Here is a 72,089-nt window from a genome sequence, read left to right as displayed (position 1 = left end):
TCAGGAGGCACTCGGTACATTCACCTTCTCAAACACACATACACATACAAGATTATTCTCTCCCATTCCTACTCAACATATTAAGAAGCACTCAACACACTGACCCTCTCGGCTCTCTCTGACCATCACCACGACCTCATCTGCAAATTGGGTGAGAAGCTTCTGCACCATCCTCGACACCGGCTCCTACTACCACCCGAGATCCCTCGTCCACGAATTGCTGTTCGAAACCACAACCGCATCCAGCCCAGACGAGCACGTGCTAATCGCTATAAGAACAGCTCAGTCCCAACCATTGAAAAAATTATCAACTACTCGTAATCAACCAGTGTATTAACTCCCAGTCAATCTTACCTTTTTGCACTGCCACTTTGTTGAAATGCCCTGTAGTATAACCTTCTCCCCACCTAGTTATTATATATCATGTTAGTATCACTTATGTTACTTGTATATTATTTCAATCAAGAGACCCATTCCCCAATTATGCAATTGTATATTTTTAGCCTTTCAATAACCCGTTAATTATTATAATTATTAAACACACACACACACACACAAAACCTAGACAAGTAAACCCCATCTATGTACACCTGAGACTCGCCCTGTTGACGACCTATAACCCAAGAAACTTTGAGGCCAGACAACCTCTGATAACACACTGATAATGACCCTTTTATCACCCCAGGTGTTTAATTACTTTGACAGCTGGTGACGAGGGGACCTGGTACACCCTAACAGCGGGTAACGAGAGGACCTGGCCACTAATCGCCCTTAAACCTGGCTAATTAACGATGGGTCACAGGTAAAGGTTGATGTGCGTGTGTGTGCGCGTGCGCGTAGTGCGTACTAACCCACCGATATACCCCGTGCTGGCTTGCTTGCGTACACCAAAGTACTGTTTTGATTGTTTTTTTGTTTGTTTTTCACGGGGATTAGCCCACCTGGGCACAGGTCACTGACCCACAACGGGGCCTCGGGGGCGAAAATATAATAATAATAATAATAATAATAATAATAATAATAATAATAATAATAATAAAGTAATACAAAAATGAAAAAAATCAAGAGTGAGAAACAATATATGTTGTGTTGTCAAAGTACGAGAAACAATTGAGACCTGCAATTGTGTGTAAATGAGGCAGAAAGTCAGGTCAGCAACCTGGGACTTGGTCACAATTTTCGTGATGCCATATGTCAGCAGGATCTACCATTAGACAATACGTTATGCTTCCAATACCTTACCAGGCAGTAGTACCTCCCTGTTTGGTAGCTGCCTTCTACCTGCTTACACACATACTGTTGGTATAAACAGACATACACACAAACACACACAACTACTGTTAGTTCTTATCAATGTTCTGTCACTGACGTAGAAGGGGGGGAGGCTATACGGATGACAGCGCTAAGGGGGCCACCTTAAAGGCTGGGACAGAGCAGGGCGGAGCGGAACAGAGATGGGCAGGGTGAGACGGGGCGGGGAGGATCCTGGAATGGGCGGGACGGGGCAGGGCGGGGCGGGGCAGAGCTAGGCGGGGAGGACCCGGGATGGGGCAGATCTAGGTGGGGCGAGACGGAGCGGGGAGGATCTGGGAATGGGCAGGACGGGGCAGAGCTAGGCGGGGCAAGATCAACATTTGTTTTTAGTTTCCTTTAACGTCACTCTACGCTATACTAACTTCTGTAACCTACACAAACGATAATCTTCTATAACTATCTTATTTCACCTGATGACCAAACATATAACGCTAACCTAACATGACCTAATCTAACTCAGCATAACCTAATCTAACCCAACATAACCTAACATGACCTAATCTAACCCAACATAACCTAACATGACCTAATCTAACCCAACATAACATAATCTAATTTAACCTAACATGACCTAATCTAACCCAACATAACCTAACTGATTTAACCTAACATGACCTAATCTAACTCAACAGGACATAATCTAATTTAACCTAACATGACCTAATCTAACCCAACATAACATAATCTAATTTAACCTAACATGACCTAATCTAACCCAACATAACCTAACTGATTTAACCTAACATGACCTAATCTAACCCAACAGGACATAATCTAATTTAACCTAACATGACCTAATCTAACCCAATATAACCTAATCTAACATACCAAACCTTACATAACCCAATGCAAGTCAACCTAACATAACTTAATCAAACGTAACCCAATCTAGCCTAACCTTACCTAATCAAATCTCTCTTACCCAACCTAGCCTAACATAAGTTAACCTAACTTAACCTAATAAAACCTAAACCAACCTAACGTGCCCTAACTCTCCAGACAGCATTAGGGCATTTAATTGTCACGTGAAATAAGCTTATGGGGTTAATCTTCAGATGATCCAACTTTAGGTATTGAATGAAATATCTTTGCCAACAAACGAACTTATCGAAGGTCTGGTGTTCGGTCAGTCCAAACGTCCCTCGCGCAGGAAGTTGGCGGCGGAAACTCGAGTGACTCACAGCAGAGCGTCAACCCCCAAGAGCGATAGAGAACGCATTTCGTAATCGCACATACGCACTAATTACGTAGTCATCACTCCGCAGGGCAGCCTTTGTATCACTACACAGCGACGCGTAGATTTCACCAAATACGTCAACGAAGTGGTGAACGTAGTACAGAAGGGTACGATGATTTTCAAAATATATACCCGAGCCTATCTTACCTATCTTAACCTCACTTAACATTACTAAACCTAACCTAACCTTAACCAAGCCTATCTTAAACTAACCTAACCTAACCAAAACTATCTTAACCTAACGAAATCAGAACTTTAACAAGGTTACTGTTACCTAGTAAATGAACAAAATAATAATTTATGTAAAAACCTTATCAAATTCCACACACACCAATTATGAAGTTTTTTTTTCAATATATATTTTTCGTTCGTGAGATTAGACTAAATTAGCGCTTGTTATCGTTATAAAAGTAAAATACAAAAATGGACCGAACCTACAAAAAATGTGTAACATTTATTTTCGTGGTTTTTATCGTTAGTAGTAATTAAAATTTCTCTAATTTTTATCTCTACAGTGTGACCCCTCTTTGTTACAACCTCACTCATCTGTATCACGCTGTACTGCTGTACATATGACATCTGTGAATAAATTATTAAAGAAACCTACGGGGGTTTCACATCAAATTCACTCTCATTACTACATCTTAAATGTATTGTAACCTGGAAAATATGCAGAAACTGATATTTTACCAAAGAGTAATTGGTTTAGAATTACCCAAGGATTTCATCCTCCAATTTAATGTACTATTTGCTGAATCACCCTATATATATATATATATATATATATATATATATATATATATATATATATATATATATATATATATATATATATATATATATATATATATATATATATATATATATAGTGACGATTCAGCCACGGGCATTTGGTTTGGGCCAGGGCTGTTTAAACCTAAACTAATCTAATCAAACCGTCCGCTCACAATTGCTTTCATTGCTTTTAAGCATTATTCTGTGGAACCTCAAGAGTATTTTATAGAAATATCCACTTGGATCCGGTCTAACACGACCTCTGATTGGTCCTTTAGCTGTTGCATTGTGGACCATGACCTCTGATTATTTCGTTACTTTTATGTTGTCTTTCTCTCTCCTTCCTTCCATGCCTCTCTCCATCCATGTCTCTCTACTTCCCTCCCTCCTTCCCCCTCACCCTCCGTCCCTCTCTCCCCTCTACATTTCCCCATTTCTCTTTCCTTCCCTCAATCTCTCCTATCCTTCATCATTCCCTCCTTTCTTTCTCTCCCTCTGCCATGTCCTTCTCTCCTTCCGTCCTCGACCCCGTCACGCTCCTATCCCCCATATCCAGCTCCTCATTCCCTCTCAAGCCCCCATACCCCCCCGTCACGCCCCCCCACCACTTTCAAGGACAGCAGTGCCGAGGGTGAGGAAGCGGATATCCAGTCGCAATAATCTCAGAAAAATGACAGGCACTGATTAATGTCGTGACCCCTCTTCCTGTGACACCTTGTAACTTTTCGTCCTATGACCCCCTCGTGACCTGACTTAGCAGAATCTAACCTAACGTAACCTGACCTAGCCTCACCTAATCTAACCTCTAAATATACCTTAGTTCATATAAAAAATATTTAAAAATAAATATTCTTTCTCTCATGATTCTGGTCTCCCTTTTGTCTCTCGGAAATAAAAGCCTTCCAGTGAAACACACACACACTCACGGGTCTAGTAAACAGGATGCGTCTTTGTCTAATGTTGGGATTTTTGTCACGTATTATGCTGGCTAGTAGAAGGCCTTAATTAGTTAGCGTCCTTTGATGGGTGGTTAGTAGCCTTTGTTAGACGGTTAATGGTCTTTGTTAGTTCTCTAGTAAGTGGTGATTAGGTTGAATTTAATCAAAAGTTGGGTTGGGTTACGACAGGTTATCTTATGATTGATTGAGTGATTGATTAGATTAGGTTAGGACAGCTTTGGTTTGGTTACTTTAAGATTAGATAGGAGAGGTTGGGTTAGGTTATTTATTTATTTATTTTTTGACGAGCATTAGCCCACCCGGGCACAGGTCACTGACCCACACCAGGGCCTGGGGGGCGAAAATATTATAATACTAATAATAATAATAATAATAATAATAATAATAATAATAATAAATTAATAACAATAAATTAATAACAATAATAATAATATCAATAATAATAACAAAAATAAATAATAATAATAATAATAATAATAAATTAATAACAATAATAATAATATCAATAATAATAACAAAAATAAATAATAATAATAAAACTAATAATAAACACAAATAAATACAAAAATGAACAAATAAATCAAGTGAGAAACGATATAGAGTATTATACAGTATGTTGTGTCGTCAAAGTAGAGACAATTGAGACCTTGCAATTGTGTGTAAATGGGGCAGAAAGTCAGATCAGCAACCTAGGACTTGGTCACAATTTTTGTGATGCCATATGGCAGTAGGATCTACCATAAGACAACACATTATGCTTCCAATATCTTCCCCAGGCGGTAGTAACTCCCTGTTTGGTAGCTGCCTACTACCTGGTTAGGTTAGGTTACACTGTATTAGGTACGACAGTTGTATTGGATGTACAATGCAGCTTGGTGCTGGGAAGTGGCAGCGTGTTTACAAGCGTGATGTAGAGAGAGCTGGTTGGTGAGGGCGCTCAGAGGAGGACAGCTTGTGGGTCGCCATGCTCGCCGGCGGGAGCGAGGACCGCCAGGCAGCAGTGGCGGAGGTGGTGTTGCTTGCTGTGGCTGTAGCTAGAAGAAGAGAGAGGTCACCACGAGGTCAGGTCTTAAATAGCGGGGGTAGGCGTGGCTTAGTAGTTGACCTCCGTGATGTATGGCGGCACTGGTTGACCCAGACCACGAGGCATACACTGGGGAATTCGCGGGGTCGGCTACTCAGCGACAAACAGCGTTTGTAGGGGAGAAATCCACGACAATATCCTCTTCCTCTGCGTTGTACAGTATATAAATAAGTTATTACCCACCCATGATGATGATGATGATAGTATATATATATATATATATATATATATATATATATATATATATATATATATATATATATCCAAAATCTGAAGGCAGGAAAATGTAAAATTTTCAGAAAAAAATGGGAGTAGACAAAGTAAACAAATCATGAATGTTCGCGTACGTTCTTGATTTTTTTAAATAGCTTAAAACTAAAACCAAACTTGCTAGCGAAAGAGATTAGTACAACTAGTTAAAATATAACTACCACATACACATATATATACAGGGTGTCTAAGAAAAATAATGCACGCTGACTTTTACCGATTTTCGCGCGAATACTTCGATTACAACAGTCACAGTGTCCTCAATTGGTGATGGGCGAAGTTTTCCTATACTACAGTACAGGATAACATTACTTTTACTTTTATCCTCTTCGCCACTGATCAGCTCGTTAGCAGCTTGGGCTGTCGGTCACGTCTCTGTTACACACTCATGGCAAGTAATGGGCAAGCACCGGCTCCTGAATGCATCTGAACCTGGGTCCAGTGTTGGTCAGGTCAGGTCTGGTCTTGAAAGTGCTCACACACTCGGTGTCGTCACATCATTCTCTGACAGGTTGTCCCAAACATTTACGCAATCGCCACGAAAATCTGCAAGTGTGTGTATACTTATTTTTAGTAAATGTTTACGAAACCGTTATCACTAGTTGTTTGTAAATTTTCTTTATTTTTGCTATACTCATTGTTTTATGATTTTAAATACATTAAAAGAAACAACTTTCTAGTATAATTTTTTTGTTTACTCTATCCCGCTTCACAATTCTCCTCCCGGTGCCATTTTTGTTGTTTATCTCGCTGAATCCCTCTTCAAGAGAAGTTTCCTCAAAGACGGGGATCGCTTCCTCGAATTCCTCATCACCATCGATGATGTATATCAACCTAAATATTAAGATAAGTTGTTTAACACATAATTTAACACGACAAGACATAGAACCTAATAAAACCCGACCTAACATACCGAACCTTTGGGTATGTTAGGTCAGGGTCTATGTGTTTTTGTTTTATCCTCTTCACCACTGATCGGCTCGTTAGCCGCTTGGGCGATCGGTCACGTCTCTGTTACGCATTGTTAGCAAGTGCTGGGCATGCACCAGCTCCTGAACCTGCTCCAGTGTTGGTCAACTCTGGTCTTGAAAGAGCTCACACTCGGTGCCGTCACAACACTTTCCGGTAGATTGTTCCAAGAGTTCACAACACTCACTCCGAAAAAGTTTGTCGTTTCCATTTCTGTGTTTAATATCATGCTAATAGTGCATTAAAAAATAAACCAAATCGCACATTTCCTTCTGGTGATAACGGTTTCGTAAACCTTTACCTTATTTTTTAGACAGTGAAATAATTATAAATTGTGCGATGGCAACACTCACCCCCTGGGAAGTACACATGAATCTAGGTAGTGTTGACATCTTGTGGTCCTTGATCCAGTAAATGATGAAGCTTCAGTAATATCCTTCACCAGATGAATTATAGGTCCTGTAGGTATCACTGATCAAAGTAAATACAGTAATGTCACTTCCGCAGCCTCAGCAGAATGACGCTGAGTTGTGGCAGTGCTGTTGTACTGACCCACCACGACCGACTGTCGACTGGCGCCAACTGACCACTGGGACAACTGCTGTGCCACTCGCTCATCACTCGAAACTCTCCCAACTCCCTCTATCTCTCAACTCTCTCTTCTCAACATTTCATTTACTTCTCTGCCTCAACTCCGATCTCCCTTTAGGCTACTTCACATTTAAATTTTTCTCTCTCCCTCATTTCTCCTTAATGATTCCTTCAACTCTTATCTCCCTGTAATTTATCCTATTATATTTATTTGTTTTTCTCTTTCAACATTCTCACTACTCTTTTTCTCAACTTTCCTCCGTAACTCCTTCTCTCTCTCTCTCTCTCTCTCTCTCTCTCTCTCTCTCTGACAGTTCCTGAGTATTTACAGGGTACCCCCGTTTTCAAGTCTGAAAATGAGATATAAAGTAATATCTCTGGAGACACCACGCAAATGCTCCTTCCTGCTGCTGTCGCCACTTCTCCAGATAAACAAAGGTAACTGGGTGGTAGTCTAACTGGTTACCTTAATCTGAAGCATAAAAATAACTCCAGAATTTTCTTCTGCGGTTTATCTTAACTATATACGTTTCTCAGACAACAAGGATCACCTGAAGAATCATTTCACACCAGTTCATTTCACTTAAAGATTAACCACTCTAACACTATTTGAGGGGATGAAGTTAGGTTAGGTAAGCGTTAGGGTGGTTAATCTTGAGGTGAAATAAGGTGGGTGGAATGATTCTTCAGGTGTTTTAGCTAAAGCTAACGAGTTATGTGTATTCTGTTATGAAGAACATTTAGTATAGGAATCTGTGAATTCGACCCCAGGGTATCAACTGTGCTAGGCTACAGACTAACACTATTATAGTGTACTGATGGTTTTATTGTGCCAAAATGTTAACTATTGTTTGTGTACCCATTTATATTGCATATAAACTGTACCTTGTTTGTACACCTACAGTATTTATACTGCATATATACTGTACCTTGTTTGTATAACTGCATTGTCTATATGAGTACAGAATTAATATAAATTTGTATAAGTTATACCGAATGAATTATCTGTCTACATGTGGTAGTGTGAGGCAGTCTACAAACAATGGCGACCTGGGGTGTAATGGTCAGCACACACAATAATATTTCTTTATATATTAGACAAATCTCGAAGAGTTGGTTTGCCCTTTATAGTGCAATAGAAGGCATCCGGTGTGGTACTATTTCACGCTCACATCATACTGTACAGGAGCTTCCTCACATCTCTCTCACACGTGCGTCTCATCTCTCATACACGTTTCATCTTTCATACACGTCGCATATCTTCTCCCACACACGTCCCATCTCTCTCCCATACACACACAATGTTTAACTCTCCCTCACTCACTCACTCACTCACACACACACACACACACACACACACACACTCACACATGAAACTTCTATGATCTATACCGTAAATATTAAAACAAAATGTCCTTTACCATTTCGCTGGATAAGTTGGATAACAATGAAGTTCCATCTTGCTCTTTGAATAAGAATGGGAAGATAGTTTAACATCAGTCCTGTGATTGGCTGCTCTCAGTATTATCTGCAGCGTTTTCCACCAATCAGCTGTTAGTTTCCTCACCCCCTTGTTTATGTTCTGGCACCATTCACAATTAAACTATTTTTATTACAGTAAAAAGATATTGTCAAATAATGTATATAAATATAATAAATTCTGTAAATGTCGTACAATAAAAATAAATTATATCTGCATGGAATAAAATACGAGATATATATTTATAATGTAAATTCCACGTAATTGAAATGCCTACGAGTGACTGTCAGTGTCATGGCCGACAGTTGAGAGAAATAATCAAGATGGGCAAAATAGATTTAGGATATATTTTGCTGTCACTGGTGTTGATCCTGACGACCTGTCCCCAAGCTGAGGCACGGAAGCACAAGCTAGAAATAAGGGTAAGTGATATAAAGTTAAGTTAAGGCGAGGATAAGAGAGACTGAGAGAAGCAGCAGCTGCTGTATTGTATGTCGAACTTATGTCACCATTATAATTTAGCTGTGACATGCTGTATATAATTCTATATCACGTGTCTTTCTACATCAATAATATAGATTTGATCAGCCAAAGTTGACTTCCTTAACTAAGTGGTGGATGTTTTACCATTAAGTTTTGCTGCCTCGAGAAGTTTATTTATCAACCATTTATCATTCGTATCGTGGATATTTTGTTGTGACCGGCTAAATTTCTACTTATGCTATTTTACCGTGAGTGTACTCTGATTGGCTAAATACATTCTGTTTAATATGATGGAGGGGGGGGGGTCCGCCCCCGGCTAGGAATTGAGGTAAGGTTGGGGGGTTTCTTTGGTCAGGTTCCATTAGGTTCTGGTAAACGTCACCTCTTACATATGCACAACAGAAATATGGTTAGGTATGTTTATAGCTACATAGCGATCGACTCGCGGCAAAATATCCACTGCCTTTATCATTTAAGTTTTTTAAGACCTACTGTACAGTATCTGTTTAATTCAAGAAGTACAGCCATGGACCTCTTGATTTGTATATAGGGAGATAAGAGCTAAAAATGATACAGTATATCCTGTACTTCACTCGAAAGTATTTTTTCAAATTTTCTGTATATTTTTGACATTGGATATTTTGCCGTTACTGGCTAAGTTCCTACTAACGCTATTTTGCCGTGAGTGTACTCTGATTGGCTAATTGTCCATTACCACCAAATAAAACTGCAAAATATACACTGCATTAATTTTTTCTCGAGATGTTTGGATGAAAGTAGAAAAGTAAAAATGTCAATGCAGTTTAGGATTTAGGTGAAGTTAGATTAGGTGAGAGTATGCTTAGACCAAGCAGGTCAGTTGTAAACAAACAGACGGTGACTGCAGATTTACGTTAATTTCTTACATTAATTTATTTCTTGGTTAATATCCATTTGTAACGGAAGTGGTACTGCATTAGAAAAAGTTGTTTCTATTGACGAGATATAACTAATGTTAAACACAAAATTGTTCTAACCGAGTTGGGGCTGAAACTGTAATAATACCCAGAGCGCACTCACGGTAAAATAGCCGTAGTAAGAACTTAGCCGTTCACGTCAAACTATCATACATTGCGTATATTTTTTCCAGTTTAAAAAAAGAATTATTTCACTAAAGAGATTACATACAATTTGGAGAGTTTTTAAGGTTAGGTTAGGTCAGGTCTGTATTTTGTTACAACCCCACAATTTCCCTTTACCTTTCTTGGTGAAATAAAAAAGTCAAGTATTATTTTAGTTTCAGTCATCCGGGAAGGGAATCTTAAGAATTTAACTATTGGAATCAGTAGTTAGGCAATTCTAAGGCACCTTTCTTCCATGACATTTTCCTCACAAACTACTTACATATGCTGGAGGGGCATGGAGCCACCCAGTTAGGAGGTTAGGTAAGGTCATTTGCAAGGGAAATGTCACAGAAGAAAAGTGCTTAGAATTGCCTAAACTGCTGATTCCACTAGTTAAATTCCTGAGATTTCCCGGATGACTGAAACAAAAATTTTACCCAAGTCAAAATAACTAAAAAAAAAAAAATAGCGATAAAACTGATATAGAGTAAAGGGTTATTACAAATATTTTAATAATAATAATAATAATAATAATTAACGGTTTATTGAAAGAGCTTGGCAGCCAGAAGGCTGAAAATATACAGTTACATATTTGGGGAATGTTTTTCGAATTACAAATAATATACTGTACATGTAACATAAGTGATACAAATAAGATATATAATAACTAGATGGGGAAAAGCTGTTTGATTTTAATCATTTACTCCACAGATTTTATCATTATAGTATGTACAGTATTTTAAAAGTGGGGACAACTTTTTTTTTTATAAGTATATTTTTTAGTTTAATATCTATAATCATAAATCACCTGTAGTGGGCAAGATATGAAGGATGAGGGAAATTGCGGGGTAAACATGGTGAAAAACTGATCATATAACACGAAAATGATGTCTCCGTAAGTGAGGAAAATTATATACCATAAATAGTCCTCTGAAAAATCTGCTGGGTCACTGTATGTAGTCTGTTTACAACCAACACACTCGGTCTGAGCTTACTCTCATCTCCACATAAAACGTAAAATTACGCTATGACACTTCAACAAAGTTCCTTTCATGGGTCCGACTAATTACCCAAATGTACCCAAATGTAGCCAAATATAGCCAGAATGAAGTCAAATAATGGTCCTAGATGAATAAATCAGACTGCCAATCACTTCTCGACTAGTATTTGGTGTCAAAGTCACAAAAAATTGGAAAAGTTACTTTAATCAGAGTTAATAGATCGCGTGCATGTACCGAGGGAGCGAGGAATTACCCAAATGTACTCAAATATAGTTGCAGTGAAGTCAAATAATGGTCCTAGATGAATAAATCGAACTGCCAATCACTTCTCGACTAGTATTTGGTGTCACAAAGTCACAAAGAATTGGTAAACTTAATTTAATCTGAGTTAATAGATCGAGTGCATGTACCTAACCTCACCTCGACCAGTATTTGGTGTCACGAAGTCACAAAAAATTGATAAACTTAATTTAATCTGAGTTAATAGATCAAGTGCACGTACCTAACCTAACCTAACCTAACACAACACAACTCAGATTAAATTAAGTTTACCAATTTTTTTTTACTTTATGGCACCAAATAATAATCGAGAAGTGATTCACAGCCCGAATTACGCTTGTACGACCATTATTTGACTTCATTGCGGCTACATTTGGCTGCATTTGGGTAATTCCTCGCTCTCTAGGTACATGCACGCGATCTATTAACTCATTAAAGTAAGTTTTCCAATTTTTTGTGACTTTGACACCAAATACTAGTCGAGAAGTGAATGGCAGTTCGATTTATTCATCTAGGACCATTATTTGACTTCATTGCGGCTATATTTGGCTACATTTGGGTAATTAGTCGGACCGCCTTTCATTGGTATCAGATATCAAAATAAGTGCTTTATGTTTAATATGACAGTTAGGTAAGGTAAGGTAGGTGTCTTTGGTTGGTTAGGTCAAGTTCTATTGGTTTTTAGCAAATATTGCCCCTCTTGGAATATAATGCTAAGAACGTGTGGAAAAATGCATAAAATGGAACAACTCGTTCAGGTGGTACAGTAGTGTTTTTCTCAGACATTCCCTCTTTTCTATATACACTGTAGTATGTTAAACAAGCATCTGGCTTCCTAGACTCTGAAATAATATTACAGTATATACGTACTGTACATTTACAATCTACAGCACCTGCAGAATTGACTGAACCAGTAGTGTGTGTGTGTATATATATATATATATATATATATATATATATATATATATATATATATATATATATATATATATATATATATATATATATATATATATATATATTTCATGTAGCTCCACAATGAAAACGTGGATAAGATAAATCTTGATAAAATCACACGGGAAAAGGGAAACAATGGAGCACCGTTGCTTTTGTCTTTATTCAAGACATCTTCGGAGGCAACTGAATTACATGGACCGAGAGAGGCTTAAGTACACAGGGTGACCTTATTAAACATGAGGTCAGGTCATAACCATGACATCCACCAATCCGCACACCAACACCACCACACACGCAGAGGAGCTTAAAAGAAAGGGCGATGTGACTAGCCAAGTTAAGTCAGGTAAAAAATATGGGACCCACTAATCATCTATCCTACATCTAACTCCAATGCTTTCAAAGCATATATATATACAGTGTATATATATATATATATATATATATATTATATATATATATATATATATATATATATATATATATATTTTTTTTTTTTTTTTTTTTTTTAATATTACAGGTTGAAGAACGAGTACCTATGATATATATATAATATATATATATTTATATATATATTTTATATATATTTATATCCATATATATATATATATATATATATATATATATATATATAATTTTTTTTTTTTTTGCAGGGTGATGAAAGACGATACTTTCCCATCACCACCTTTGGCTTCTACTGTGATGGCTACCTTGACGTTGAAGTTCTCAAGTTTAAGATAACACCAAAAGATGCCGATAAGGAGGTAAGTTTTGTATCACCCTGTAGCTACATAGTGAATACTGTATTCTTGGGTTGTGTCCAGTGGTGCCGGAGCAGTGCTCCGGCACCTCTGTTTTGATCAATCAATCAATATTGCCTATGCCTTGTTCCCTCCCAGGAACTCCCCAACAAGGGGTGGCCATGGCAGAAATGTCTCCAGGCCATTTTACCCTTGCACACCTCACTTGCGCTCTCAAACAATCTTCCTCCTCTTCCCGCTCTCTCTTCAACAAACTCTCTAACTCTTTTTCTCCCAGGTGGCTCTACCCCTCCCAACATTCCCCTCTCTCTTGCTATCATAAACTTTTTTGTCAGCCTGTCTTCATGCATCCTCGGCACATGTCCATACCACCTTAGTATATTCCTTTTTATCCACTCCACCACACCACACTTCACACATGAAGTTATAGTAAGCTCTATATGTTACTATAAATCTATATCAATCAAGCAGTCAACTTTATTTATAATACAAAACCGAATATATCCTCATATAATTAATCTCTCCTTCATATCAGCTTACATTTTATGACATCAAATTTTGTACAAAGACTTTGATAACACATGCCAGTGCCGGATTAACCATGAGGCACTTGAGGCACTGGCCTCAGGCCCCCCGACTCTAAGGGGCCCCCAAATCCAAACATTCTTGAAGTTGAAGCGTATAAAACATGCACTTCGTTCAACGATGTCCTAGCAACGTCTCAATTTTCTGTCTCTTATGAACATTGAATGTATTATTTTGCAGAAGCTTAATATTGATGAAATCATTGATAAATTTGGGCTATATATATATATATATATATATATATATATATATATATATATATATATATATATATATATATATATATATATATATATATATATATATATATATATATATATATATATATATACACACACACATCAATAGATACGGTTTAGGAAACAAATTATTTTGACAGCTCCGTTACCTTAAAAATCGGCACTGCAACACTGGTTGTGTCACCCTGTAACTGGTGATTAGTCTTATGTTGTGTCACCCTGTAGCTGTTGATTATTCTTGTATGTTTGTCATCGCATCTTTCGCATTTCCATATTTTATACGTATAGTCGTAGAGTGTGATCAGAATCATTACCCTATACTGTACAGAGAAACCTGCATTTAACATTATATGGAAGAGAAAATCCATTTATTGAGGTCTGTTAGATGTGAAAGTTCATTTAACAGACTATATAGTTAAGAGAGGAAATTCCATTATATTTAGGGTCCATTAGATGTGAGATCACCCCATCTAATGGATTACATGAAGGGAGAAGACCGTTATTGAAGGTTTCACTGTATACTCATTTAACCCTTAAAGGTCTCATGAATCTTGGGAAGTCTCCCTTCAGAAACTGATTACCTTTAGTTGGCAAAAAAATAAAATCATGAAATGAATGTTCTAATCTTACGAAATAACGTAATTATTACTGTACTCACCACCTACGGTTATTGGCGAGTCGGAGAAGTCAGTGAGACATCGTACCTCAGCACCCCTCTAGCAGTTATTGCACATCTGGGCGTGAACGGTGGTGCATTACCAACTCACTCCATGTTCTTACACCTTCACAACACCTTCACATGGTTCCTTATTATTACACTATTTACAGTACATTCACCACTCTGTGGCTTGGAGTGGCAAGGCTTAAGAGCTGGAGTTCTCAGTGGGTAATCCAGAGAGGTAGACACACGACCTTCCTCCATGGTGACAACTGTTATACTGATTATTTGTTTAAGATGCGGTCAAGGAGAAGTGTGGGTGAGCAGAGATGAGCAATTGCCACAATAATAGTCATGCTACTTGTGCGGGAAAAAAAATTAAGCTCTAGATTGATGTCATCAGACACCTACTACGTCGGGCGTTCTGGTATTACGTCAGACCTATAAGGGGAGGGTGGGGGATCCTTCGCTGCCAATTAAGGTTTTTAAGAATTGTCTCTAATGATTTATGTCGACAGTTTGGGTTCATCCTGGAGAAGATAGCCAACCCCTATGCTGAGAACCGACCGGACAGATGCCAACTGCAGGATTTCCGGCTCAATGACACCTTAGTGCAACATGTCTTCTTCATATTTGATCTGAAAAATAGCCAGTAAGTTTTTATGTATAGTAACTACAGTACTGTACATGTATTTATATCTCATGCCATTATGTAGAAGAAAAAAGAAATGCATATACTGTTCAGTACTGTAGTAAATTTGTTTTTTTTATGTTAATATTTATTCTTAATGGTAAAGACGATATTTAGTGCAGTAATGTATCAAAAAATTTTAGTGTAATAATAATTAATAGTTTATTAAAAATATTCAGCAGCCTGAAGGCTGAAAATATACAGTTGGCAAAAATTACTTTCTACTGTATATACATTGGCACAGGAGGGTGGGGGGTTTAATAAGAGCTTTCATTAGAGGAAGGAAAAGAAACATATTGTGAGCATACATTATACTCTCGATTTAACAGAATCCGATATACAGTAATGAACTCTCGGTTTAACGGAAGAAATTTTTCCTTTATTTTTCACTCGATTTAGTGAACTAGTTTGCTAAATCGAGATTAATTCCTTTAAAACACTCCCACCCATGGAGACACCTCACACACATGATATGTACATAGAAACATTATTCATGGCTTACCTTAAACTTGTTTTCAATTTTTTTCTACAAGTTTCCAAACTTTTTCAAATTGATAGCCCCCCTCTTTTGACTTTCTTCCCTACACCACTTCCTTTCTGACACTTATGAAAGACTTTCGGCATGATGTCTAAGTACAGCAGTTAGTTGACCGAGAGGTAGACTGAGAGGTAGCAGTGAACAACACACATGGTGGCGGCAAGAAACAGTGAGTGGATGTAAACAAACCCCAGACGCCAAGCAGCGCAGTTGGCGTGGAATTTAACGGAATCACGCTCGACTTGGCAAACTATAGCTCGCTAAATTGAGCGAAAATAACGGATTCAAATTAATTGAAATTTGATCAGAAATTTTGATTTAACGGAAAAGGATGACTCGAATTAGTTTGTTAAATCGAAAAAATACTGTTTTATAAATTAATATTTACAATGTAGGTCACGTAGGTCTTGTGTGCTGAGATGTCGAACAGCAAACACATAGTGTAGTAACTCCCTCACAGATGATGTTACGAGAGGCCTCGTGTGTCTGTGTGTGTGTGTGTAATAATAATAATAATAATAATAATATTAAACGGTTTATTAATAGAGTTGCAGCCGGTGGCTGAAAATATACACTTAAATTTGATTTAGACATAATGATATAATATGCATTGAATACATTTACAGGGCTGTACAGTACATAAATCAGGCATTGTTTATTATTTTAACAATAGATGGGATGGTGCTACTCTTATATCTATCGGTGCGGGCTCTTATGGGCTGAATTTTGTTGTAGTGGCGGACTGCGCGAGGTGGGTGGGGGGCTGCTGGTGGCAGGAGGTGGCGATGACGAGGGTGGTGCAATAGTTGGCTGCCAAACCTTTCCAGTGCTTGGTGGTGGAGGTCACTGAGGGATGGCATTTCCAGGGTGGAGAGAGCGTTGGTGTAGCCGGAGTAGTCAGCGCCGAGCATGATTCTGCAGGCCCTTTTCTGTACCTTCTCTAGCTGACGTTGTTGGGTGGAGTTGAGGGAAGACGACCAGGCTGGTGACGCATACGTTAGTTTGGGGAGAATAAAGGCGTTGTAGATGGTCCTCAGCTCTGGCGTGGGTGTCCCAAGTGACCTAAGTCGTCGTAGCATGTAGAGACTGTACGAAGCTGCCTTGACTATGTTATTTACATGGGCCTTCCAGTCAAGTTTGTTGTCCATAGTTACACCCAGGAGTTTGGCAGACTGCACCAGCTGGAGAGGATGGGCACCCACTGTGACTGCTGGGGCTTGCACTGGAGTGGTAGGCGGTATTGATGTGCATGACTACGGTTTTGGTGTGGTTGATGGTGACCTTGTTCTCCGTAGTCCATGCCTGTAGCCTGTCCAGGGTGCCTTGTAGCGATGAGTAGTCTGGTGCGGTGTTGTCCACTGAAACCCCCACAGTGCAGTCATCCACGTACTTCCACCTGTGAGGAGTGTCCGATAGAGCGTCGTTGATCAGGTTGAGAAAGCACAGTGGTCCCATCTTGGTCCCCTGGGGAACACCGCAGGTGAGGTGTTGGAATATGGAAACCAAGCCCTGATACCTCACTGCCTGGCGACGTCCACTCAAGAAATCAGTGAGCCATGAGACCAGGTTGGTGGGCAGCCCTAGTGCAATGGCCTTGTTGATAACAGTGCAGTGATCAGCAAGGTCAAAGGCCTTCCTGAAGTCAACAAGGGCAACGGCCAGTGATGTCTTACGTTTCTGCAGGTTTTTGTGCAGAAAATCCAGAAAGCTCACTAAGCAGTGTGATGTAGAGGAGGTCCTCATATTGCCAAATTGCTGTGGATCAATTGACTGATAGTTTCTGGCAAATGTCCACTCAAAAACAAAGTCCTCACAAAGTAGACTGGGTATGGGGGTAATGGCAACTGGCCTGAGGTCTTTCGGGGACTGTGGGGTGGTGACCTTGGGGATGGGGGTGACAAATGCGGTTTTCCATTCATTAGGGCATTTGCTTTGTCTGAGGGATGCATTAATAATAGAACAGAGGGGGGTGGCAAGTTCAACTGCAAACTCCTTGTATATTTTGATTGGGAGGTCGATTGGGGTCGTGGAGCGTTTAGATTTAAATTTCAGGAGTTTGTTGGCGATTTCATATGGTTGAACACTGGGAGGGGGGGAGGGGGAAGGTAAGTACACCGGGAGGAGTGAGGTCAAGACTGGGTAAGGTATGACATATGGTAGCAAAATGGTTATTAATTATCTCAGCTGCCTCCTTACTAGGTAAATGTGAGATGAAAGGAAGTGTGGGAGACTGACGGTTGAGACCACAGAGATCTTTTACCTTGGAGTACCACTGACCGATGTCGACTTCCTTGAGGCTGTGCACTTTCCTGGGATAATATGTCTTCTTGGCCGACTTGATTTCCCTGATGACCTGATTTCGTAGACTTTTGTACAGGCGGTTGTTGGTGTAGTATGCCTTGTTGCGCTGCTCAATAAGTCTTTTTATGCGGGGCGTAATCCACGGGACATCATCGGGGTGGGTCCTCAGTGTTTTGGCTGGAAAGAAGTGGTGGTAGGCTTTGGTGATAGTGTCCAGGTAATTATCCCACTTGTTCTGCACATCGTCTACCGTGATCACTTCAGTCCAGGGGTACCGGGTTATCCATTGTCCAAAATGCCGCATAGCAGAGTCGGGGGTGGGTCGGTAAGTCCTGGTGGTAACTGGCGGTGGTGAGTAGGTGAGTGTAGGTGACCACAGTAGGGACAGGTGGGGGCTGCGTGCCATGGGAGGCAGCGGCTGGGGGGGAAGGTAGTGGTTACCGAGATCAGTCATAATGAGGTAAAGGGTGGCATTGTCATGTGTGGGAAAGTCAACTATTTGTGTAAGGTGGAGGTGTTGGGTGATGTCACTGATGTCTAACTCATTGAAGTCACCGCTTATCACTAGTTTAGCACATGGAATCTGGCCCTCAGGGAGTCAGCAGTGTCTATAATATGAGTAATCAGTACATTGGCGGTTGGTGCGCGGGGGGAGTGATAGCAAACACAGACAATGAGGGAGGCAAGCTGGTGGGGGTGGGAGGTGGGAGTGACCTGAACCCACAAGGCTTCTACATCATCAGGTACATTAACACCTAGGGGTGATGGTTTGAGGTCACTGCGACAGTACAGAACTACACCCCCACCTCTCCTGTCCTTTCTAAGGTGGTGAAATAACTCATAGTTTTCTATGGCGTAGATCTCAGGAACAATTTGCTACGCCTCGGTAATCACCACAATGCCTGCACCAACTGACTTCACAGTGACACTGACCTCCTCCACCTTGTTGCATAAAGATGTGACATTGGACAGCAGTAGGGATGGTAGGCTGTACCATAGTCGCGGCACTTCATAGCGAGTACACTGTCTTTCAAGTACTGGCTTGACTTTCCTATGCTTGCTCGGTGTGATGATAGGGATTCGTCTGGGAATGCGGCGACCACGTCTGCAACCGCGGTTGTGGAAGATTCTCAGCTCCTTTAGTAGAGTGATGGTGTGGGGTGGAGGATAGCCAGCACCGGACTTCAACCGAAACAGGTCGGTGCGACGATATCGTAGCACTGGAACACACATATTCACAAGTCTGGCACTAACAGTCACTGACACCTTGAAAATACGCACTGTCTACCCGTAAAAGTACTGAACTGCCTTAAGAAGCTACAGGTCGACGTGATGACCTTGGCTGCTACTGAGCGCCAGGAGACACGTGTGCGTATGCGTGCGTGCGTGTGTGTGCGTGCATGCATGTGAGAGAGAGAGATAGAGAGAGAAGGATCCCCATGAATACCTATTATAACCCATATACCAAACTATTAGACCAAATTCTAACGGGCTTGGTTAAGTTAGAGGACGTTTGACTCTCAACCTCACTCCCTAGGCTACCCTCTTCACGAAATACAGTACCTAGTGTTTACAAACGGTATTAATATTTATTTTAGAAAAACAACAAAGATGTCACAGTATGATAGGAAGGAAGTTCTTGTTCCACCAGTGCAGTAGCTTTTGAGAATTTGAAGGAAAGGATAAGCGAGGCTGTTAAAAACTTTCAGTATGACAGGGTACAAAATGTATAGAGTGAAACAACATACAGTATATATACCACTACAGAGCTATAGGAGGAGATCATTATAATCTTATATAGCTTGAAAATAAAACCCTTTGAGTTCTTTATTATCATGTCTTGCTCTTTGCTGTAACTGATATTACCCTCATTATAATTATTATTTTATTTGGAAGATCATTTATAATTGCCCAGTACTCTAACTTATGATGATTAATGTTTGATGGGGGTGTTTACAGGGTTTACCTCAAGTGTAGTGAGGACATGAAGGACCTCCAGGTGTTGAAGGGCAAGGAGAAGCTGAGAGAAATAAAGAGTGCCGAGCACCTGAAGAAATTGAAAGATAGTAATCTCTTCCCATCACACGTGCAGAAGGTATGTACAGTATGGTACTATTAGTGATTTATCTTCATATATACCAGTAATAGGTCACACTCCCTCTCTCTGGCAGGGAAATGAACAGTTCAAAAGGATGACATAAGCATGCTTGAGCAAATTGGAAATGAGAATCGTGAGGTGGATGTGGAATGTGACACCGAAAGTAGAGGAGGCCCTGTTCAGAACTAAGAGGGTGGTTGGGTATTGACAATGCAGTATTAGTGACGCTCTGTGTATAAGCAAGCTGAGATGGTTTGGGGCCTGTGGAGAAAATGGATGAGACCAGTTGGGTTAAGAGGTGCATGATCCGAACTGGAGGGGAAGAGAGCCAGGGCCAGGCCAAGATTGACAAGAGGAGAGGTTGTAAGAAATAGCACTAAAGTTAAGAACTTGACAAGAGGGACTGCAAGAGACTGTGCAAGATAAAGAGCTGTCATCAGGTAACCACGGGTAACCTTTGCAAATGTGGAAAATGGCCATAAAACATTGATGATGAGAGAAGGATTAAGAAAAAGGTGAAAGGATGCACTAGAAATGTGGGAGAAGGATGTCCAGAAAGCAACCATGTACTGTGATGGTGATAGATCATAGAATCAGTGGTTTAATAGAGATATGACCTACTGTTGGGTGGTCCTGAGGTATATGAAGTGGCATGGATAAACCAGATGGACATTTAGGTTTTTGTAGAACAGGAGTACCATAGGATAACACAGGAAGGGGAGACTTTGTTCACTGATCATTCTTGCCACTCTACATTAATGTAATAAATGGGTTGACAGTAAAAAAAATACAGTACTTTCAAGTGAAATAATTATGTTTTCTATCACTAAATCATGATATATATGTACTTTAATGTGTAATGTTTGTGTTATAGAGAACTATGTGGTCCAGGAAGAAGAGGGAGGGCATAGACACCCTACAAGGTATGTGACCATGAATGGTATTTAATGATTGTGTTGACTTTTCTTTTATATGCTACTATTTTGTAATTTAAATCTAGAATGATCCTTTTTTAAGTGTTGATTAAATTAAATAAAAGTTACTTTCCTGAGATATGCAAAACTTGAGACACTTGACACACACACACACAGCTGTAAAACATTGGGAGTGGAGGGTTGTGAAGACCAGCCATCAGACCAGAGGGTAACATCTTAACTGATATATGGTACAGCATTACTTTGTGCGTAAACATAATCACCGTTATATGTACACGTAACATCCACATGGACTACAGTAGCATTTATATTTTTGGACAAGTAATCTTGACGTGCAGGCTGAAACATTAATTAGAATATTATTATGAAGAGACGAGGTGAAACATCATCAACTTGTAAATAATAAGAAATTTTACTGTAATGAAAAAATGGCAGAAGTCTTTTAGATATGTTCAGTACTAAAGTTTTTCTTTGGTAGATGTGATGCATAAACATGAATTCATTACTGCAATATGGTCCTAATTCTTTCCCTTAATCCTTGGCATCCAGTGACATAACTCCTGAGAACTCTGTCATCATACTCAGAGAGGTTTCAGACATTGTACTGAGGGAGGTTTCAGACATAGTACTCAGGGAGGTTTTAGACATTGTACTCAGGGAGCTTTCAGACATTGTACTCAGGGAGGTTTCAGACATTGTACTCAGGGAGGTTTCAGACATTGTACTCGGGGAGGTTTCAGACATATGTACTCAAGGGTTCAGCATATTACAATGAAGGTGCAGGTATTAAGATACCCCCTGTAACTGTATTCTTCTGTTACAGGAACCCCAGACCTGACCACTACCACTGTCAAAGTACCATCTGATGACACCAACAGCCAGAAGTGCAACGATGTTAAAATTAACATGACCAAAGAGGATGATTACTACAGCTTTAAGGTCAGTGAGAGGATGATTACTACAGCTGTAAGGTCAGCAAGAGGATGATTATTACAGCTGTAAGGTCAGTAAGAGGATGATTACTACAGCTGTAAGGTCAATAAGAGGATGATTACTACAGCTGTAAGGTCAATAAGAGGATGATAAAGAGGATTAACAGGAATAAGATGAAAAGAAGGTTTGGGATCTTTAATCATAAGGTGAAACAGATTGGGGGGGACTATTGATCAGGTGAGCCAAGACTTGAGTAATGATGTAAGGTTAAAAGTGAGGAAGTTTGTGTTAAGACAATGATGTTGATGTGTATGTTAGAAGTATAGCACAGAGAGAGAGAGAAAGTGAAGGTACATGGAAGAGAGAGAGAGAGAGAGAGGAGTGGCTGGTTGGCATGTTGTTTCATACAGGTGATGTGGACTTGATTAGGTGTGTGCGTGTGTGTGTGTGTTTGTAAAGAATTGTGAAAACTGGGAGTGACTTCACAATAATATAATGAAATTGAAAGATTGCAATGAACTTATTTGCCAACTAGGCATAATCCTGACAGCTCTGTCCTCTTGTTCAACCTTAATACTGTACAACCCATGTTGTACTGCTCCCCCATTATACTGATGTTTTCAATTCCTCTGTAATTTATGTATATACTTATAATAAAAAAAAATGATAATATAAAATAAATAAATATTGAAGTGATAACTGTGGTAACATTATGAGATGTTCTTATTACCACCGTGCTATTTTACTATTCCAGATGTTACTAAATGTTACATAATACTTCCTTGAGATAAATGTATAGTATATATCAAGTGCCTAAAAGAGAGCTCAGGTTCTCAACTGGCTCAGCCATGTTAATATTGTTATTATTATCCACTCTGTATCTGTGTTTTTCTAGCTAAATAAACTTCAATTCAATATGGTGATAAAAGTCGAGTTAGCTTACATATGATCAGAAAAATAATGGTATCATTATCCTTGACAGTTCTTGGTGTATGTGTCCAATGAGAAGGAGGAGGGCCTATACAACCTCAACTTCCACAACTGTATGAATTTTGAGCCAAGCGGAGAACACTCAACCATTGACATGTTCATGCAGGTAAGACAGCTGTTGAGAGATGGTCACTTGTAATGTTTACCTTGCTGATGAATGTGGTGGTACGGCGGTAACATGCGTATCTCTCATTACTGTGTCTGGGGTTCAATCCCAGTGTGATGCTTGCTACCAAACATGACAGGTCTCCTCTGGGTGCTCTGGTTTCTTCCTCTACTAACACTGGACACTAAAAGATCTTAACAAAGAAAGAGCAACTGCCCAAATTGGTAGTAAGCTGGCAATGGTTGTTGTAATAAATAAATAAAAAAAGAAGGCACTGAAGTAATGTTGGTGAGAAGAAAAGTTGTGGCTAATTGTAAATTGTAATCTTAATGATTTTTTTTTTTAATTTAGATTTACTGGAAAATTTATTTCTTTGAATCATCTGAAAAATCTCAAATATTGATTCTTATACACTGCATGTTATTGGTGCACCGTAGTTGTGTTATAAAGTGGAGGTTTCCACAAGCTGCAGCAGTTGTGATTTAACCTGCTGTTAGCCATATTTGGTAAATATTGACATTTGCATTATAACAGTCCTGGGATCAAGACCTGAAATAGGAATGTTTTATGTAGTTTCATTTACAGCACAGTGTATTTTATGCCATTATTGTATGTACAGTCAACTACTGAAGTCTGTTCGCCTCTCCTCCTTAACCATGAACCTTGAAATTCAGATTCATGAATCCCAGACATTTATGGACAGAATTTATTGGTCTACTCCTCTGGGTTAATGAGTGTATATTTCAGATTGAGGAAAAGAATCCAGATGAAAACTATCTGTCAGCAGGAGAGATGCCCCTGCCAGCACTCTACTTCATGATGGCTCTTCTGTTCTTCCTATCAGCCTGTTTCTGGTTCTTCCTCCTCAAGAAGAGCAAGTAAGGCTTCATTTTGTAGTGCCTCTTAACTAGTACTTCAGCATACTGTACTCTGGTCACTCACCTTACAGTTCATCTGTCATTTTAATTTTGGTTTGTATGATCTTAATATGCTGTTACAGTACTCTTGGGTGTATGATTAGGAAATTGCACAAATAAACAAGTGATGGAGATTGTACAGTCAAGGAAAACTGTGCACACAGGTCTACTTGCTGTTTGTATTTACTTTTAACTGCTAGAGAAGGCAGTCAGTGAAATATGTGTGTGTGTGTGTGTGTTCCCTAATGGTGTACTTAACATAAGACAAGTTTGAGTAAATGTGGAGAGTAACGGAGAGAACACTTTACCTTCTTCCTCTCACACTTCTCATGTATCCAGTACAAGAATGACTGTTGATGGAAAGTTAGTTATCAAATATTATCTGTTAGGTATTACCAGGAATATGGTGCTTTTCATATGATGTGATCTGATGAAATTATAACCCAATTATTCCTGCACAGAGATCCTGTCTTTAAGATCCATTACTTGATGGGAGTGTTGGTGGTGATCAAGTCCTTCAGCTTATTGTTCCACGGAGTGAACTACCACTTCATCCAGACTCAGGGTGTCCACATGGAGGCCTGGGCTGTCATGTATTACATCATGCATCTGTAAGTCTTGTATTAATAACATGTTGTGAGGACTATTAAAAGTAATGCTCAGACTGTTTTGACTTAATACAGTTTTGTGGTCATTGGTTCAATTGGATGAAGAATGACAGTATTTGGTTAACACCGGATGATTATATTCAACCTAAAGATTTTTGCAACTCTTCGAGGGAATGAATGTGGCATCAGGAGAGCAGATAATTAATACTTATATAACATGAAATATTAAAGTCTTTGCTGTGTGATGATATTTTTCTTGTGATTTTTAATTTTTAATTTTTTTTTACCAAATAGCAAACAGTGGTGATTGTACTTACACTTACCTTTATTATTATTATTACTGTATTATTATTATTATTATTATTATTATATCTTCAGATTGAAAGGTGCACTGCTCTTCACTGTGCTGGCTCTCATTGGTTCAGGATGGGCCTTCGTAAAGCACGTTCTCTCCAGCAAAGAAAGGAAGATCTTCATGATCATCATTCCTCTGCAGGTAAAGTACAGATTAATATACTGTATTGAAATGGAATATAACACTTCGTAATTTTTCTGCTTTTCCCCAATTAGATAATACTTTTGAATTTTAGTAAATTGGCTTTTACCAAACCTCCATGAAATGTGTCCCTTGTAGGGATGTTTTAGGAACTGCTATATATTTTTATCAGTTTAACCCGTAACCCCTTCACTATTGGGACTTCACTTATAATATTTGCTTTGGCTAATGCCAGATGATTTTATTCAGCACCGAGGCGAACAGCTGCTCCATATCTTACACAGAGAACCTATAGTAGTTATATAATGATGATCATCATATAGGTATGATGTCATAGATACATAAAATAAATATTAATACTGTAAATCTTTGATAACTTGGAATATATGGGACTAACCATTCTGAGTTGTTAAATTTTCCAAGATATCAAAGCTTCAAGAGAGCTCAGGCTTTCAACTGACTCAGTCATGTCAATATTGTTATTATTAACGACTGTATCTGTATTTTTCTGGCACCTCAATACCCAATCTTTTGGCCAAAATAATCGACCATAATCAGAAAACTTAAACAAAAATTAAGACTTACCAGCAATGCAGGAAAAGGGTATATTGGCATATCTGTTTTAATGTTGTTTCCTTTATACCTGTTTTATTTATCTCAGATCATTGCCAACGTTGCCACAATTATCGTGGAAGAAACTGAAGAGGCCAGCCAAGACCACGCCATGGCGGTCGTTCTTCTCTTCTCGATAGATTTCCTCTGCTGTGGGGCCATTCTTCTGCCTGTTGTCTGGTGAGGCCCTACTGCCTTTTTACTGTGTTCTAATTTTAGATTCCATGAAATGAAATACAGCAGTTTAGCTTGAACATAACTTTTGTGTTTGTTAATCATCCCCAGGAGGTATATAGTTTATTGCTTCACTTTTCATTCATCATAATGTTTCTCATGATAACTTTAGCTAATAATATCTGCATGGACAGGTCTATCCGTCACCTGCAGGACGCCTCCCAGACAGATGGCAAGGCCGCCATGAACCTGAGGAAACTGAAGCTGTTCCGGCACTTTTACATCATGATCGTCTGCTACATCTACTTCACCCGCATCATTGTCTACCTCTTGAGGGTCAGTTCATAAGTACTGTTGAGATAATTTTATGAGTCCAATAATACAAAATTATGTTGTGTTTAAGGTATATTTGTTATAATTTTTCCCACATAAGTTTCTGTAGGGATGGTGGCCATCATCTGTAGGCATTAGCTATAGAGACAGCGGCCTTCTGTGGAAGTTTGCTGTAAGGATGATAGCCATCATCAATGGACTTTTCATATTCCTTGCATTCCATTTTTGTGCTAATGAGTGCAGAGTAGGGAATCCAGTTTGAGCTACATAGCATAACTTACACAAGCTGACTGTACACACAACATTAACTTTGCCATCCATTCCAGATTAGTGTGCCATTCCAGTACAAGTGGCTTAATGACATGTGCCGTGAGATGGCCACCTATGTCTTCTTCGTCATGACGGGATACAAGTTCCGACCCGCCAATAACAACCCGTACTTCCGAGTGTATGACGAGGATGAAGAGGTTGACGAGGTGTACGTATCCTTGACATTTTCTCACAAAAAGATTACTTTGATGTGGTAACTGTGCTGGTAATGGCTGAGGCTGAGTTTTGTGAAGGGACTTTAGGGAACCTACTGTACTGTATTGTTTTCTTGGGACCTTGTTGTTAAAGGCAGCAATTTAGCAGAGTACAGTGGTCCCTTGGTTAATGAACACAATTTGTTCCACAGAGTCGTTCGTTAATCGAATCTATTATTTCAATGGGATATTGGGTAATTGGTTCTAACTCACAGAAAAGTACATTAAAAGTATAAACAAAATGCAGTACAGTACACTTACGTTGAGGTGTGTATGTAGAATGTTGCTGGTTAATGATGATGATGGGAATTAGAAGTGGTGGGTGGAGGAGAAGGGAGAAGAGAAGGAAGTGGGTGGAGGAGAGGGAGAAGAGAAGCATTTTAATGCTTCTTGGAAGGCGAGTCACCTTCGATAATAATGTCAGGAACCTCTGGACTGACAGATTCTCTAACATAATAATCCTCTCTCCTTTTTGGAGAGGAACACTGAGGGTAATCATCTTTCTCACCCATGCTTGATGCAGTAATTTCACCAATAAAATTTTAAGTTCACTAGCTGTAATTAAAGATTATTTTATTTAAATCAACACCGCACTGTGCTATATGTTATCAATATGTTAACTAAATTTCAGAATGACCAATAATTTTAATGTAAAAACGTAAAAATACTCTGTACAGTGGGGTATGCTATAACGAACGGATCCTACTACGAATATTCCTATAACGAACGGTTTTACCTATAAAATTGAGAATGCTATAACGAACGAAACTCCTACAACGAACATTATTTAATAAAAAAAAATTTTTTTTTTTTTACTAATTTATTGTTTTTTTATTACAAGTATTAATGATATTCTTTATTTCAGGGGTTTAGATGCATATTTATGCACTTTTTTAAAATTTTTACAATTTTATATTATATTTTTCAGTGTTAAGTGGTTGTATTTGGGGGCCTGGAACGGATTAATCCTATAACGAACGAATGCTATAACGAACAAGGTTCTAGAACCAATTAGAGTCGTTATAGCATACGCCACTGTATTCAAGAGACCAACAAACAATGTTTCCTCCACTGTAAACAAAGTTAAACAGAGACGCTTTGGCGGGTGAGTCAAGCGGCTGATGGGCGGACAAAAAACTAGTTCCCTGTACTGCTTATATTATCAATATGTTAACTAAATTTTAAAATGAATAATAATTTTAATATAAAAAATGCAAAAATATTAAAGAGCACAACCTTCTTGATATTTACTCCACTGGAAACGAATGTAAACATAGAACCGATTACTGTATTGGCGGACTAGCCGATCAGCTGATGCGCACAACAAAACTGTTTCTTGTAAGGATTTCGTTAAGTGAACTGAAAATCCTTATGGGAGCTAATTCATTAACCGAAATTTCGTTAACCGAGGAACCACTTTACTTGTGCTGTAGCTCTTGGGACAAATGTCAGTAAATGATGTTATTGCACTTTCCAACATTGATCGTTAATTTTCAATATTCACCATCACATTCCAGCCATGACCATCACTTTTTACCATTGATTATCACTTTCCAGCATTGACTGCCACTTTCCACCATTGACTGCCACTTTTCAGCACTGACCATCACTTTCCAGCATTGATAATATCTTTCCAGCATTGGCTATCACTTGCCAACCTAACCTAACTGTGTGTATGTGCATGCATGCACCTGGTCATCTTTTGAAGTTGATAATTTGAATCAATATAAATTTATTTTTACAGAAATTTTATACGAACATAACCAGGAAGGTCTTGGAAGAATCGAGTTTATTCTGTATTTTTCCATCATATTTTATAGAATTTTGTGTCTTTTTTGTGTATATTTATGAGAAGTTAGTTATTTTGGCTCACTTCACTTTTATTCCTCAGCTTGACCACCACCGGCCTTACTGAGGGCATAACCCACGTGAACCAGCACAACAAGAAGTCCAATAAAGATCATCTGGAGGTGGAGGTGTTTGAAGATGACGAGGAAGTGAACCTCCTCAACACCCAGGAGTCGTCACACGCCTTTGACTGAGAGTGAATCCAAGGCTGAGCAAATTATTTAGAACATATATATAAAAAAAAAACTCTTCTCTAGATTGACTAAAGTATTACACCAGCCATCATTGTCACATTAAATTTTGGTCTACAGATTTTATGTAATTGCCAACATGTGTATTTATAAATCCGTAATATTTCAGTCCCAATTATCACACTTTATTTCCCTGGACTTGAATATTATTATGGCTTAAATAACAAGTATAGAAATAACATGATAATTACAGAATCTGACACTATTATACCGATAATTTTCATATTTGATATTCACTTGTTAATCTCAAACTTAAACTTCTTTCAACAAGAAGTTTATTACACTTGATATAGACAGATATAGCAGCTCAGACACAGTAAAGTCAAGTCCAATGATATAATAGTAATTCTGTAATCATGTGATGACTGGAATATATTTCAGAATGGCAGTACCCTGTGTGTACCTGGTTGGCCATTGATAGTGTGTCAAGTAAAGTTATTTATACAGTTGGCTATTTCTGTTTTCTGAGACCAATGAAGAGTTTTAGGTATTAGAAATAATAGTCAGATAATGTCAAGAGGGACAACAGGTTATTATATAATACAACAATACTTTGACGGATTGTGGATGTGGTGTGAGACGAGATTAGTCGATAACTTGTACGAGTACACGGGTGATGAAATATACAATGACAGACTCACTGGTGTTACTCAGACCTGATGAGAAACTTGTACAGTATATAATTTAGTGTACTTGACTCACTCACTCCCATGCCCAGGATTTAACCTCATGTGTGATGGGTATTTATGTATCTCGGCCTAGTTGCCTCCATTGAACCTTCAGTAAATATATGTAACGAGAAATGTCTACTCATATTGCTCTTCTGGGCAAAATATAACCAAGATATTCTCTACAACATTGACAGGGTAGTTGGAGAATTGTGCTAAATGCTTTTAAATTCATATAAATTCATCACTTAATTTTGTGAGTTGCATATACTGAAGGGAAAGACTGTACAACAGTTTCAGGTGTGGGAAAACTGTAGTACTGTACATAATACAGCTGAATATAATACAATGATTACATCCTTAATTGTATTCTTTATTTAATTGTAGTATATTTAGTGGAAGGAAGCTTTTGTTTTGGTCTTTTGACTGGAAGTCCCTTTGAATGAATATGATGTACAGTGCCTCTTGCTTACATCATGTGAAGAAACTTATCTATTACAATAAACCTGGTCTTATACGTCTTTCCTCTCTCTATCTCTTTCTCTCATGATTTTATTATACTAGTGGCTACACACTTGTCTGGGTTTGGCTTTTAATATATTGTGTTGAAGGGTCAGGTACAGTCAGACCTCAGATATCCTGAATGCGTGGGGAAAATAATTGACTGCCGGATAATCTTTTTCCAGATGTTTGAGAGTTACTCTTATAAATATCCATCTCAAACTCATAAACATTGTCATATTAAATATTATAAAAGAATAAAGGGACAAAGTAAATATATTATAAAATTAATAAAAGGACTTAGTAAATATATTCTTCCATGAACACATGACGAATCTCGCCTTTGTCCAGCCTCGTACATATACTGTCTCCATCTTCTGCTTTAGAGTAAGACAATGTGTTTGTGCTTAGCTGCAGCTCCTGTCTTAGGCATGCTGGATGGATGAGGCGATGATAGCGGTTACACCGGCACAAACATTCAAGCAAGCAGAAGTGGGTTTGGCCAATATAGAGGACACACATAGCACCTCAAGTGGCCAGAATTTGAACCATGGGCAAAGCAGCACCAAATTCAAACCAATATTCTTAGTTTTTTAATGTGATTAAGACATTACTTATTGGAAATTAACCCCGCCAAAAAAATGCTGGTTGCTTGAGAGTCCCAGATGGTTAAATGTCGGATATGTGAGGTTAAACTGTATGTTCCAACTGTACCCCCAAAAATGAAAGACTTACAAGGCCATTTTAATGGGATCATGCTTGCACAATGAACCACAGCTTGTTTTGTAGCATAGATTACAAACCCAAGTTTGTTTATTAGCTTAAGTTAAATCTGGTTGGTTTGTCTATGGTCATGAATAATTGTTCTACGTATACACTGGCTGCTGCTCACACTCAACCATCTAGCAAAAGTAAATTGAGAGTTGGATTAGGGTTGGGTCACCAGTCTTATTGCACAGTCAATTACTAAAGTACATTTGTCTCTCCCCTGAACCACAAACCCCAAGATTCAGACTCATGAATCCGAAGCATTTATGGACAGTAATGTAATAGTCGTCTACTGCTTTGGGTTCATGAGTCGGAATCTCCGTGTTCAGGAGGAGAAGCAAACGGACTTCAGTAGTTGACTGGACTGTAATGCTTTATTTGTGTTTCATCTGGTTGTGGTGAACTGCTGCTTCTCTGATATATTAATCATGAGATAGATGTTAGTGTGTTAAGATGAAGTGGCAAAGGAAGGTGAACTTGATGGTACAGTAATGGACTGACCTACACAGACTGGAGTGTAGTATGGCTTCTCTTATTTGAAATTATATCTTTTGTATAAAATTTCTATTGATTAATTATTTTCCATTCCATGATTTATCATCCATTTGTAGATAATTTTATTGAACTACGAGTACTCTACATATTATGTTTTTGCCAAAGAAAAAAAATGACATTTATTTTTTGTTTTATGCTTTGACCCTCAGTGTAGGACAGAAGGGTCACTTGACAATACTGTACTGGGTGTTTTGGAAAAATGTATACACACTGCATTACAGATTTTCATGTGGAGGTCTCGTGAATATTTATATTACATGAGCAACATCGTCCTCACTTGTTGATGTGCGAGGTCCCCCACAATGTACAGCACTGGGAGTCCTCACACATCACCAACTAAGGACAATGTTAGTGTTGTAAATACTGTATAAACATTTGCACAATTACTATAAAAATATCTTCAAGGCAATGTGTATACAATTTTGTCAGACGCCCTGCATAGTGGAGCTGGCTGCAGCGAATGTAGATAAATAAAGAATTTAACCTTAAATTGAAGTTGTTGCATGATATTATGGGAAATTATTGTAAATTTGAACATTTTCAGGGATTAAATGGAAACTTTTACCAGTTTAAAATCTACATGTAGGAATATTATTTAAGATCAACATCCAAAATATAATATACTCGTAAGAGAACATTGTGGGTTGATGAGAAATTATCAGTGAATAAAAGTTGAGGTAAAATATGAACAATTTCGCAGCATTATTTTTAACATTGTAAAGAAACGTACTGTACTATATCACAAATTTATATCATTTGCTTGTTGAATGCTTAAGTATTTGGTTGTATGCCTGGGTATGTGCATGTAGATGTGTGTAAAGGGTGGTTTGTGTGTTTGTGGAAATGTGTATAAGGGGTGGTTTGTGTGTGTGTGTGTGTGTGTGGAGATGTGTATAAGGGGTACAGTAAAAGTCCAAAAATCCGGACCACCCGAGAATCCGGACTTTTCGATTTTTTTTTTTTTTTTTAGCTGGCTTTTGTGTGTATGTGCGCATGCATGAGCGCCACAGCTGCACAGCGACAACGAGCGACCACGCAGTCGCCACTAAAACGAGCAATCAAACTGTGACAACGTACCGGGTATGTAATTTTCAATCCTACTCTTTCCATTTCAGAGTACACTGTACTGTACAAGCCCATAAAAATGGCTCCTAAAGTAGATAAACTTCGTTGTGTGAAGAGAAAGAAGAACACGTTGAAATTGAGTGACAAACTTGAAATAATTAAGAAACTAGAACGTGGTGTGTGCAATACTTTTCTAATGGAAACATACGACATTGGAAAGTTACAATTTACGATATAAAAAAGGCAAAGAATAAATTTCTAGAATTCACAGCATTTTCTTTAAAACTGCTCGTTTTGATAAATGAAGCATGCTATATTTGCTAATGAATAAACTATCGAAATGTACCTGTTCATCTCTTCTTTATTCCTCCTTAAATTTGAATTTTAAAAGTACTGCCTGAGAATCCAAAAAACCGGACCGACCCAATCCTCAAGCAGTCCGGATTTTTGGACTTTACTGTAGTTTGTGTGTGTGTATAAGGGGTGGTTTGTGTGTGGAGATGTGTATAAGGGGTGGTTGGTGTGTGGGGATGTGTATAAGGGGTGGTTTGTGTGTGGAGATGTGTATAAGGGGTGGTTTTTGTGTGGGGATGTGTATAAGGGGTGGTTTGTGTGTGGAGATTTGTATAAGGGGTGGTTTGTGTGTGGGGATGTGTATAAGGGGTGGTTTGTGTGGGGATGTGTATAAGTGGTTTTTGTGTGTGGAGATGTGTATAAGGGGTGGTTGTGTGTGGGGTATGTATAGGTGGTTTTGTGTGGAGATGTGATGAAGTGGTGAGTGGTTTGTGTGGAGATGTGTGTATAAGGGGTGGTTGTGTGTGGAGGATGTGTATAAGGGGTGTGTCAGTGGAGATGTATAATAAGGGGTGGTTGTGTGGAGATGTGTATAAGGGGTGGTTTGTGTGTGGAATGTGTATAAGGGGTGGTTTGTGTGGAGATGTGTGTATAAGTGGGTGTGTATATGGTGTGTGGAGATGTGTATATGTGGTTTGTGTGGAGATGTGTATAAGGGGTGGTTTGTGTGTGTGGAGATGTCTATAAGGGGTGGTTTGTGTGTGTGTGAAGATGTGTATAAGGGGTGGTTTGTGTGTGGAGATGTGTATAGGTGGTTTGTGTGGAGATGTGTATAAGGGGTGGTTTGTGTGTGGGTGGTTTGTGTGTGGAGATGTGTGTGGCACCGGTTTGTGTGTGTGGAGATGTGTATAAGGGGTGGTTTGTGTGTGTGTGTGTGTGTGTGTGTGTGGAGATGTGTATAAGGGGTGGTTTGTGTGTGTTTGTGTGGAGATGTGTATAAGGGGTGGTTTGTGTGTGTGTGTGGAGATGTGTATAAGGGGTGGTGTGTGTGTTTGTATAGAGTACTCTTGTGTGATATATTTTATTTACCTGTCAGTTATATAATGCTTCTAATCATTACTTTCAAATATAAATACTTTGGAAGGTGTACTGAAGTTAATTTCTTGAACTGTAGTGTAAGGTGCAGTCCCTCTTACAGTGAAAGAATGAAGGATCTTCCCAGCATTGGTTGAAATATAATGAAACCTGACAGATTGTACTGGAAGTGTTACCAAGACTTTATGTGTGTGTGTTGAATGGTTCAACAGTTCTGCCATGTATTCATCAAAACTTGGGAAGATAAAGCATTTCATTTTCTCACTGTACACACTTTGCATACTTGCTGTATCATGATTGTAATATTATTTTCTGAATGTTGAGATTGCTGAAATATTTAATTATTAAACCTAAATAAATATGGTCTCAAATAATAATAATAATATCATGTATTAGATTTTTGAAAATTTACATTTCTCTCGTAATAATTTTTGTTGTGTTGAACAAACAAGTCAGCTTTGTTAGTGAGGTTTAATACTCTGCTGGACTACCAATGCCTTAAGTGCTGCTTCTCTTTCTTGTATATGGGCAGAGATGTATAGGTCAATTGGTCTCCAGTCCTAATGGGTTATAATCCTTAGTGTTCAGGTTATGATCTATTTGATTAATAACCTTATTATATCAGGTGCTGGTCACTGCCATGTTAAGATGCCACCTTAAGCGAACTCTCCCCCACCACCACCACCAAAAAATGGTAGATGACAATATACAGTATTCATTAAAAAGATTTTATCATTGGCTGAAAGTTGGTATGAGATTTGTGTGTGAATGTAAAGAATATTAAATGACATTTAACCTAGTAGTCAATGTCATGCCAACTGTGAACTCCTAAACTTAAACATTTACACACGATCAAAAAAGAACTGTGCATATTTCACGAGAAACAATCTGGCACCACAGGCGATGGATATTGCAAAATGCCATATATCGCTTGCAAGTGACATTTCCTGTTTTATCCATGGTAAGTATTGTTATTATACTGTATGCATACTCTGAAGAAACTAGGTTAATCTTGTGAAAAATGTGAAGCATGGTTCATATTGGTGGCTACGTTGCTCATTTAGTTTGGGGAATCTTCGGACCAATGTGGACAGACTTCTTTGGTTGAGTGTACACAAAGATTCACGTGTGTCAGTTGGCATGACACTTAATTTCAAGGTTCCTAAAAGCAATATATAATGTTGTTAAAACACAGCCTCCAGAAGCCAGTGCACATTGGGAAACTATACAGTGGTCCCTCGGTTAACGAGCACAATCCGTTCCAGCAGGTCGCTCGTTAACCGAAACCATTGTTTCAATGGGTTTTTGGGTAATTGGTTCCAGCTCATCGAAAATTGCCTAAATTCAACAAAAAAAGGTAGAAAAGTACACTTACTTTGAGGTGTGTATGTAGAAGGCTCCTGGATGATGATGATGATGATGATGATGATGATGGGAATTAGAATGGGGGTGGAGGAGAAGGAAGAAGAGAAGGCATTGGGGTGGAAGAGAAGTCACCCCATGGCACCATTTCACCCATAAAATTTTAGTTCTCTTGGTGTATTTTAAGATTATTTTCTTTAAATCAACACTGCACTGCATTATATATTGTCAATATGTAAAATATATTTCAAAATGACCAAAAATTTGCTTGGAAACAGAAAAAAAGCATTTAGTTGAAGTCTCAAGCAAGATGTTACCTCCAGTGAAAACAGAGAGAGACTAACACCTGTCTGGTGTGTTAACAGGCTGGATGGCACGCCAGAAACTAGTTTCTTTACCTTCAATTATGTTCAATAATTGTTAAAATTACTAAAAAAGTTAGTATTAAACTTTTAAAATTATTGAATAGTATAAACTTCTTGATATTTACTAAAATAGTAAGGAATTTAAGCCCTAAAACCGATTACTGTATTGGCGGACTAATACTACAGCTGGTGGACCGCCAAATGCAAGCGAAAACATGTTGAAGTCGGCTCGTAAGAAACTCGTTAATCGAGGGATTGCTCGTTAACCGAAGTTAAGAATCTTATGGAAGGTAAATCGTTAACCGAGGGACCACACTATATTCTACCATAGATAAAGACTGGGAGTGATTAGTAGACCTCATTGTCTAGTCATATAGGTACCCCCCCCCCTTTGCTCTAGCAACTAACCTGGTATGTAATCTCTGTAATAACTTTGTCTTGTATATTGCTGCTTCTTTTGGTTAGAGCTTTGCTGTAACATGTGTAATATATACTGTACTGTACTTTGTTGGGTTTAAAAAGTTGGAAATTAAATGTTTTCTTAATTTGGGGGGATTTAGAATACAGTACAGTATTCTGCTTTGATCATTCCTTGTAGAATAAGGATGTACTGTAAATTGTGATTTCCTCAGTGTAAGTTTTCTAGTTTACATTAACTTTTTCTGGTTTTAGTAATTAACCATGACTACCGGTATATAATTATATAGTTATTTAACACAGGGAGAGGATGAATATTTTTGTAAGAATTTGTTTTTAGTTTAGAGAGATTATTTATCACCTGATAATTATTCATTAGTTCATGAATTATCCCGAGAGAAATTGTTGTTAGAGGCTGGAGAATCTGCAAGAGCCAAAAATGGTATTTGGGATCGCTGATATACAATGAATTACCCTAGATGGTGTGAAACTTGGTGTACCAGTGAACTTCAGCAGTAGATATTGTTTGTGGAACAGAGCCCCACGTTGTCTTACTTTTATTATATGTACTGTATGTTGCTACACACACACACACACACACACACTAAAGTATTTGATATCGAAAATGCAGAATTGGTTTGGGTATCTTTGGTTGGTCTTGCTGTTAGATAAGAATAATGTAAGGCTGGTGGGTTTATGGCTTAAGTTCTTAAATCAATAGGTGAGATACAGCTGTAATTAGTTATTTTTCATGATCTTCATTTTCAACATCAAGAAATTAAGAATAAATTAAAATCTGTATGGTGAAATGTTAACTCTCAAATGGCAGCCATCATCAGTGGTAGTTAGCTGTAGGGACAGCGGCCATCATCAGTAAAAGTTAGCTGTCGGGAAGGCGGCCATCATCAGTGAAAGTTAGCTTTAGGGAAGGTGGTCATCATCAGTGAAAGTTAGCTGTAGGGAAGACGGCCATCATAAGTAAAAGTTAGCTGTAGGGAAGACGGCCATCATAAGTAAAAGTTAGCTGTACTGATGGCGGCCATCATCAATTGCTTGCATTCTATTTTTGATCATATGGGGCAGAGTAGGAATCCTCGGCTGTTGGTTAAGGGTGGAGCCAGTTTTGTTACCACCGTCATTGTGATATAGGTGAGTGAGAAAGATGGGTCCTCACCCCTTCAGTTAGAGATGGTGTTTAAATTATGAACCTTTGGGAATCCAGACTGGATAGATGAAGAACTTCTTTTGGTTTTGCATAAATGAAATCCAGGAATACAATACTTTGGAAAAGGCAAATGACAAGATAAATGATAAGGAAATAGTAATCAGTGGTCCAAAGATACATGACAACACACCATTTATTTTTTGACAATTATTAGAGGATTTAAAGAATTACCGTAAAAGTAGCAACCAGTGGAGGAAAATGAGAGAAACAAGTTTATATTTTGAATGATAATTGATGGTAGAAAAGATATTTAAAGCCAAAAAATAAAGTGATCAAAGTTATTATCTGTACTGTATTGAAGTACTATGTGTGTTAAATTTATATTTCGGTAATTAAGTTGGGGAGGCATTCACTTGTGTGGAAATCTTGTTAACTTGTATTCAATTGTTTTGTTTGCAAGTGGTGTGACGTTTTTAGTTTGTCCTATATTGACATTACTCACTTCAGTTGTGTGCTCCAGATTAAACTGTGGTAATTCATAGATAATCATAGAGATTTATATGAAGAATTATCAGGTATTAGATGGTGTGAAGATAACCTTTTTTTATATACAGTATATATCGACTGACTTACATTTTTCAGAATAATGTTAGTGACTACAGTATTCTGTATTTTGGTCACTAATTTTTTTATACGAATTACATGATAAATACTGGTTACAAATTCTTCTTACATTTTTTGTTCAATATGCATCCAGCACACGAGTCTTAAGGCGGCCTTCCTCTATACCTTATGCAGTAGCTACAGGATCAGGTATGGTAGGTGGTCTTACTTACATCTTATATTCTAAATATAGTGTTGGATCCAGTTGCCTGTTCCACCGTGTCACGAACTGGGCAGCTTCATAAAAAAATCTATCTTTTTCGGAATATTATTTGAAGCATTGCAACCATCTGAGGAACAAATGTCATTAATAGATAAAGGGATTGATATTGCTCGTAAATGCTTCATTTTTTTTTTAATAAGAATTTGGCAAAACTCTCCCTTTCTAGCATAAAAAAGACTTGGACCCTTAAGGTTAACATTGTAATTGATTGTTGATTGGCCAGTGTAAAGTAATTACCAGTCTTGTTACCCAGTAAAAGATCTTGGTTGTTAAAGGGCAGTAGATTACTGTACAGTTCGCATTTTCCCCTCCCCTCTGAACCTTGAGATTCATACTTATGAATCGGAAGCATTTATTGACAGAATAATGTATCAGTCTATTGCATCAGGTTCTTGAGTCAGAAACTCGGGGTTTGTGGTTCAGGGAAAGAAAGGAGATCTAACTTCAGTAGTTGACTATACCTGTTACAACATTATTTCAGTAACAAAAGTTCAGTGATCAATTGTTTTGCTTTATCTTAAAAACATCAGGCCATATGTACAGATGCATGAAGGAATTATTTCTTTTCAGAAAATAAAATGTATTAATAGTGACATTGTAGTATTTTTTATTATCATAAAAGTGAAAGACAAGACCACGGTCCATATTAGAATAATGTAGTAACTGGAGAGAGGCAGCTGAGGTTCATTGTATGTTCAGTAGATGATAGAGCACTTTGTAACCCATGAATTTACTTTTTCCTTTCCCATAAAGTGCAACTGGACATGTTTCCTAGTGACTAGTGTATCACATCGCACAGTATAGATACCAATATAGAACTGATTAATACTATGGGGTGTTGGTACAGTAGTGTAGTAGTAATGTGCATATTTCTCCCAACTGTGTACTAGGTTCAATCTTGTCCTATGACATGTGAGAAAGGTTTTATCCAGTGTGACCCTCTCTACCAAACATGACAGGTTTTCTCCCGGTACTCCAGTTTCCTCTTGTACTCACAGAATAACTGCCCAAATGGCTAGTGACCTGAAAAGTGGTGATGTGATAAATAATATACTGTAGTGAGAGAATGATGCTAACATCCTAGATAATAAACTTTGTGTCTATGAGGGACATCTGAAGTAGTAATTTAATTTTAATTTCATCTTTCTTTTATATACTAAGAATGGTACGATGGTTATGAATAAAAACATCACATGGCTGCATGTGTAGATGAATACTGTAGTTAACTACCTTGTTTAGTTAAGTCAAATATGGTCTCTCTCAATTTGGATGCATGGTTAAGGAGCTTTGAAAGCATTTGAGGTAGATGAATAGTGGGTCTCATATTTTTAACCAAAATTAATATGATTAGTTACGTCGCCCTATCTTATAAGCTCCTCTTGTGTGTGCGGTAGTGGTGGTGTGTGGATTAGTGGATGTCATGTTTTTGACCTGACCTCATGCTTTGTAAGCTCACCTCTTTCAGTCCTTGTAATTCAGTTGCCTCTGAAGATGTCTTGAATAAAGACGAAAGCTAAGGTGCTCCATTGTTTTCCTGTGTGATTTTATCAAGATTTATCTTATCCACGTTTGCATATATATATATATATATATATATATATATATATATATATATATATATATATATATCCACAATGAAAACGTGGATGAGATATCCTAATAAAATCACACAGGATAAAGGGAAACAATGGAGCACCTAAGCTTTCATCTGTATGTTCAAAGGAGGGCCACCAGATTGGTGGTGCCTGTACTTCGGCACCTCAACTACCCGAGAGATTGGAGCGCTTGAACTTGCCGAGCTTATACAACAGACAGGCTAGGGGCGACCTAGTTGAGGTGTATAAACATCTCAAGGGGCACTACTAGTACTCGTTGTTGAGTGTCCTTACCTGGAGCTGGCGGACGCTCGCCCCACAAGGGGTCACAGCTCAAGGTTGAAGAAGCCGCAGGTCCAGAAAACTACGAGGGCAAACTTTTTCGGAGTGAGAGTTGTGAACTCTTGGAACAATCTACCAGAAAGTGTTGTGACGGCACCGAGTGTGAGCTCTTTCAAGACCAGAGTTGACCAACACTGGAGCAGGTTCAGGAGCTGGTGCATGCCCAGCACTTGCCAACAGTGCGTGACAGAGAAGTGACCGATCGCCCAAGCGGCTAACAAGCCGATCAGTGGTAAGGATAACAGTAAAAAAAAAAAGGTGTGAACTTGGTGGTGGTCCTCCAGCATCATGTAAGGTAAACAACAGAGGCGCGTCAGCCGGTCAGTCAGGTGATGTGACAACAAGATTGGAGAGGACAACTTATTAGTTGGTAAGAGTTATTTAAAGGTGTAATTATACATTATTATGTTTTGGATATATCGCTATGAAGGTTTAAAATAGTTTAATAACAATAAATGCATAAAGAGTTTGAAAAAAAATGTTGGCATTAGTTGAGTGACCGGGTGTGAGGTGGAGGGTCCAGGCCTACAACACTGATGTAACTTTAATATAAGTTAAGTTTAGTGATTATCACTGATTTTTCGACACCAATTTATATTTAACTTTACATGTGTCAGTTGGTAAATCATGACAAAATAGATCTTTTGTACATTATGGAGTAAACTTTAAAAGGCGTTCTTTATGTTGTTGAAGACGGCATAATGTATCATTTATTATTTACGTACACCGTTGAAAGAACTTAAGGTAAATATGCGTTAGTACACACAACTCTGTTAGAAGGTAAAAAGTATAAACCTAACCTGACCTAATATAACCTAAAATAACCTGACCTAACCTAACTCTCACCATATGATGGAACCACTTATTTCTTACCTTATTGGCCTGGTTCTGGTTCGTCTTTGGATTCTGAGATTGGTACAGATTGCTGACGCTGATTAGTCTTGCCGATATTTAGACTCCTTATTACACTTGGGACACTTTACTGAGGTCGGGATAACACCATGAGATGTAAAGAAATTCTAAAGCTAGTTCTTTTTTTTTAAACACGCAGAGTGGGAGGTCGGATTCGTTTAAAACACACCAAAATACTCTGGAAAAACATATTGGTCAACCCCTTGGGACTCATGTCCTAAAGAAAAATTTACCATCTTTGCTGACCAAGTTCCTACTAACACTATTTTACCGAGAGTGCGCTCTGATTGACTAAGTATTCATATGATCGGGATCCCTCTCACCCAGGCTGGGAAGTTAGGTAAGGTTAGATAGGTTTCTTTGATTAGGTCAGGTTCTATTAGGTTCAAGTAAATGTAGCCTCTTTTATAATAAGTTTCCATGCACAACAGAAATATAGTTAGGTATGTCTACAGCTACACAACGATCGACTCAAGGCAAAATAAATGTCAAATGCCGCCCAAGTCACGGTTACATATTGTTCTCGCATTGTTTGCCGGTATTGGACGATTAGCCTACCAGAGTGCACTTACGGTAAAATTGCATTAGTTGGAACTTAGCCGGTCACAGTAAAACATCCATTGCCAAATAGATATGATTAAATCCCACCTCGGCTAATATTTGGACCTTGACTGTATAGTTACATTCACATTCCTCATTAGTATTTTTAGAGGCAGGGTGATATGATCAATTTCGGAAATATTGTACAGGTAATGTGTTATGTTAATGATTAATACCTGAAAGTGATTTTTTTTATGAAGTCAGTTTTTGTCAGCGGGGAAAGTTATTACTTTTACTTTTATCCTCTTCGCCACTGATCGGCTCGTTAGCCGCTTGGGCGATCGGTCACGTCTCTGATTACTTTTCCTTTTCATTTATCCTCTTCACCAAAAGATCGCCTCGCTAGCCGCCCGGGCGATCGGTCACATCTCTGTCACGCACTGTTGGCAAATACTGGGCATGCACTGGCTCCTGAATGTACCTGAACCTGCTCCAGTGTTGGTCAAGTCTTGTCTTGAAAGAGCTCGCACTCGGTGCTGTCACAAAACTTTTTGGGGTAGATTGTTCCAAGAGTTTACAACCGTCACTCCGAAAAAGTTTGCCCTCACTGTTTTCTGGATGGACTTGCGGCTTCTTCAATCTTGATCTGTGACCCCTTGTGGGGCGAGCGTCCGCCAGCTCCAAGTAAGGACACTCGACTGATTAGTGCCCCCTGAGATGCTTATACACCTCAACTAGGTCACTCCTTGCCCGTCCCAACCCCTCTGAACTTTCGATAATTCTCTGCGCCAACCATCTGTGACCTAGGTTATGTTAGGTTAATGAAGATTGGTAACACTGTTCGTAGCACCAGCTGTTGTGGTTGTGATCACGGCCAAGATGCATTGGTGTAAATCCGGTGTCTTGCTACAAAATATTTCTATGATTATATTGTACCTAGTATTTATCAAAAGCTAGAGTTGAATTATACAAGAGGTATAGGAAAAACTCAGGGATCAAACTACACAGGGGATCGGTTTATGCACAAGTATATACAGTAATCAGTAATTATGTAATGATATAGTTTAACTGAGATTATATCTTGTACTGTTTGAATATTTTATATATAAAAAACAACATTTCAGATTGAAACAGTGAATAAGACATCATGAGGTGTGTGGTGGTGCTGGTTGTGGCCACTGCTGTGGTTCAGGCTCGTGGACCCTTCCGTAAGATGTTTCCTGACCACGGTGACCTGACCGTCCCATCGTCTTCCTGGGAGTCTGTTGGTAAACCTCTCTTCTTGACTCCACTTCTTGAAGCTGGTAAAATTAAGGTATGAGATTACTGTAATACCTTACAGTATGTGTGTGTTGTTATGTAAAGTAATAGAAAATTAATGCGGGAAGAGTTCACTCTTTATATACTGTACCGGTAGTTGTTTATACTTGTGTAAGTAGTGCATTGTGTTGCCTCACCTGGTTACAGTACAGTATGGTGTTTATACCTATCATAACTTTGGTACTACAGTATTTTTATGAAAGGGAATATTTCATAAATTAGTACGTATATAATTCATCCATCATAGAGACATAATGTAAAAATCTCTGCCAACATTGAATTATACATTTTTGAAGTTCTTGTAATTAGTTTATTGAATTAAAGCTTTATATTAGTTGTCTTTATGTAGACTTGATAGGTTGTGTTGGTTGTTCTCACTGATGATTGTGGAAATATTTTAAGATTTAGCCTTTTTTATAAGATGTGCATTGTTTACTGTACACCCTGCCTCACCAGTCAGTTGTGCCTTTGCATCTGGAAGAAGTAAAAGTATAACCCCCACACAGTGGTGCAGTAAGGGTGTCTGGTACTTGTGGTAAGGGCCTCCCCTCCACTGCACCATAAATCTCCCCTTATATTCAGTCTGATCTGAAAACCTAACCCTATTTATCTCAGTTAATTCAAGTACTGTATCTGCATTTATGAGGTTTTCCAGGAACATGACCCTTGACATTCTAGTGTGTGCGTGCACGCGTGTTTTTTATACACATATGTATGTATGTGTCACTATAAACTTTAAAGAATACCTTTTAGTTTTAAACAATGGTCAACAATTGTCTTTCATTATCTGGTAATCACTGTTACCACCACACTCACCAGGAAGCGAGATCCCTGAGTCGTGTGAGTCTTGGCCACCGCTATGGACACAGCTTCTCCGGCTTCCTAACAGTCAACAAGAAATATGACTCAAACCTCTTCTTCTGGTTCTTCCCAGCGAGGGTAAGGATTCACACACTCACTCATAGCAGTGATGAATATAAGAATTTGTAATATTATAAAGGAAATTGAAACTGATACTGCAGCAGAGAAATGATACAACACAATTTTAATTTTGTGTATGTAGTTCTTGTATTAGTTCTAGATTTGTATTATGATCAAAGAGCAGAGGAGCTAATATAGTTCCTCCGTCAACACATTTATGTGCCTTAGTTCAACATTTCCATTTTTGTGATTCATATTTTGCCACTTGAGGTAGTGGAATTCCATACACAGTTGCCAAATACTGTACTGTAGTGATATTTAGATGTGTGTATCCTAGGTTCGAGCAGATAATGCCCCAGTGATGGTGTGGCTACAAGGGGGACCTGGTGGCTCCTCCCTCTTTGGACTGTTTGCTGAACACGGACCTTTCAACGTTGACGCCAGTCTGCACATTGTACCCCGCAACACCTCCTGGACCAAGAACCACAATGTCATCTATATTGATAACCCAGCAGGCACAGGTGAGCCTTAGACATGACAACCTGAGACTATGGTAACAAAGGTTTGTTTAGGTTAAGAACACTGGATGGTTGTTGGTTCACATTGACCATGAAACAGCTGCTGAGAATGAGAAAGGAATGGTTCTCATTGGCCATGTAACAAACAGTGTTTGTAGGATTGCGATCAACAACTGATAGTACAGGATATTGATGAATTTATGGATGATAATACATATGATATAGAATCTGCAAAGGACAGTGATGGCAGTGATAATAAATCGTAGCTTGAGATTACAGAAGATCCAGAATACGTATAGTATATACAATCAAGTGACGAATATGTTGATGATGATAGTATACAGGTCGGATAGATGATCCAGTAAAAATTTTGCAGTGGCTTTATTTTGTGGTAGTCTATTTATAGATGGTGTTAAGATGTCTCATTATGAAGTGAATCATTATTTATGTTGGACATAATCAGTCAACTGCATCTGTATAGAGACAGGTTTTTTATTTGGGTGCTTTCTCAATCACCCCGCTACCATCAGAGGGTTAAATACGTAGGGCAGGGGTGGTCAGACTTTTGTGTGAGTGGATTTACTTTTCTCATGGTTATCCAAACATGATCTACTAGCACAATTTTTCCTAACCTCTAGCATACAGTGGATAGATTTTGAGTCTTAATGGAGAGAGAGAGAAATTTTGGCAGATTTTTATGTTAGTGGTATCATTTTCTGTGACATATTAATTAAATATTTCCCCAATTTTTTTTAATGTGTCCTTCCTTGCTAAATGATGGGTAGATGCAAAGACAAAAGATGCCATGAATGTTGGGTATAAAAAAAAAAAAATTATTTTATTTATTTTTAACTATGGACGGGTTGTGTACTGTACCTTTAAGGTCCCTATTGATAGGCTACCTATCCTGTGATCTACCAGACCAGAAATTGCTTTGTGATCTACTAGTTGATCACAATCGACGTTTTGGCCACCCTTGACATAGAGATTAATTAAAACGTCAGTTATGCTGTCCTCGTAAATTTTAAATCCCCTTTATATAAATTTTTTCAGTAATATAGACTATCTTTACCCTTTAAACATGTTAGTTTTCAGTTTCCAGAAAAAGGGGTTTTTATCATGTAAATGACGACTGATCTATTATCCATAGTTTCAGCATATGAGGTCAAAACATGGATTTTGTTTAAAATTCATATGTAGGTACGTACTCTTTTACATGCTGGTTAAGGATCCGGGTTCAGAATGTTAAAATTCAAATAATTAGTGTTATTTAACCGAAAAGCTTCGAGTCACGTCATATGGCGTGTCTGTATTGTATAGCTTCGGGTCACATCATATTTTGACATTTTGATCTTTGGCGGGCCTATTTGAATAAAAAGGGTATGCCTGGCTAGATTATGTTGCCAAGTAGGTATTTATCTTTTACTCACTAACACATGAGAGCCCCCCAGTCTCTTCTCAGCTTTTGTGATGTAGGAATCTCACCTTTGGACTCCACCATGTGTTTCTACCCCTCAACCCCCAAGCACAAGTCTAGTATTGTGATCAATTACTGGAGCAGTAATAATGATTGTTAATAGTGTAAATAGTAATAACATAGTAAAATAAGTGTCCTGTACCACCTCATGCTGCCTACAAATTAGTGTTGTTTACCTCGTTACTACTGCATCACACACGCCACTTCACCAACATTCTCGATTCTTCCTAGCCCCCTGTGTTGCCAACCTGTGGTAAGGTCATTTATTTATTTCCTGTTTATATCATGCATGGTCAGTTTGTAAGACTAGGATTGCTTTTAAATATTCTCAAATATACTGTACCTATGTGAGGGCTGGTATGCCGACCAAAGCCTCGGGGTTAATGAGCTATGAAATAATTAAATACATATAGAATATTTAAAATTCTGATTTATGTTAATTATTTTTTTTATTTTTTTAGAATACAGTAACATGTAAATAATTATCATAAAATTTAAGAAAAAAATTCCCTGCCATCTTTTTTCACAATGTTTAATAATGCAGTAATATTTTTTTTTTGTCAATAAATAAGATACAGTACCTGTATCAGTATTGACTGATATGAATCTCAACTTTTTTATCTTCATTAAGTTGATACTCAGACCATATGATTTTTAAATTTATATTTAGAATTTTACTCCACTGTACAGTCACCAAAACTCCTGATGCCTGTTTTGCTATTTCATGAACCCTGAGATTCTGACTCGTAAACCCGAAGCAGTAGACATTGATTCATTATTCTGTCCAGAAATGCTTCTAATTCACAATTCTGAATCTTGGGGTTCATGGTTCAGGAGGAAAGGCAACAGGATTTTTGTGGGTGACTGTACTTATGTTAAGTACAATTCACAACTCTTTGGAGAAATGTAAATTTTAGAATGTGGTCCACAGTATTAGATTTTTTTTTTTCGTTTAACAAATTTATTGACAAAACTTTGTAGTACAGTTTGCCTATTCTGAGTAATTCAGTCAGGTCTTGACACTGAGGGTGGTATCACTTCTCACTGCCACGCAGGACAGAGGTTCATACACAAAGAAATACATCATATTCATTAACAGTTATATACAGTATGTATAGAGGTCAGATTCATGTGGGTAATGCCACTCTTCACTGCCATACTGGACAGAGGTTCGTACACAAAGAAATGCATCATATTCATTTACACCATATATAGGTCAGATTCATGTGGGTAATGCCACTCTTCACTGCCATACTGGACAGAGGTTCGTACACAAAGAAATGCATCATATTCATTTACACCATATATAGGTCAGATTCATGTGGGTAATGTCACTGTTCACTGCCATGCAGGACAGAGTTTCGTACACAAAGAAAGAAATACATCATATTCATTAGCAGTATATATAGGTCAGTGGTTCACATACATTGGAGTCATATTCTAATTGAAGACTAATCAGTGTGGGCTAGCAAATCTGGGATAAACAGCAAGAATGTCCTCAAGCACCCCTGATTCAATGTAGTAATTACAAATTTCAAGATACAATAAGTCAGGTGGCCTGAAGTCTTTGACAGTGTCACATTCAATAATATAGTGTTCAAGTGTATGCTTTAAAGGTTTATCACAAAGTTTACATGCTGAGTGTTCCGGTATGAGTACAGCGTTACTAACTTGCCAGGTGTGTCTGTATCCTAGCCTAATTCTGGCCACAACTACATCACATTGTCTGGTTCTGTCCTTATGCTGGCCATACCGGTACCTCTTGTCACAAAATTTGTCATATTTACTAGTATTAGGGGAATTAATGTGTAGGAGGACCAGCACCACTACCAAATATATTTCAAAGATACTGTTATTGTTAGGACCTTTGCACACTGATTAGAATCGTTAATAATCCTAAACTCAAGGTAATTTCAACTTTATCATTGTGTTTTGTATATAAATATATGGTAAAAAATTTTACTGGTTGTCTTTCTTATTTAGGTGAAAATGTTTATAGTTTTGATACTCTAATAAGAGTTTTCAAGATTGATTCAGATATTTTGTTGTTGTTAATGGTAAGTACAGTACAGCACAGTGTAGTGAGTGAGTTGTTCATCACCAGGGTTCAGCTTCACAAGAGATGATGCTGGTTATGCCAGAAACCAGACAGATGTAGGCAGAGACCTGTACGCTGCCATTCTGCAGTTCTTCATGTTGTTCCCGGAGCTGCAGCGCAATGACTTCTTTGTCACGGGTGAATCTTATGCTGGTAAGACTTGAGCAAACTGACTGTTGGGCCACAGTCACTGGTGTAGGACCTGTGGGTCAAAGATTTGTTGGGGCTGTGTCCTTATTTTATTAGTACGTACTGCACTATAATAAAAGCAGAAGATATGAATGTGCATGTTTCAAGGAAAGTAATTAGGATATTTATTTTGAGAACGATAACAGGAAAAATGTTAAAAACAGAAAGGATGACTTTTTTTTTTACGGGAATTAGCCCACCTGGGCACAGGTCAAACGGCCCACAACGGGGCCTGGGTGGCGAAAAAAAAGAACAGAAAGAAATTGAAAAGGTTATATGTACTGTGTTAATCTACACCACGAAGATGCCGGAAAACCAGCCTTTTAAAGTGAGACAGATTGTATGAGTATGGAAACAGAAGAAGGCAGAGCATTCCACAGTTTGGCTGTATGAGGAAAGAAGGAGGTACTATAACGGGTTATTCTCGTGTGACCGACATCCACAGAGAAATGGTGGGCACCGCGGGCAAGATGTGTGTTACGAGCCCACGGCCTTACCGGCGGTACACAGGACGCCAAATCCACCGAACATTGCCCGTTAAAGTACCTGTAAAAGAGAGAGAGTGAAGCAACATTGCGGTGAAGAGAAAGGGAAGAGAGATTGTTGACTAGAGGAGGAGAGTTAATAAGACGAAATGCCTTTGATTCCACCCTATCTTTCAGTTGGACAGAAGAGGAGCCACCCCAGATATGAGAGCAGTACTCCAAGTTAGGACGAATGAATCCCTTATTTACTTGGAGCAACTGCTCAGGAGTGAAGTAGCTACGGCAACTGTACAGCATTCCTAACTTTCGGGAGGCAGCTTTAGCTATATTAAGGATGTGTGATTTCCAGGACATATTGGAGGAAATTGTGAGGCCTATCATATTTATTTCAGAATTTGGGGGGATGATAGCGTCCTGAAATATAATTGGTGGGAGATCGTCTAATTTACAAAGTGTAATTGGTAAATATTGAGTTTTATTACAATTGAGATTAACCAAGTTTGTACCTCCCCATTCAGAGATGCTGCACAGATCCGTATTGATAGAAGTAATGATATCGGTTCTAGAAACAGATCTAGTTTGAGAGTTAGGATGAAGGGGAAAATGTGAAGAAGAGTGAAGAGTAGAATCATCAGCATAAGAATGGATAGAATTAGTTGTAGTGTTAAGTAAATAATTTATAAAAAAATGAAAGAGAGTAGGTGAAAGAACAGAACACTGTGGGACACCACTACTGGTAGAGGAAGAGCAAGAGGTCGATCCCTCGACAACAACTGCCATGGATCGGTTCTCAAGGAAGCAAGAGATTAGAGAACAAAGTTGGGGAGAGAAACCATAAGAGAGAAGTTTAGAAAGCAAAGACTTGTGCCATACCCTGTCAAATGCTTTGGAGATGTCGAGGGCCACAACGAAAGTTTCCCCATAATCCCTAATAGAGGATGACCAAAGATGGGTGCAATAGGAGAGCAGATCACCAATAGATCTCGCCTGGCGAAAGCCATTCTGGTGATCCGACAAAAGAGAAAGGCGTTCAAGGTGACGGAGAAAATGGCAGTTCAAGATAGTTTCGAAAATCTTAGAGAGGGATGAAGACATAGCATATAATCCAGAATACTATTTTAAAGGCCATGTAAGAAACATCTATGGTTTGTGTTCCAGGACTGAAGGTACAGAAACCCAAATGAGTATGCTGTGTCGCGTGTGAGAACAATTTTGTGGAGCTAAATTATATTTGGACGTGTTGGTAGAGTTGATAGTCAAGTTTTGAAATAATACCAAGCTTTGTCACTTCTGTATACTGTTATATAAAAAGTTCATCAGGGTTTATAATTTGTGGAAGAAGGAAATCGATAATGTGAAAGGAATAGCTTAATAAAAAAAGATGATTCATATATGAGCAAATGGCAGATACTGTACTGGGTACTTGAGGTTGAGGAGTGAGAGTAGATGTGAAGGCTGGCCGTCAGTGGGGTAGAAAGTTTAGTCATACACAGCATGAAGGTATGAGGGAATTTATTATTAATAATTCACCATTTATCACCTTATTAGTTGTTTTGGTAGTTGGTCTGTTTTGTTTTACTTTGTTATGACCTTTATTATCTAGTGTTAGCACAGGAGGAAACTGCAGTACCCAGAGGAAACCTGCCATGTTTGGATAGTGTTACAGTGGATAATCCCCTTCTCATATCTGTCCCAGGCCAGAGATTGAACCCAGGATACAGTCTTGATAGATAAGCACATAACCACTGTGCTGTACCACCAAATTTGTGGATTTTGTTGTTGAATTACTGTACAGGTATCTACCGTATCTTAATGTGGTTGTGTGTTGAGGAGGCACTATTAATCCCCTCTGCATAATTAGTTGTGTTTATATACATGCTTTCACCACGTGAAAAGTAGCCCACCAAATTTGTCATGACGGGAATATATAACATCTGGCAACTCTCCGGCATTTCCCGCACGACTAGAAATGGGAGAAACTTGGCCAGTGCCCCACTTGCTATCGATCCGGGTAAACGTTAATTTTCGCTCACCAAGCTGATGAGTGCAAATTAAGACACACCCACAATTAGCTCAAAATTTTCTTTCAAAACTTTACTCGTAGCTCCCAAAAACATGACTAAGGCAGAGAAGGGTCGAATCCTTGTCCTGCTAGAGGAAAAAGTCACTGAAAGAAATTTCAAGGTGAACAGGACTAGGAATGGCAACAATTAAGTGGCTCATGCGATCGACACACAACCATCCCAGCAATGTTATTCGACCAAGGAAATTTTCACCAGAAAGACCGAGGAAGACCTTCAAATGAACTGATTCACTACTGAGGCTTGAGGTAATGGGAGATCCTAATACTGTATGAGTGCATCACAATTGAAGAAAGCACACCCCCATCCTGCAAAATGTATCAGAACAAACAATTCAACATCGCTTTCAGAAGGAACTTCATCTGCCTTCCCATCAAGCTGCACAGACCGAATGCACCGTCAGCAGCCTGCTTTTGTAAGAAAATACCACCACTACAGGGAAAGGGACAGTCAGAAGGCCCACCAACACCAGCCGGTATGATCCTTGTTACACCATTAAAACCGTGAAACATCCTGCAAGTGTGATGGTGTGGGGAGCGTTCAGTGGGAAACGTGGTTGTGCTGGCCTCCATTTCCTTCCCCAAAACACGACAATGAACTCTGATCGCTACAAGACTGTCTTGGAAAAGCATTTATTGGATTATTATTGACTTCACCAGTCCACATTCTTCATGCAAGACGGTGCCCTCCGTCACAGCTCAAAAAGTATGACAACTTGGATTCATGAAAGGACTATTCCATTGCTGTAGTGGCCTGGGAACTCACCATCGAGAATGTATGGCACGAGATGAATTGGAAGCTGTCAACATGGGACACATCAACTGTACATCGGCTACATGAGGAAATCAAGCGCATGTGGGAGTTTGAGATGGATGGAGAGTATTTTCAAATGTTAGTAGAATCCCTGCCAAAAAGACTTGAACTGGTAATAAAATGTAAGGGAAATATGAGTAAGTACTATATAGTAGTAGAAGAAAACATTTTAATTCTGTAAACATGTTTTATTCATCCTCGAAATAAGTTTTTGTATGAATATCATGTGAAAAATTAAAGTGTATCAATAGTTTATATGGTAATGGTAATATTGTACAAATAAATTCATAAGATAATTTAAGGTGTTATGGCACATGATTTGCCAAGCTGATGATGATGTCATTATTTAAGTTTTAAATAATTATAGTGTATATTATTTTGTGACGTGTAATTTACCTTCACAGGGAAGTATGTTCCAGCTTTGACCTACACCATCCACAAGGAGAATCCTACAGCAAAACTGAAGATCAATTTGAAAGGTTTGTCAGTTATTCATATTTTGGCATTTCTAAAACTGGTTGGATTTTTTGCATTTATATTTATGTCCAATTCTGTGTGAAAGTCAGATGTTTGTGTTCACTCAAATTTTAAATATGTTTTTTCTTAAAAAGTTATTCATAAAGCATGGAGTAGACTTGAGGGTAGACTCAATATTTATAATACACTTGTTTCCGATTATTTGTGAGAGGATTATTATTTATTCGTATGTGTTTACACACACACACACACATATATATATATATATATATATATATATATATATATATATATATATATATATATATATATATATATATATATATATATATATATATATATATATATATATATATATATATATATATATATATATATATATATATATATATATATATATATATATATATATATATATATATATATATATATATATATATATATATATATATATATATATATATATATATATAATCAGGTAAAAGAAATAATTGTCCAAAGGGCAAACGCATAAAAGGAATATACATTTCTTTGTGCACAAGTAAAAATGTAACCCCCTCCCCCCGTCAGCAAATGTTATTCGCAGATTTGGCAATTCACTGCCATTTTGAGAACCTAGCCCCCGTGAATTTGGAGGGCATGCTGTATTTGTAGATTGAAAAATAAAGTTTCAGGTATGGCATTAATAGACTGTAATGCTTGTAAGAATTCAGAAATGGTTACTGCTTAGCTACCTCTGAAGAGTAGGGTGTCTGCTGTACAGATGTTAATCATCTCGGGTTATCATCATGTGTTCAGTAGTTATAAATCCAGCTTTTATATTTAGAATAATTAATTTATAATTAATTAAAAATATTAATAATGTGTTTAAGTAAGCAATATCATATTTTTAATTCTGGAGTTGGTTTTGGTAGAATTTAGCCTATTGGAGACAGCAACTGGGGGATTCATTAGCTTATGGAAGACTGCAACTTCACATATAGGATGCAGGCTGATTTTTTTGCCCATTTTTCAGACAAAAATATGCATCTTATACCCTGTAAAATATGGTAGTTAATGCACTGTGCAGGTACATAGAAGACTTATGTCAAACTTTTCATTTGATGCAAAGTTTAGGAAAATTGTCAAAGAATTTAAGTTCGTCATTTAGACATGCTACACAATGTTCAGTGATTATTGATGCTAGATTATTGAACTCCTGTGTACAAACCAGTAGGTGTGACATCCTCAGTGTGCTATTGTGGATGTCTTCCAATTTGATAAGTAAGAAATATATCTTGAATCATAGGGTGTGACAGAAAAATATACAAGGCAGGAGAAGTAAATATAGTGTGAGGACAGTGGTAAGAGGTACAGTGCAATACTATACGTACTATACATGCAGCATGTACATACAGCATCACCAACACCTGCAGGCACAGTATATCTCTGTTATTTAAATGTTCTGTATACATCATTTGGTGTTTTAGAGCAAATGTAAATTAATGGTAAAATATGAATTTACTTTTTTCTTGTTGCTCAGGAATGGCAATAGGAGATGGTCTTTGTGATCCAGTGACCATGACTGACTATGGGGACTTCCTCTACAACATTGGCTTGATTGATGACAATGTCCTGCTGTACTTCAAGCAGCAGAGTGAATTGGCTGTTTCCTATATACAACAGCATCAGTGGCTCAAGGCCTTTGAGGTACAGTACATTTGATGACTGTCCTCCCTCAGTACTGTACAGTATATGTGGTTGGAAGTTTTATTCTTAACCAACTTTACCACATTTTAATATTTTCTGAAATAGCTCAAATGATGCCTTTGAAATTTTTCTGTCTTTCTGCAAGAGTTCTTCTTTCTCATTTTCTTGATATTTAACTTCATAACAAGTTTGTTTAGTAATACAGAATATGAAAATTTTATCAATGATATTATATTTTGGTGTTCTCTGTAGAAGCTGTTTCACAATCACTGTACTTTGTTTTGTAAATATTTAATACTTTGTCAAGATGAATATTGTTTTTCTATTTTATTGGAATTTAAAAAGTGAAATTTTTTTTTTTTAATTAGGCTTTTATTAGCGTAGTAATATTGTACAGTGAGCCCCATGACAGGTGTTTGACAGTCTTCTGAATGGAGACAAGACGGGTTATCCATCGTACTTCACCAACGTGACGGGTCTCAGTTATTATTTTAACTACGTCGCTAATGGTGAGCCTCAGGTGAGTTGTGACAATTTTTGTTTAGTATTTTTTACTAGCATAAATATAATGAGTAAATACATTACTGTATAGTAAGAGTAGAAGGTCAACTACATGGAAATTCTACAAGTATCCCAAGCTATACGAATGTTCAAGATGAGAAAATTTGCTCATACTAATTTTCTAAATTATCACCTCTTTTTCATGTTACGGTAGGCTTCTCCTGCTTATATGAATTAGGGTCCCAGCAAAAATTCAAATCGCGCGCACCCAGAAGTCAGCTGGGGTGGCCACACTCCCCTCACCCTTTCCCTACCAAGGTGTGAGTTATGTTATGCTTCTTTTTCAACTTGTAATTTCAGGTAGATGAACATATATATATATATATATATATATATATATATATATATATATATATATATATATATATATATATATATATATATATATATATATATATATATATATATATATATATATATATATATATATATATATATATATATATATATATATATATATATATATTTTTTTTCATTAACCCAATAACCATAACATAGCCTGGAGTGGTAGGGGAAGGCTAGGGGGATGTGACTATAGTGATGATTCTTGTGTTACTATCACAAATACAAAACTAATACAAAATACTGAAAAACTATTACAAATTAAAAATAAATAAATACGGAATATCACTGATGTAAGGTAATGGTTAGAAGGCTGAAGCAAACTCTCAACTCCCTGTACCTCCTTTCTCAGTATTCATAAACCATACAACCTACCTTGCTCATGTTATTTAACAATTATTTTACTTCAAATAAAATTTGTGTACAGTTTAGATAAAAAATGCAGCTAAATCGCGGGCACTGGTAAACACAGCTGTGAGTGCTAGCTCCCAAATTTGGGATGTTTTCGAGCCTATTACATTATCTGAAGGATATATAGACTTACCTACTTGTGTATAAGGACTTGAGGATAAGATAAATATCGTCAAGCAACTTTGGTGTTGGGAACTTACTGTTTACCACACGAAAATAACTGCTCGGGGTCCCTTCACTCCTGGCTGGGTGTTGTGGGATGTCAACATTGCCCCATGGAAAGTGAATTATCGCTCAAGAACTCTGCACGGAAGAGTAAAGAAAAGATAGTATTGGACGAAGTTCTTGAAGACCTTGAGTTGAGTAGTGATGAGTCTAATACGAGTGATGAAGCACAAGGGAAGTTCGAAAGTGAGAAAATACAGCTACAACAAGAGGTAGTGAAAAAGAAAGAAATTTCTAAAAGGATGAGGGAGACAAGCTGGCAAGAGGACAGTGAAAGCGGAGAAGTGAGAGAGGAGAAGAGGCAAAAAAATCTAGGACAAAAAACGTGTGTGGGTGGTAATAATAATGGAAATAACAGAAAGGAGATAGTGGAGAATGGATCAACAACAGAGCAAAGTATGGAATTTGAAGGAAGCAGACAAGAACACACACAAGGTGAAGTTGGTCGTGTCAGGAAGAGATTAATTTTTCCTCAGTCATGCCCGATGACCTTCCTTGAAAAATTAAAATGGGCAGTACAACTAGGACGGGAGCATCGCAGCTTTGAGCCTCTTTTGAAAGAAGGCACACACAAGCCTTATCTTACAGTGGGGACCATGGAGGCTGTGGAAATGTTGACAACTGTTGGGTACAAGGGATTACTGATGGTTTTGCCAGAGAAGAGCGACATACTACTTACAAAGGTTATAATCTTCAGGTACCCTGTAATACTAGATTCAGAATACTTATTGGATGACGAAAGATTTGTTTGGGTCAAGAGGCATTTAATAAGGGGCAAAGAGAGAAGCCAGGTTATTGCTCTAATCATCTAATGAGAGGAAAGGTTCCAGAGAAAGTGTTCATCACAGGAGCAGGGTATAGGAAGGTAGCACTATATGTGGAGGGACCAATAATGTGTCTCAAGTGTTGCAGATGGGGACATAAGGCCTGGAGCTGTCAACTGGACCCACATTGTAGATTCTGTGGGAAGAGGCACGAATCTAGCAACTGTAAGGACAAGATCAATGCAGGAGAGAAAGTGAAGCCTTGTTGTTGTAATTGTGGTAAAACTCACAATGCTAGTTCAATTGCATGCGAGATGAGGCCACGTATGAGAAGTGACCAACAAAGGAATTATTCAGAGAACACTGAAGAAGTACACTGTGGTTTGACAGTGACAAGACAGCAAGAGAACACAGACAGTGGAGACAGTGATCCCTGAGAATGCCTGGCATGAAGATTCAAGAAGGATAAGGACTGCGCTTGTGGCCGGAAGAGTTGTTGATGCCAGGAACAAACAGAGTAATAAACAGGTAGCAAGTTAGAGTAGTGGTGCAGCCCTCCAGGTTAGTGATAAAACTGTGAAAGAAATTCTGGGAGAAGAGGTGCGTAAGATGTTTCAGCTTTTGCAAAAGTTAGGTCAGAAAATAGAAGTGATAGAGAAAAGACTTGATGCAGTGATAAATAAAGAAAGGGAAAACAAAGCTGTCAATAATGTAGAATTAGAAGGGAAAGAGGAAAGCGAAGAGCTCAAGCTTTTGAAAAATTCAGTGCTTAAAATATGTATTATAGGGAAGGAGAGGAAAATAAAGGATTGTGTAGTGCAGGGAGCAACAACTGAAAGTTTTAAAAATGTGTTGGTAAAGTGTAAAGATGCTGATAAAGAAAAACTTTTGAGGAAATGGGATTCTGTGCAGGAGGATTGGGCCTTCTTAAAGAATCTGATTGGAAAGGATATAATATGTGTAAATATTAATCATGGATCTAGCTAGCCTTAAGATAATGTCCTGGAATGTTAATGGTCTACGAAATAGAGTGACAGATGTGCATTACTTTACCCTTAAAAATGATATTGACATAATTACCCTTCAAGAGACTGGGGACAGGAAAGGCGACCTGCTTAAACTGTCTGGATATAAGGGATTTCATCTCTATTCGGGTGAAGGTATAAGAGGGGTCTCAACATACATTAAGAATTCCATACCATCAGAACTAGTTGGAAGCCCGAGTAGAGTACAAGGAATAGAAAGTGTCTGTATAAAGTTATATTTGAAGGAAGGAGAATTGAACATAGCAAATTTGTATATTTCTGGAGTCTGTTTTGACCTCAACTTCTTACCAGATTGCATGTTTTTGGACTCAACTTTGGCTGCAGGAGATTTTAATGCTCGACATCCAAGACTCGAAACAATGGGGAGAATTAATAGTAATGGTATAAAATTTTGGCAATTTTTACAAGATCACCCAGATGCTTACTTGTTAGGAAATGAGGAAGTGACTCATATTAAAGGAGGAAGGTTAGACTATGCTTGCATGATAAGCAGTCAGGGAGTCCAGGGAGAATGTGAGATAATAAGGGAGCTAGTCAGTGACCATTTTGTTGTGTATGTTCAATTACCATTACGGAAGAGACAGGTGAGATGTAGGAGGAAGAGATTGAAACTAAACAAGGCTGACACAGAAGTGTTTACCCAAAATATAGAGAAATGATACAGAAATTATACACCAGTCTGTATGGATAGCTTTTATAATGACTTAGTTGGGGAGATAGAAAGATATTTAACTAAGTCAACACAGAAAAAGATAAATGATAAGACACATGGGGTTAGGAAACACTGCTATACCAATGACAAAATGTTGAAGGGATGGACATAAATGTTAAGGGCAGCACATAAAGATTGGGTAAAGAATGGTAGAGGAGAAGAAGATAGGGAAATCTTCATGGATATAGCCAAAATATGTGGGCAGGCTCGGAAGGAGGCAAGGGAGAAATATTGGCAAGACTTTGCACAGCACATTGGGGAGAATAAAAATCTCAAAGAAATATGGCAGGATATTAACAAAATTAGAGGAAAAAGGAGTAATTTTATTAGTCATCCTCATCCAGAGGAAGAAGCTAATAAACTGGTTGACAAATGGGCTAAAGCAGCTAGTGTTGCCTCCCTGCCTAACAGGACAATAGAAGCATTAGATGAGTGGCAAAATGAAAGAAAAAGATTTATTTCATCAGCTCTAAATATTTGTGATGTAACAGATGTAGATATTACTCAAGATGAGTTATTAAATGCTGTTAAAAAAGGAAAATCTACAGCACCAGGCAAAGATGGTGTAACTTATGAAATTTTGAACTGCTTAGTTGGTATGAAAAATAGTCCATTATTAGATTTATTCAACATGAGCTGTACAGAGGGTAGATTACCAACAGAATGGAAGAAAGCGATAGTTATTCCTGTCCCTAAGGCAACCGGTGGATACAGGCCAGTGTCTTTAACATCTTGTTTTTCCAAGGTGATGGAGAGAGTATTATTAAATAGGCTTGTATATATTGTGGGGGAAAATCTATCTTGTAATTTATTTGAGTTTTTTTGAAGGGAAATGTACTTCAGACTGTGTTATAAAATGTTTATCAAATGATGCAGACAGATGTAGAGTTTTTGTGGATTTACAAGGAGCATTTGATAAAGCTCACAGTGAAGTAGTTATGAATGAACTGGCTGCTCTAGGGGTATCAGGAAAGTTGTTACACTGGATAGGTGACTGCTTGTATGGAAGGAGAATCTGTGTATGGTATCAGGGATGTTTGTCTGAGGAAAGAGCACTTGAACTAGGTAGGCACTCCCCAAGGGGGAGTATTGAGTCCAATGCTATTTAATGTGTTAATGAACAAGATAGCCTCACACAAATATCCCAAAGGAGTTGTAACCATCATTTATGCAGATGACATCTTATTTCAAGGAAACTCTCTAAAAAATTTGCAGATTGCATTAAATAATTTTAGTGTTCTTTCTCAAAAGATGGGCTTAGTTATCAATGAAGAAAAAACCAAGTGTGAATGTAAAGGAAGAGGAACTGAATCCGTTTTTCTAAATGGAAAAATTGTTGAGAGTCAAAGTATAAACATTTAGGAATGTATATTGGCTTTACTTGTGAAAGTAAAGAGGCATAAATATATCATGTCCTCACTCAATGTAGAGCAAGATTACAGCCCTTGAAGGCTCTAGCATGTTGTGGTAAAGGTGCTGGGGTACCCATACTGAGAATGATGTATATTTCTACCACCAGATCACTTATAGACTATGCAGCACCTGTCCTCTCTTGTACTGGTGAAGGAAGGCTACAGAAGCTTGAGATCATGCAAAATGAAGCAATGAGAATAATTTTAGGGTGTCAAAAGAATGCAATGATTGAGATAATGAAAATGGAACTAGGGTTACAGAGCATTTCACAGAGGGTCAATGAAATTAATACAGTTGCAGCAGTTCGATTAATGAGAAGGAACAGTGGGGGTAAATTTGTACAAGATATAAATGATGGTTTAAAAGATAAAAGGACCTTCTGCAGGCAAGGCAAGAGAGGATACATGAATGGATTAGTAAATATTATTAAAAAATGTAATCTGGCAGACTGGTGTACAGCTGTTCAGAAGAGTTGTAAGAATCCACCCTGGGAAGAACGAGAAGTAGAGTTAGACATAGTGCCTCTCACAATGAAGAAATCATTACATGAACCAGGACAGTTAAGGGCTTTATATGGGAATAAGATTAGTAATTTGCCTAAAATAAACACATTGCATGTATATTGTGTCGGTTCAGTTATGTCAAATGGCAGGGTAGGGTGTGGGATCCTTATAAGACAGTACACAGAACAAGGAAATGATGACATCAAAATTGGACTTCGGTTGAGCAGTTTTATATCATCAACACAAGCTGAGCTATATGCAATGTTAGTAGGATTGGAAAATGTTGTAAATATGTATAAAGATGCATATTTCTTTGTTGATAGTAGGGCAGCTTTGGATTCTTTGAACAGTGGGAGTCCAGTCTTTGAACACATTATTGGTACATGTAGAAAATTAGTAAATACAATAAGGAAAAATGGCCATAATATTCAATTTGTATGGGTCCCTTCACATGTAGGCATTGGTCTTAATGAAGCAGTAGATATAATAGCAAAAAGAGCCACGGAAAAGGCTGAGATCGACATAATATGTACTAAAATCTTGAAACAATTAAGGAGCAAATTACGGAAAATACAATCAATAGAAGATAATATCAAAAGGAATGAAATATACGAGAAAAGTGAAACAATGAAACATTACCATCATGTTCTCATGAACACGAAATTTACATATGGGAAAGATAGGAGTAGGTGGAAAGATTCAGTGTATATGAAGTTAAGATTAGGATATAAATATTATTGGGAACTTGGAGCTGAGAGAAGTGAGCAGGATAAAGAATGTAGAGTTTGTAGAACACCTAGATCCCATACCCTGCCACATTATATACTGGAATGTTCATTGCTTAATGTATATAGAAATGCCCATATAAATAATGTCCCCATGCTAATAGAGTGGATGTTTAAAAATAGGAAATAGATGAAATATTAAAGAAATATAGAAATTTTGCATCTAGAATATAACTATGCATGTATATAACTGATTATATGAAATATTAGGGCTTTATGTGAGTCCTGAGAGGGACATTCCTGGACTAGGGTGGGGATGACTTATGTCACTTCATCCCTTTGAGATGTATTAATGTTTTTTGTAACTCAATAAACGTATCAATCAATCTCTGCTGAGCCATAGCAACTCAGACAAGCAGGGTCGCTACCTCCTTCATCTTCCTAGCAACACCACCCAACTCATGTGCAAAGAAATTTATAATCCTTTTATGTGTTTGCCCTTATGACAATTATTTCTTTTACTTTTTTTTCTTCACAATATGTATGTAGGATGGTGTGTGCATGTAACTGAGTAAAAATAAATGAGGGAAGTCACTTATATCTACCCAAAATTATGAGTTGAAAAACAACCATGATACCTCACAGCTTAGCCCAGTAGCCTGGTGGTTAGTGACGAGTCTAACTTGGTTGCAATGCCACCAGCGATGTTAACTGATGCAAATGTGAAAAGAACGTTTATCTGTAAATTTTCATTTGTAGATTTAAAAATAAATGCTGCAGGTATGATATTAATAGATTGTACTCGTAATGCTTGTAAGAATTCAGAAATGGTTATTGCTTAGCTACCTCGAAAGAGTTGGGTGTCTGCCTTACGAACGTTCATCATCGTGGGCTATCATCGTCAGTACAGTCGTCAAAAATCCAGGTTTTATATTTACAGTAATTTTTATTTTTTAATTAATTAAAAATGTAATGTGTTTAAGTAAGCAATAACATTTTTAATTCTGGAGTTGGGTTAGGTAGAATTTAGCATACTGGAGATGACAACTAGGGGATTCATTAGCCTATGGGAGGCTGCAACTTCACATATAGGATGCAGGACGATTTTTAGCCATTTTTCAGACAGAAAGGTGCATCTTATTTGCCGTAAAATATGATAAGTTTTTTGTTGTTCGTTAACTGACTTCATATTTTTGGGGTAAGATATTGGAGTTTTTTTTGTCAATGGGGAACTGGACCCTAATTTTCCCATAAGCTATTTTATTTGCTGAACGAAAATTCACCGAATGGATGGTTTTCAAGAACTTAACCTATTCGTATTGCGAGGGGTACCTGTATTTGTATTGTAAAGAATATTGATTAGCATGAGAATTGGTGTTTACATATTCCTATACACTTGCAGGACATGGAGTATTGGACTAAGTACATCAATAAACCCACTGTTCGTCGATCCATCCATGTTGGAAACCTGACGTTCAATGACGGCTCAGCAGTTGAGACCCACCTAGAGGAAGACATCATGAAGAGCGTCAAACCTTGGATTGAGGAAGTAAAGTTCATGTTTCTGTCTTCCTAATTTGCAGAGATGTTGATTATTTTATAGAAGCTATATTTCCATTTTAAATAATTAAAATGATACTTTAATCATTTGATCTACTGGTTTACCTACACTATCTGATATCTCAAAGTACTGGGCATGTATGGACTCTTGAATATACCAGTGTTGGTCAAGTCTGGTCATAAATATGTTCACATTTAGTACTTTAAAGATTTTTATGCCCCTACCATGTACATATACAGGTTGGATGTGGGCACGTGTGGGCGATGACATACAATCTTCCCAATTTTATTCATTGATTATGAAAAAAACTAAAAAAAGCTACAGAAAAAAGCAAGATATACTACCAGTAATAAAGAACTCAAAAGTTTATTTTCAATATAAGTTCCTGTTGTGGCTTTGCAGACATCAAAGTGGTACAGTATTCTGTTCCCTCCAAGTATTTTGTACCATGTCATACTGAACTTTTCTGACAGCCTCATGTATTCTTTATTTCAAATTTTCCTAACTTGCAAGCATTGTAGTCATTTGGTATATTGTATAGATATGCACCTTATTGTCTGACTCAAGCCTGCATTTATGTATGAAAAATCAGCCCAAACACCCCCAGAATTACTAGCCAGGAATACAACCCAACCTCAATACAGTACATTGTTTCTTAAGGGAAAACATTGTTTCGTATTGTCACAAGGCTTTTCAGGAACGGATCCCTTGTGATAAGTGTGGACTACACTACCTGTACTGTGGTGCGAGTCCATTTTTTTTATATTTTTTTTATTTAACTTTATTTTCTCTGGAACACAATTTCTTTTTATTAATACAGGTGTTTTTAATAACTTGTTTGTCATTATGAGACAAAGTTGGAAATGTCAAATTTGTCTCAGAATTCAAGGTCAAAGGTAAACATTTGCCAACTGGTGTATTTTGTGATGAAGTGAAGCTTAAATTTGGATACTTTTACCATATTAATTTAACCTTTTTTTGTCACACAACATTAATATGTAAACATTTAAGTTGTTCTTGGAATTTTCTTTCATATTTTTGTCTACTCATAGAACCTTGTGTTTTTATCTTTGTTGGTGTCTTGTGTCCAAATATCCTTGATAATCTCCCGTGTTTTGTCGTCACTTTACATCATGACCAAAGGTGAATTTAACACCATTTTATCACTGGTATTTACAAATTTATGATACTTAGTTTATAGTTAAGTTACTGATGGTCACTGCTGAGTTTTGTGAAGCAATTAAAGTAAACCAGCTGAAATTTTTTTGAACAGAGTTGAAATATTTTTCCGGTCAAGAATTAAAGAGCTACTCAGATTCTCATTCATCATATCGAATTGTTGTAATTTATGTTTCTTCTATGGTGTTCCCTTTCACAACAGACCCATAGAGTATGGTTATATTTAGCTCTGTTGCTCCATTTAGCCCAGTACCACCCATCATGCTGTGGGAAAAGGCTTGTGAAATTGAAATGGAATTTGTTAAAAGAAATCTTTTATCCAAACAAAACATTCCAAAACAAAACAAATGTTTTGTTTGGGCTGTCATAAGGTATTGTCCATAATCAGCAGTATTGTTCACATAGTAGTCCAGTGACACTTAGTCTTCTCGAATAACTGTAGTGATTTTCTTGTTAACTGTATTTTTTCTTGCAGTTGCTGGATAACTACAGTGTACTGATATACAATGGGCAACTAGATGTAATTATTGCATACACACTGACTGAGAACTTCCTCAACTCCCTGCAGTGGAAGAACGCTGCCGAGTTTAAGCAGTCGTCGCGTCTAATATGGCGTGTGGATGGCAAGGTTGCAGGGTATGTGAGAGAGGTGCCTGGTCTTATTCAAGTAATGGTTCGCAATGCTGGACACATGGTTCCTTATGATCAACCGCTGTGGGCATTTGACATGATCAGTCGATTCACATCTGTGAAGTCTTTTTCATCTCATTAGTACAGTATTGCTCTCTGTGATAAACCATTTTGAAAATTACATCCACATTTAAGAACTTGATCATTATAAAACAACACAGTTTTGATACTCAATGCCATTCTCTTCAGTTATGAATCCTTCTAAAGAGGATGCCTGTAAACTTGTCTTTTTTTTTTATATAAGTTTGTCTTAATGTGAAGTTGATTTTCATACATGACCTTCACATTATCATGAACTTTTCCAAGTTTGATAAACTGTATTACAGTATTTACTTACCTAACTTACTGATCATTGAAATACTGAACAATAATCATAAATTTTTGTCTTGGATTTATACCAAGTGCTGCTGCTGACAATGAAATTAACTAGTAGCAGCAGGTTAGTTCTTCTGGTAGTTTCTCCTAAAAAATATCAGAAGATGCTGTAGTGAGCTGGAAGTGAGGACAGCGAGGTGTGGAGTCAAGTGTGTCGAGAAGGGTGTGGCAGCTCATTAAATAACCTCAGTAATGATATTGCATTTCTATTCTAAAATATGTTATTGGTTACTTTGATGGCATCAGCTGGTATTCTAGAAAATTTTCGAGATGATGGAGGCGGTGGGCGAAGTTTACTGGCACCTCTCTGTAATGATTGTTTATCAGACCACAGCTTACAGCCCAGAGAAGAACAGCACATATAGCAGTGACTGGAAGCGCAGGTGTGTACACCCTCATAAGTTGACCCACCCTTCGTAATTGAAGTGAGATTAAAACCTGACCCAAGAGAGGTCACGGTCAAAATGAACCAGAATTCTCACCGCCGAGTCATTAGCTACACCGCCTAGTCATTAGCTAACCTGACGACATGACCGTGTTACTCAAGAAGCTACCCTCCAGCCAGTACACCTGGCCAGACACACCCAGATTAGTGACAACATCTTCTGGCTTGTGACCTCCAATATAAGAGCCTGCAGCTCCTTCTATGAGGGATTACGATTAGAACAGGGAAGGGGCTGACAGCTCCTTCTCAGAGACAGAAGCAGACAGGGAGAGACAGAACTCAGTCACACTCGTCAAAAGTCAAGGTCGGGAAGGAGACTCCCCTCCCCACTCCCAACACCGAGTCCCCAGCTAGCAGAGTCTCCCATAGGAGATATAGTCCAGCACTCTCATCAGCATCACCTGCCACATCCCCCAGCCGCTGGGCCTCCCTCAGGTCACACATGAGTCATTTTCAGAGTGATCCGTAGGGTGAGTTACTTACGATGAGATGTGTATCCATTTCATGTTTGTGTTGAGTCATTGTCTAGTAACGTAAATATAATAATCTATTAATGTGTCTGTGTCATTGAGTTAACTAATAAATAGCTGTACTTAGAGTTGGCATTTAGAAAATTCCCACTACCAAACTTTCCTCACTTTACAACCCTCCTCCTATAAATTCTTTCCTATATCTTCTACCCGTGTGACACTCATTACATCTCTGTCATGCTGGAACTTCTAGAGATTTCCAGACGTATTTTCAACGAGTGAAGGATATGCATTACAATACAGTACTTTTAAGAATTCCTAATTGGTTGTGAAAATGTAATTAAATTTATTTTAGCCAATTTTATATTGGGTTTGTTGTAGAATTAATTAATAAATGAAGACAAAGTAGTTGTGACTTGTTCCTTGTAAAGTATTGTTTACTATGCTGTTATTACCATCAAGGTTAGAGAGATAATTGGTCTTATAATTGTGAGTCTTACTAGGAATGCTTGTGCTTTACAGTTGGGTTAACATGTAACTCATATGCTAATATTAAATTTGTATGTATATTTTAGAGTAAAAAAGTATTTGCTTACTGTGATTCCAACATCATTAGTAACTGTTTCAGTAGACTCTAGTTCTAATAGACCTCAACATAGCCATTAGGATTGAGCCCCAGTCATAAAGGTTAGATTAGGTTGGGGATCATTTATTGGGCCCAGTACATTTTACTACATTTGATAACTTGGTGTAATACATGAAAGTCATACTGTTAATAAAGGGAGAATGTTTGTGTGTGTATTCCAACCCCTTCATGCCTTGATTAGGAAAATACGTAAGAGTGGAAAAAAGATAAATGCACTGTTTTCTTTGTTGCATATATATATATATATATATATATATATATATATATATATATATATATATATATATATATATATATATATATATATATATATATATATATATATATATATATACTGTATATATATATACTGTATATATATATATATATATAACCGGTAGGAATTACTGGACTTTAATTTCTCACTAGACTTGGGGTTTATTAAAGATTATTAGATGGTAATTGCAGTGGAAGCCCCCCTTTGAGAGAAATCCCGAACCAGCACAAGAACACTTAAATTTACTAAACAAAATGAATTGTCCGTGACCCGTGGAAGGATAGCGTCTGTGACTGGGATGAATGAGATACACTGTAAAATTTAGACACTTATATTCCCTCCAACACTACAAACACAATCAAATAATGGTACACCAATATGCGCACCTCTTAACCTGAACTTAAAATACTACTCTGGGGAATAAAAGTTATACATGATGTTGAAATTATTAGAACCTCAGGCAATGCCTCATTAGAGGACAATAAGTTTAAAGTATTAAGAAATGTTGCTTGCACACATGAACCAGGCCTTAAGGGCTTTCAACAAAATATCAATCACTGAGAAAATGGTATTAAAAAAATAAGAAATTAATAACTCTACAATGAATAGGCCTAAAGGGCACTCAACATAATATCATCCAGCACTGAGAAAATGGTATAAAAAATAGAACTTATTAACTCCACCCTGAGTAGGCCTTCAGGGCACTCAGCAAAATTATGTTACCCCAACAGATACACACCTCCTAACCTAACTTAAACACTACTCTGGGGAACAAGGGTTATACCTGAGATTGAAATTATAAGGAAATATTAAATGCACACAGCATACATTAGTAACTGAAAAAATAGTATTAAATACACACAAAAATATTATCACGATTATTAAGAAGTTACCGAGTCCACCAATACCCGTGAACCATGCTTCCTAACCTAACACATAGATTCCACCTGCACCCCTTAGTTTTTTTAAGGCACAACCAACAGGCACCTGTAGTTTAAGGCCCAAACCAGCCTTTCTCAACCTTGGAAATGTACCTCTAAGTTCCACTGGACTCTTGGTCCCAGTGTGTGACCCTGTATCACTCAGCTGGCTTCACTTTGCCCCCAGTACATCCATGAAACGGAAGGGAGTGAGCCACTCAGACCTTGTACAGTTGAGAGAAGCTTTAGCTTCCCGTTAGTAAAAGGTTTTCACTAAGCTGCTTGAAGATATGTGGTATTGTGAGCTGAGGTAGAGGAGAGTTGATGACCCCCAAACGATCGTCACGTCGTTAGTTGGGCACCTAGACAGCTGGGTTCACTCTAACTCTCACCATACTCAACAGGTGGCTCAAACCCAGGTCAGTGGACGGTCATGCAGCTCGCTTCACCACTCTCATACCGCCAGTGGACGTTATCATACCGCGTGGGGTCTACAGAGCCCTGAAAAACCCGGGCTGTTAGCTATTGTCTCACATCACCGTTTGTTCCTCCCGCCCTATCAAGCTTTGTCTGAGATTGAATAAAACTTACTTGTTAATACTGATGTTAAATAAACGAAGGAACCAGGTCACGTGATCCGTCTCTCCTGGGTACAGCACAGAGGTGGTCCTTGACCTCTCTCACCACTCCCCAGCCACCTTGCTCACTGGTTCACGCTTTCCAGGAGTGACTTATTTACCAGACGATTAACAGCTTAATTAGGACATACGCAACATTTTCAGACTGGGAAACGATCTATAATTATTTTCAATTTTATAACTGATATTTAATTTCATGATTCGCGTCCCTATTAACTCGGTAAATTACATTTAATATCATATAGGCCTAGTTCCACAAACTCTTGCTACGTGCGAGAACGCGGTCTTCCCTCAGACGACCTTAAACTCAGTCTCTCCAATGGCGCGGCGTTTTATTTCACACAAAACCTGTTCATTTGTCTTACTTTTAAGCGACGTGAACCTTTATTGGGGATTGCCCGTTCCAACTGTGTGGTCGTAATAGCATTTTACCGACTCCAGCTAGGAAACACGAGGCTACCAATCAATATACATCTCAACAGTCCGTATGCTTGCGGACTTTCATATGCCTGTACAAACAATACTTCACCAGTTGGGAATTGAACCCTTATCCTCTGCGTGTTAACAAGGATCACTAACACAGCACCACAAGGACAACAAAGGCAATCCAAGGCTTTGTTTTATTTCACACAAAGTCTGTTCATTCATCTTATTTTTAAGCGATGTGAACATAGGAAGTGTACTATAAAATTATCCATCTATTGTACTGACTCCTCTCCAGCTTTTATGAATCATTATTATATGTCATAAAATCCCCTTTTCGTACATGCAATTTAAAGATATGAGCAAGTATTTGTGAATGTACATATTGTCTCTCTGTTCTTTCCTGTCACCTACACCCATCTTGCACTACTCTCCCTCATCATGTCTGTAACCCCATATGACCCACCCTTGACATAATTAAGGAAGAGGAGTCCATGATAAATATTATAAAACACTTGATGGATTCTGATGACTCCTTAGAAATGATAAAAATGAATTCAAGGATGAGAGAAATGATGTTCATTATTAGTGAAAGAAGACCTGATTACACGATGTCAGAAAAATTTGTCGACCCTTCTGACAGTAGGTGAGAGAGAGAAGAACATACACGATATCATGAAGCTTATTCCCCTTTCTGACACTATATCAACAAACCAACTTTCAGGACCCAAGTGAATTATACTATTTAATGTTCAATTGTTAAGAGGAAAGTTTATATACTATTTCAATGGATTTTGGTGATGGTTTTCAACTCTTAAAATGGTACACTTTGTAATGAAGAAAAACACATTGCTGTTCATGTGTTGTGAATATATATACAGTATCATATATGAAATTTGGTTATTTTTTCATATATTTATCTATACCTGTATATCTATAATATCCTTAATGGGTTATCCCAAGACTATGGAGTTTGTCCTTCATAGCAACAATAATCACACCTACGGTATACACAAGGCCGGATTTACCAATAGGCCAAGTAGGCCATTGGCCTAGGGCCCACCGGTATCTAGGGGGGCTCACTGAAAGTAATTTGTCGCGCAGCGTATAACCTTGTTTCAAGTGTACACCGAGTATTTCATATAATATATTCACAACCATAAGGGCCCCTGTACAATAAATATAGGGCCCGGAGTATGAGGCCCCTGTACAATAAGTATAGGCCCGCAGTGGTCTTCGACTGGTGGGCCATGGGGTGGTTCTCAGGTTGGCCACGGACTAGGCCCTTTCGTAAAATGAAGAAAATAAGATAAAATAAGAAAATAAAAAATATATATATACATTTTTTAAATGTCCGTGTCCCACCATCTATCTATCTATCTATCTATCTATATATATATATATATATACAGTATATACAGTATATATATATATATATATATATATATATATATATATATATATATATATATATATATATATATATATATATATATATATATATATATATATATACACACTTCATTTTTAGTCCATATAACACGCGGACTTTGAACATATAATCAACGACCTCACCAGCAAGGAATCGAACCCTCGACCTACTGGGTGTGACTAGGAATGCTTACCCAGTGGGGGGTGATGTCATATATATATATATATATATATATATATATATATATATATATATATATATATATATATGCTGTATGTATATGTATGTATGTATATATATATATATGTATATATATATATGTATGTATGTATGTATATATATGTATATATATATATATATATATATATATATATATATATATATATATATATATATATATATATAATGTGCTGATAACCACAAGGAAAGAAGAAAACACGAAGTTCCCAAGCGCTTTCGTGTAATTCACATCTTCAGGGGTGAGTACAAACTAAGGAGAAGTACAAAACAAGGTGTATATATACAGAGGAGGGTGAGATCAGGTCCACAATAGTCAGGTATTAGGTAATGACCCTACTAATCTTTAAAAAGCACCGCAACGGTCGGTAGTCAGGTCAGAGGGTAAGGTGACCCAACCTTCTCACCTGGTTACAAATCTTATTAATTACAAAATTGTCCAGTTTGTACATGCCATTACTCAAATTCATGTTGACTGCTTTGGTATGTTTAATAAGACTAGATTCTATAATGATCCTACTGTCAATTGACAGTGGGGTTAAATTATGACACCATGATAAGCTTCTCCATACACTTACGAACTTTTTGGGTATACAACTACTACTCACGATATCCGCTTCATTAAACTTTCCGTTGATTTTTATTTTCAAATTATGACATGCATTTCCGTACCTTGTACAGGACCCATTTCTCAACATTCCATAACTATTCCTTCATTGTTGTAACTTCCTTAGCAAACACCAACTGTCCTGCACCCTACTGCTGTCGTGGACCCAGCTGCTGTCACGAGCCCTCATCCGCTTCTGCTGACGTAGCCCCTGCTCCTGACTCAGGCCCACACACCCCAGCAGGTGCATCTGACGACTCTGTACCTGCCGTGAGGGAAGCACAACATTCATCGCCTCCACACACCCTTTTTCTCCCTCTCTTCTCCCACAGATATTGTGTATCTAGACAGTTGTCTCCTCTAGCGGCTGGCTCATCCACGCCCTCGTCGTTATTGCTCACATGTGACATGCACCTGTAGTGGATTTCTCCCCTACAAACGCGGTTTGTTGCTGAGTAGCCGACCCCACCAATTCCCCAGTGTATGCCTCGTGGTCTAGGTCAACCAGCGCCGCCATACATCACGGAGCGGGGGTCAACTACTAAGCCACGCCTACCCCCGCTATTTAAGACCTGACCTCGTGGTGACCTGCCTCTTTCTACCTCCACCAACCAGCTAGCAACACCTCCTCCGCCGCTGCCTGGCGGCCCTCTCTCCCGCCGGTGAGTATGGCGACCCACAAGCTGTCCTTCTCTGAGGCGGCCCTCTCTCCCGCCGGTGAGTATGGCGACCCACAAGCTGTCCTTCTCTGAGCGTCCTCACCAACCAGCTCTCTCTACATCACGCTTGTAACCATGCTGCATCCCCAGCACCAAGCTGCACTGTACATCCAATACAACATGTATATAGAGAGCACATTGTGAGTTTCCTTTCTCCAACCCATCCTGAGTGTGAACCAAATATCCTAAACCCCACAAATGGTGACTCCCGGAGATTCGCACTCACACAGGATGGAGGAGAAACTGATCACGCTCCCAGTCTTCAAGCAACATGGAAGACTGGCTTATCCACACAGAAGCAGCTCTCATCGGCTCTACAACTACTGTCTCTACACCGCAGGTTAGACACCCTAGAGCAGCACTGCTTCTCTAAGCAGACACCAGCTCCTCTTCCTGCCCCAAGCACCATGTCCTACCGACCCCAGCACACCCGTCCTGCCTCAGACGCCACCCCCGGCCCAACAGTAACCCTTGCCGCCCCTGATGCGGCCTCTGTTCCTGAGTGCGGACCCACACACCCCTCTTTTCTCCCTCAGGTACTCCCTGCTGCTGTCGTGGACCCAGCTGCTGTCACGAGCCCTCATCCGCTTCTGCTGACGCAGCCCCTGCTCCTGACCCAGGCCCACACACCCCAGCAGGCGCATCTGACGACTCTGTACCTGCAATGAGGGAAGCACAACATTCATCGCCTCCACACACCCTTTTTCTCCCTCTCTTCTCCCACAGATAGTGTGTATCTAGACAGTTGTATCCAGCGACAGGCTCATCCATTCCATCGCCGTTGTCTCACATGAGGCATGCACCGCCAGTTCTGCCTCACATGTGCTAAGCAACCCTGCAGACAACAAGTCTCCTACACCGCCTGGAGGGAAGGGGGAGTATTGTAGTGGATTTCTCCCCTACAAACGCGGTTTGTCGCTGAGTAGCCGACCCCACCAATTCCCCAGTGTATGCCTCGTGGTCTAGGTCAACCAGCGCCGCCATACATCACGGAGCGGGGGTCAACTACTAAGCCACGCCTACCCCCGCTATTTAAGACCTGACCTCGTGGTGACCTGCCTCTTTTTACCTCCACCAACCAGCTAGCAACACCTC

At 38.2% G+C, this 72,089-nt stretch overlaps 3 protein-coding genes and 1 long non-coding RNA gene across 7 annotated transcripts in view; 2 read left to right on the top strand and 2 right to left on the bottom strand.

Moving 5' to 3' along the window:
• The window catches only part of LOC121856587 (vascular endothelial growth factor receptor 1-like), a 70,199-nt gene extending 62,992 nt beyond the window's left edge, over nt 1-7,207 (bottom strand). The window contains exon 1 of the mRNA XM_042352215.1: nt 6,961-7,207. The gene's annotated coding sequence lies outside the window, so the exon portion shown is untranslated. The remainder of the gene's footprint in view (nt 1-6,960) is intronic.
• A 1,725-nt stretch (nt 7,208-8,932) lies between these two features.
• Nucleotides 8,933-32,167, top strand: LOC121856615 (protein GPR107-like). Its single transcript, XM_042352265.1, has 14 exons — nt 8,933-9,100; nt 13,152-13,262; nt 15,260-15,393; nt 20,231-20,366; nt 21,244-21,292; nt 22,128-22,243; nt 23,220-23,333; nt 24,081-24,211; nt 24,712-24,861; nt 25,237-25,354; nt 26,016-26,146; nt 26,335-26,476; nt 26,800-26,951; nt 28,889-32,167. Exons 1-14 carry the CDS (start codon nt 8,948-8,950, stop codon nt 29,037-29,039), a joined length of 1,788 nt encoding a protein of 595 aa, XP_042208199.1. The 5' UTR covers nt 8,933-8,947; the 3' UTR covers nt 29,040-32,167.
• A 6,660-nt stretch (nt 32,168-38,827) lies between these two features.
• On the bottom strand, nt 38,828-40,185 carry LOC121856608. Its single transcript, XR_006087006.1, has 2 exons — nt 40,127-40,185; nt 38,828-39,260 (listed from the first exon to the last, which is right to left on the bottom strand). It is a non-coding gene; the product is annotated as an uncharacterized LOC121856608 (long non-coding RNA).
• A 160-nt stretch (nt 40,186-40,345) lies between these two features.
• LOC121856605 (probable serine carboxypeptidase CPVL) lies at nt 40,346-65,907 on the top strand. 4 transcript variants are annotated; one of them, XM_042352239.1, is made up of 10 exons: nt 40,346-40,406; nt 42,751-42,941; nt 43,766-43,885; nt 44,205-44,388; nt 47,967-48,113; nt 51,933-52,007; nt 53,528-53,694; nt 54,107-54,214; nt 61,799-61,945; nt 63,612-65,907. In XM_042352239.1, exons 2-10 carry the CDS (start codon nt 42,774-42,776, stop codon nt 63,906-63,908), a joined length of 1,413 nt encoding a protein of 470 aa, XP_042208173.1. In that variant the 5' UTR covers nt 40,346-40,406; nt 42,751-42,773; the 3' UTR covers nt 63,909-65,907. The 4 variants fall into 4 exon arrangements, with proteins under 4 accessions (XP_042208173.1, XP_042208172.1, XP_042208171.1 ...); XM_042352238.1 differs by having other exon boundaries at nt 40,405-40,544; XM_042352237.1 differs by lacking the exon at nt 40,346-40,406 and adding an exon at nt 40,646-40,728.
• The last annotated feature ends 6,182 nt before the right edge of the window (nt 65,908-72,089 follow it).

Source organism: Homarus americanus, unplaced genomic scaffold, assembly GCF_018991925.1.
Source record: "Homarus americanus isolate GMGI-L3 unplaced genomic scaffold, GMGI_Hamer_2.0 scaffold26591, whole genome shotgun sequence".
NCBI lineage: Eukaryota > Metazoa > Arthropoda > Malacostraca > Decapoda > Nephropidae > Homarus > Homarus americanus.
The sequence above is the reverse complement of the archived record's forward strand: the minus strand, read 5'-3'. Positions and strand labels throughout refer to the sequence as shown.

What these genes read in the sequence shown, in the direction of transcription:
- LOC121856615 (XM_042352265.1), top strand. Translation starts at nt 8,948, where the DNA reads ATGCCTACGAGTGACTGTCAGTGTCATGGCCGACAGTTGAGAGAAATA. An exon ending in CAAAAGATGCCGATAAGGAG is followed by an intron (nt 13,263 to 15,259) that starts GTAAGTTTTGTA and finishes TTATGTCGACAG; the next exon opens with TTTGGGTTCATCCTGGAGAA. An exon ending in TCCCATCACACGTGCAGAAG is followed by an intron (nt 20,367 to 21,243) that starts GTATGTACAGTA and finishes TTTGTGTTATAG; the next exon opens with AGAACTATGTGGTCCAGGAA.
- LOC121856605 (XM_042352239.1), top strand. Translation starts at nt 42,774, where the DNA reads ATGAGGTGTGTGGTGGTGCTGGTTGTGGCCACTGCTGTGGTTCAGGCT. An exon ending in CACGGGTGAATCTTATGCTG is followed by an intron (nt 48,114 to 51,932) that starts GTAAGACTTGAG and finishes TTACCTTCACAG; the next exon opens with GGAAGTATGTTCCAGCTTTG. An exon ending in AGTGGCTCAAGGCCTTTGAG is followed by an intron (nt 53,695 to 54,106) that starts GTACAGTACATT and finishes GCCCCATGACAG; the next exon opens with GTGTTTGACAGTCTTCTGAA.